General features: G+C 33.6%; 1 protein-coding gene across 1 annotated transcript; it reads left to right on the top strand.

Annotated features, from left to right (window-relative positions):
• Positions 1 to 6,204: 6,204 nt before the first annotated feature.
• On the top strand, positions 6,205 to 37,653 carry LOC148280943 (NFX1-type zinc finger-containing protein 1-like). Its single transcript, XM_088227550.1, has 19 exons — positions 6,205 to 7,250; positions 8,741 to 8,908; positions 11,151 to 11,298; positions 12,750 to 12,833; positions 16,341 to 16,612; positions 17,655 to 17,798; positions 19,281 to 19,455; positions 20,636 to 20,778; positions 21,478 to 21,629; positions 23,336 to 23,519; positions 24,830 to 24,955; positions 25,130 to 25,231; positions 27,773 to 27,934; positions 29,957 to 30,185; positions 30,388 to 30,556; positions 30,818 to 30,929; positions 33,435 to 33,652; positions 33,810 to 34,090; positions 36,127 to 37,653. Exons 1-19 carry the CDS (start codon positions 6,372 to 6,374, stop codon positions 36,861 to 36,863), a joined length of 4,485 nt encoding a protein of 1,494 aa, XP_088083676.1. The 5' UTR covers positions 6,205 to 6,371; the 3' UTR covers positions 36,864 to 37,653.
• Positions 37,654 to 62,900: the final 25,247 nt, after the last annotated feature.

Raw genomic sequence — 62,900 nt, 5'->3', positions numbered from 1 at the left:
TTTCGGTTGACCTTCCGAGTTGAGCAAGATCAATCCAGATCCCATCACAAACTCTTCCACTGCATCTTGCCTCGGTGTGCGGCACCGCACCGTGTCGAACCAGATCGCAGAACGTGCATTAAAGTCTCCCCCAATTATGAATTGGGCGTGTCGGTAAGATAGCATTACTGACTGCAGACCCCGGACATGGGGTCCAGCATGTTGGTCGTATTTCAGATATACCGAGACTACCACCAACTCAACACCTCCTAGGTCGAGGGAAATGCAAAGTCTGTAGTCATCAGACAGGTGATGCAACAGCAACGGTCTAAGAGAGCGATTCCAGATTGCTATACCTGCACCGGGGCAAGTACCTGTTTCCAAGACCGTAATATCCTCGCCCAGGTATACAGTCCTGCCTAAGACAGTGTATTGCTCCTGAATGAGAATTAAATCTAGTTTATGTGACTCGAATACCCGATGCAACTCAAGAGTCGCAGCCCTAGATCTGCCAAGATTCACCTGCCCAATTTTTAGGTTAACCTTGTCAATCCCCATAATTGGTTTGTCTTATGTATGCGTTTACAGCGGCCAGATATGCTGGGCACTCCTGTGATCCCGTTAGGTGGTCGTTGGGCTTTTTAAATCGCGTGCAGGTGGCACACTTACTTGGGCCACTCTTATTCGGGCAGCCTGTATCACCATGGCCAACACCAGCACAATATTTACACACCTCCTCTTTCTGTGTGCAATACTTGCCAACATGACCATACATTTGGCATTTGAAGCAACGGATGGCCCCAATGTAGTCTCTTGTTCTACAGCTATTCCATCCTACTATGATATGTCCCTGTTCAACAAGGACAGACCTGACCTCCGGGTGTACAGAATAAATGCAACCAACCACGGTACGGTCCCGTGGGCCAAAAAGTGCTATTCTTCTCGTAGTTTTAATAACATCCTCTTTTGAAATATTAAGACGATCTCTTAGGTTGGTCTCATACATTTGCTCCAGAAACTCATCCTCCTTTATGTCTTTGGGGACGTCATAAATGACAACCCTTGGTTGTTTCCCTTTAGGTTCAACTAGGTTGAAACCATGACTTTTCAATCTATCCGTTGCTTTCTTAATTTGACCAAGCCCGTCCTTATTAGAGGTCTCTATTAAGATTCCCGCTTGCTTTATTTTGCGGACTCGCACTGGAACAAAGCCATCTTGCTTGGGATCCAAAACTTTTTTGAGAGTGTTTTGGGTCTCTTCCGCCGTCGTTCCTTCTGGTTTCTCTGGATATATGAGAAGTGTTGGTCTAGAGGGCACAATTACTCTTTCCTTACCTTTGCCCGTTTTCAGGGCTAATGCGTATGTTCCCTTGATATTGGCACCACTTACGTTAGCAGGCTGGGTACTTCTTTCCTCCTGATTTGAGAGAATACTTAGCATTCCCTCAAGCCTCCTTCTTTCCCCTACCTCCCTCTCAAGACGAACTGCTAATTGTCCAACCGCTTCGAGAATATCCAAATTCGCTCCTTGTATACCTGCCCTCAAGTCTGAGTTCAGGCGAGCCTTCTCCATTGTTATGATCTTTTCTATGATTGCTATTCCACCTCTGACTAGTATAAGCTCTTTACAAGGAGCATTTGCAATCCCCTTGTCATCCTTTTCTTCACTCCCTTTTTCATTCTGATTCTCCCTCTCATCAATTCGCTTACTATCTTCTACTCTCACCCTGTTCTTATTGCATTCTTTCTCCCTATCAACTACCTTTTCTCTCTCCTTCGCATTTCCCCTTTCTTTCTCCCTCTCCCTATCCCTCTCCCTTCTGGTTTCCCTTCTTGCCTCCTTCTTTGACGGTGATATGGAGGGGGTTCTCTCCTTCCTCAGTCTCTTCAGGTTGATCTGCCCACCGCCATCCAGCGTTTCCGCATCTGCAGGAGGTGACCGCCTCAGGGACGTTCTTGGTGTGAAAATGTTTTGCTCATTCCCCCCACCATCATCCTCAGAAGAGGATGACATTTCAATAGAAATTTAAAGTAATATGAAAATCAATAAAAATCAAAAGTATACACTTGGTTTAAATTTAATAATAATAAAAAATAAAAATAAAAAAAAAATAAAAAAAAATAAAAAAGTATATTTACATATATTTTAAAATTAAAGATAATACTTACATGTAGGTACAGTTCATTTTGATGTTAATTATGATTAGTTCAGCTAAATATATATATACATAATTATAGTTTATAAGTACTTACCACTGTTTCCTGTTCGGGAGTAAGTCTAATATGAAAGGGATGTTGATTGATATCAAATAAAAATAAGTAATTAAAATTAAAAAAAAAAAAATAAATAAATAAAAAAAAAAAAAAAAAAAAAAAAAATAATATTATAATAAAAATAAATATATAAAAATAAAAAAAAATATGTATATTCACATATATTTTAAAATTAAAGATAATACTGACATGTAGGTACAGTTTATTTTGATGTTAATTATTAGTTCAGCTAAATAATTATAGTTTATAAGTACTTACCACTGTTTCCTGTTCGGGAGTAAGTCTAATAAGAAAGGCATGTTGATTGATATCGAATAAAAATAAGTAATTAAATTATTTAAAAAATAAAATAAAAAAAATTGAGTAAATGTAAATAAATAAAAAGGAAGCTTAACGAATATGAAAATTATTTTACGAAATTTTTAATGATTTCGAATGGCTCAAAATTTAAGAAATCAATGTAATATTTACTTTAAAACTGCTGTTTAGATGTACTTTAATAATGCAATAAGTTTAAATAAGCATCTTACTTAAAACTATTTACTATAATAAACAGATATTCATAAAATACAACTGAACGCCTCACGTAGTAACTCGGCTTTCTTCGCAACGAGAATCGGCGAGGCGAAGTAAGTATCATGTAGGGGTGTACCCACATTTACACATTACGCTCGGCTTAGCTCGTGTTCCCTCGGCTTTACTCGGCACAAGGTACTGGGCGAGTCTAAGTTTGCTGTCGGAGGTGTGTACCCACTTGATAATAAGTTTTATGAAGACACTAAAATCATTAAAAACACTAAGAGAATATCCTAAAACACAAAAACCAATAACCCGAGCGTGCACAGCAGAAAGAACTGGACCGGGTAGTGGGAATAATTGTTTAAAACTAGCACTATATAAAATTAGAGAACGGTTTTTTTTTGCGAGAGCAAAATAATAAGTTTTATGATAACACTAAAATAACTAAAAACACTAAAAGATTACACTAAAACACAAAACAAATAACACCAGCGTGCGCGGCAGAAAAAACTGGACCGTGTAGTGGGGATAATTGTTTAAAATTGGCACTATAGAAAATTAGAGAACGGTTTTTTGCGTGAGCGGCATAAAGTTGTGGCGGTTTAAACGGCTGTTTGAACTGAACTGTTTCTAGGACAACTTACAGGGTTATTCCTCTGGGAATTCAATTGTTATTACAGTGGCCATTATTTTAAAGTACAGGTTTTCTTAAATTGTAAATTTGGCCAGGGGTTATCTTAGAGAAACAGTTTGATTGAATTTAATTCAGTGGATTAATAATGTACAAGAATGTTAGCAAAATTATTTCTAAGTGAATAGTAACCCAAATAAATTTGGCCAGGGGTTATCTTAGAAAAACAGTTTGATTGAATTTAATTCAGTGGATTAATAATGTACAAGAATGTTAGCAAAATTATTTCAAAGTGAATAGCAACCCAAATAAATTTGGCCAGGGGTTCTCTTGTGAGAACAGTAAAATTCACTTTTCCTGATGACAAAGGCACTGTGTTGGATAGGATCTGAATCACAAACCTTGACAGTGGATGCTCGAAGAAAATACCGGTTATACGTAGATTCGAACTATCCTAGCGAATTTTCATGAAGAGGAGATGGAGCCTGACTATCCGCCGCTTTAATGAAGTTATTGGAGTTGAAGGTCCGCGCGAGACGCCATTACGAGATCATCGTGCGTGGATCCGATTAAATTGTGGGGGTGACGAGACGCTCCATGAATATGAAGAGTGGTCGATATAACGAAACGGCTTGTTTTAACACATTGTCGTCGGGACACGGCATTTGCCGTTTTTCGCGGACTGTCGGTCAACCGCGGGACACGGCAAATGCCGTTTTTGTCGACTGTCGGTTGTTGGCGGGAAACGGCATTAAACGGGTTTGTTATCAGCGTGAAATAAAACGCCTTGAAGGGTGATTTGCTACCTGGGGTGCTAGGCGACAGTCTGTCAACGTTATTTGAGATGCCTTGTCCGGATTGGCTAGTGTGCCACTTGTAAAGGCGTCGCCAGAAATCTAGAGTTTTATGCGATCTCAATCTCCAGTTTAGTTTGAGTCATTTCACGTATTGGACTATTTTTCATACCGCTCGCACTGTTTTGTTTACTGTTTGGTATTTTCTTATTTGAATATATTAGCATTGTATAGGACGTTACCCCTACAAAAATGTCTTTACAAGCCAATGATAGTGACGATGAAGTGTATGCCGACAATTTATCTAATTGTTCATGGAATAATGACATTGAAGAGTTGTCAGACAAAGAACCGAGTGATGATGAACAAATACCAAGACCTAGAACGTTTCACCGTCGCACTATTGAAAGTGATTCTGATTCGGAGACGAGCTCAGATGAGGATGTGGACGAGTGGTCATCGTTTGATAATCCTCCAGTTCTGGAATCGTTTTTAGGCCGCCGCGGTTTGAATTCAAATGTCCATTGTCCTCAAACTGTAAGTGATGCGATAGAGTTATTTATCGGTGATGATTTGTTTGAATATTTTATAAACGAATCTAATAGATATTACCACCAAAACTCACATAATTACAAATTATATAAAAAATCGGGAAAGTGGAAAAATATTACTTTGAAAGAAATGAAAAAGTTTTTGGGGCTGATTATTTTGATGGGACAAGTTCGAAAGGATATAAGGCACGAGTACTGGTCTACTGAACCAACAACCGAAACTCCTTATTTTGCTAAAACGATGTCCAGAGACCGGTTTCGGCAGATATGGAAAGCGTGGCATTTTTCTAACAATGAAGAAATCATAGATAGTTCCGACCGATTATGCAAAGTAAAACCAATTATTGACCACTTTTTACCTAAATTTATTTATTTTTAATGATCAAATGTCAAATATGATTTCTTTGAAAATTTCGATCGAAAATATTATTTGGTTTAGAAATTGTGTCAATTTTAAGAAAGCGATATATTTTTGCGCTAATCGCGAAAAACACCCGCTATAGGCTAGAGTCTATTGTTCGAAGCGCCCGACTACAATGTGTTAACGGACCCTATTTCAAATGAGCGTTGCTTTGATTTATTTATCCACCAAGCAGGTTTACTGAGGAAACATTTTATGATCGGCACGTTTTTTTGTATGAATAAAGTTCTAGAAGCTTCTACGCTTCGCGCGGGAAACTATTGGAATGCGGGAGAGACATGCGCACTTGTCCAAGGTCCAGCAGGGAATAGTTGGCGTGCCAGCCCGTACGTTAAAGGACTGCATAGTATGGTCACGTGGTCGCCCGGTGTAGTTCGGTTCGAACGACAGTTGGACCTTTTAAAGTTATTTAATATGGCGATTTATTTTTTTATTATTATTACGTTTAAATTTGTTTAAGCTCCGATCATTGTTGGTTTATTTTTATAATAGACGTGGGACACGGCACCATTCACGATGGGAGTTCTGGTGCCGACTATTTTGTATGGGAGCGAAGTATGGAATAGTAATAACAAGAATGAAAGTAGACTGAATGATGTTGAAATTAAATTTTCAGGCAAATGTGTGGTAAAACTATGTAAGATAGGTGCACAGATGTCGAGATCCGTACATTATGTAAGGCTGCAATAAGCATTATCGACAAAATAAAATAAGGAGTTCTGCATTGGTTTGGACATGTAGAGTGAATGGACAGCGAAAAAACGGCTCAAAGATTTACCATGTAAATGTTGATAAACGCAGGAATCAAAGAAGACCAAGAAAGACATGGCGTCACTAAATCCAACAAATACTTGAAGACGGACATGTCAAAAGTCAGAATAATCGGCGGGCGTGCATGAGATATATAAATGTAGAGGAAGGGAGATCTGTATGCAAAGACAGAGTGAAATTATGTTCTAGCTACTCTACCCACCCTTACAGGGAAATGGCACGATGGTTTGCCTGTTTGTGAATCTACAATGCCCTTTCCTATGTATCTATTTAAATAAATAAATTATTGACAATAAATATTAATACATGCTATAATTATTTGAATGCATTCAGTAGATGTTTTATCGCACATTTGTTTTTAGGCAACTGATGGATCTCCAAAATATTTGCAAAGATTTACTGATTATTCATTGTTTAAAGGAAAAACTATAATGTTACATCAGGTATTGACAGTGGAGTGGACTGAAAAATTTGGTTTAGATAAAACACAGTACAATGCATACATAATGGCATTAATGAGGGAATTCGTTACCATTCAAGGCCCACCTGGTACAGGTAAAACATATGTAGGACTAATGATCGCATCAACTTTGTTGCGAAATTGTTACTTGCACTCGCCTCAACCAAAAATGCCCCCCATTCTGGTAGTTTGCTACACAAATCATGCCTTAGACCAATTCCTGGAAGGATTACTTAAAGTGACTAACAAGTTGGTGCGAATTGGAGGTCAATCGAAAAACGAGACCTTAAAAAAATATAACTTATCTCGGATGAGGCGATCGGGCTACCAAAATGTGAATCTGAAAATGATGTTTTCTAAATGTTTGCAACGCATTGAAGTAAACCAAAACATTCGAAAATCCCTCCAATCCAGAAAACATATATTTTCTTTTGAAAACAGTATATTCAAAATGTGTGCACCTTTAAATTTATTCACATTTTTGAAAAAGTTCATCGATGGAAAAAGACCAGCTCTAGTGAATTGGCTGTTGCTTACTGATTTACGCAATTACAAATATCATGATTCAAATTTTGACTCTGTTCAATTAATATCGAAAGATAATAATGAAAGTATCTCGAGTGATGATAGCCAGTCAAGTGACGAAGTAGGCTATTACGAGTGTGAAAGTGACGATGATATACATCGACCTGCCTTCCTCATAGATAATTCAACTGGTGTGGAAAACTTAGTGATTCATTCAGAATATTCCTATGATCAATTAAAAAAACACATTACAAATTTGAAGGAATCACCGAACACAGATCAACAAATAATTGAAGATTATACTAATGAATTAGAACATCTAAAGGTTAGTTCACTATTCTATAAGTTAAGATTGTTAAAAAGAACCTTGGATTTCTCTTTTTTATTGACAATTATTGATGGAATTCAATCCCTTGATTTATTCCCTCCGGTAATAATTAGAAAATATATTTCTTATTAACCATTTAAATAAATCCTCAGTATGTAAAGTCTAGAGATGTAAACCGGTAAAATTACCCCTACATTTTATGGTAATTTACAATTTAATTTATATTTTCAAAATGCACTTATTCCAGTACTTTGAAGAAAGTGAGTCAAAAATGCCACATATTTCTCCAAAACTAGTGAATAAACTAATTCCATTAAATCCAGTCCAGGCGTGTTAGTTACAAACCAAACCTATTCCTGATTCTGTCACTTGCCATTTGGATTTATTCCAAATCGACCAATAGCATGAGCGCATTATGTCACGCGTTACAACACATGAATCTTTTAATTGAATAAATTTGAAAATGGAAATAATTATTTAAAAAAATATATACTTATAAAACTATCATGACTGACTGCAACATTAGCCATGACAGATTTTTTAGTTTTATTTTTTAAAGGCCACTTGTTCCACATAATTTTCTTTCGATTGCACTATTCACTATTCCAGGTTGCACTTTCATAAACAATTGACTCCAAACCGAAATGTACATATTTCAATAATTAGATACATATTTCAATGTGTAAATTTTGCGCTATGGAAATATAGGCCTCAAAGTGATTTTCATCATTCTTCTACGCACATCAGTACGCGATTTATGGAATACCAAAAATGTAACTTATTAACTTACCGATTTTTAAGAAGGTAAACATGAACAGAAAAATATAAAAGGAAAAATAATGAAACCCTCTAAACTTCGAAACCGGCTTGTCAGCAAATCAGATGAATCTTCACTTTATTTTTCTTTCATAAATCTTTATTAATGGATCGTTTCCTTTCACCTTTAAGATTTCATTAATTACTTTATTATTTATTTATAATTTTTAGAGACCCGTTGTATTGTATTTATGATGTCCAAATACAAATGAAGTGTCAATGCCGATCCGTTATTGGTCAGTTTCATTGTATAGTCATTTGAAAGTGAACATTCAATTTATAGAGAGTTTTCGGCACACAACTTTTAACTTCCGTTGACTTACCGTGAACCGGAATTATTATTATTATTAACCTTCTAAAACGAGACAAGGACAGTCTAGACTAATTAACCAGGAACTGAAATTATAAAATAAACTACCAGACAAAACAATTTTTTTTCTTTAATTTTTAGTGGAGTTTTAACCAAATTACAAAGACCAATTAAAAGTATTATTCTTTGTATGTAAAGTAACGTTAAAATATATATTTTTTTCATTTTCAATTATAGGGGGGTATGGAATTAAACAATCCCAGAAAAAAGTAATTGTCATTAATAATGAATATTTACTATTTACTTATATGAACATATTTATCAAAATATTATTTGAATCACACCCTCATTTTTTTTCAAGATGCGGTTAAATAGGGGTGACCAGAGATATGCTAAGATCCAAATGATTTCTCCTGAGGGATTTCCAAGGACTGCCGAATCTTTCTCTGCTGAAGAAAGATGGTCTTTATATTGGGAATGGGTCGGCCAAGCTACTTTGGAAAAGCTCATCGAATACAATAAATACATAGTAAGTTTCTTTTTAATATCATCAAAGGTAAGTGAAATCACAACTGCAGCGCTTTAATCCTATTTATTTCCTTAAGATGTTTTTCAAAAAAATCAAATGAACTCCACAGTCCTCGTATATTTCAGCCAGGACATCTGCTTTCTTCCAGCCCCTCGGTGACCCTTAATCTTTTCTTCAAAATCAAATGAAGCAAACAGTACTTTTCTCCATGCATTATATGCCCCAGATACGAAATTTTATGAACTTTTATGGTGGTTAAAAGTTCTCTGTTCTCTTTGTTCTAGCTCTACTTTAGACTTCTGAGCTTGTTATCATGTCTATCCAAGATATCTAAGCATTCTGCGATGTAGTCACATCTCAAAAGCCTCCAGCCTATTCACAGTGTTCACCTTCACAGTCGTTTCTTTCTCACAGCCATAAAACAATACAGACCACACATAACACTGCCTTATTTTCAAGTTCAGATTATTATAATTTCTATGTCTGGGTCGAGGGTCTCTGTTAGAATGCTGCTGAGGTACTTAAACTTGTCCACCTTTTCAATGTCACTACCCTTTAATTAGAGAGAAAATGCAGAGGAGTCAAGTCTGCCAAATGTTATCCATTTTGTTTTATCAACATTAATTGTAAGACCCAGTTGTTCGCCAAATGCATCCACACTTTTTAACAGCTCCTGAAGATCAGTAATGGAATCTGCCAGCAAAACAGTGTCGTCGGTCTACCTGATATTGTTGATTACAACTCCATTGATCTTCAGACCTCTTTCATTGTAGTTGAGCGTTTTCTGTTTCTGTTCCATCGAATCCAATCGCAACCAGTTTTGTGAGAACAATATCAGACCTTATCTTGTGTTTTCCAATTTTTCTAACTCTTCCGACATTTACAAATATTTTTCCCATATACTCGGACTCAAGTCCTTTTTACCAGACTTATGTGTTTTTTGTTTTGATTTTCCTTTCGCTTTTTCTTATTATTATGATCTTGTCTTTACGTTGGTCAAAATATAAATTAATCAGATCAGAATTTGCTACAACTGGCTGAGATGGTAAAATGATTCTAGTTTTTGTTTTCTCAAGCCGAATTAAAATTCAATTAATGACGTTCGAAACGTCGCTTAGTGATATAAGGCCAACATCTTGACGTTTAGCTGACACGATAGCTACCTGTGTTCGATCACAAATGCCATACTGATCTTGTGTTCTTCAATTGTGAGGTCTTTAAGAATTTTGGATGGGGTTTCAACAATATTCGGCTGTATTGGAAAGTCAGAAGTCTCGCTCACACGCTGGTTCCGTTTGCTCATATGTTTTCTGCTATCGTTTGTTACATTTAACATAATTAAAATTATTATATTAAGTGTAAACAATTTATTTGGTGTGTGCATGAGTGTTATACACTAATATACAAATAAATTGTCAATATTATTGTACATTCTGTTTGTTTACCCAATAAAATAAATAAAAAAATTAAATTATCTTAATTTTGTACTTAATTTTTGGGATTGATGCTCATTTTTTGATATCTTCTAACTTTTTTACAATTTTTTTACACGGTGCAGAAATGTCTTTCATATGTTATATGTCGGTTTAAATGCCAAAATACATACCAGATTACATTTTCACAGGTAGACAGCATATTTGGTGGCATATCACAACCAGGCCCGAAAATATGTCAATTCATGTATTTTAAATCTAGTTCAAGTTCATCAACTCGCACAATATAATAGTAATTTTTTTATCGGGAACAGCGGTCACGCATGTTATCCTGACCAGCAGTTTTATCCAGAATTACGAACTGATTTGAGAGGATGCGGGGAAAGGGTTGATTATCAAAGTCATCATAATATATTATTTGATTAATGATTATAATTTATGCATATTTATATTGCAGAAGAACATTAATTTAGTATCCAAAATCACTTTACCAAAACATGGCTTTTAAAAAAAAAAAAAACAAAATTCAACCCCCTCGTGGCAAACCTTAACCTTAAAAAATATTTTTTATTTTATTTTTTCCCTATTCTACATTATATCTTTTCCGCCTAGGGCTGTTTTGATAATTAAGTTTTTTTTCTCCGTACAAGATCAATCCACCCTAATGTATAGATAATTTTTTTTTCCAACTTACAATTCGTCACCCAACTAGACAAAAGCCTATTCTAAGGCTAACAGATTGTGAATTTACTGGTTTTGAATTAATGGAACATAAAAATATAGATTTACATGCTGTTGTACATTTTTAGGAAATTTACAAATCGGAAAAAAGTGCTCATGATGAATTGGTGCATGGACTAGATTTGGATGTTTTGAGGAATTCTCATGTTGTTGGAATAACTACTTCAGGTGCTGCGAGACTCCAGTCCGTTCTAAGGTCACTTCACTCACCAATTGGTAATGTCCCATAATTTTTATTTTATTTAAATTACTCGTAAGTACTAATATTATTTTTAGAATGCTCAATGAAACCGGATTACCCCTACCATCATACAATGCCTAGCCCTTACATATCGCACATCCGACAAAATAGATTCATAATTTATTGGAGAGCCAAAAAACTAAAGTAACATCTAAATTTAATATTATTTATTTAGAATACAAACAGATGTACAGGTTAAGTGTTTATACACAGAGAATATTAAAAAAAATATAACTAAAGTAACATCTAAATTTAATATTATTTATTTAGAATACAAACAGATGTACAGGTTAAGTGTTTATACACAGAGAATATTAAAAAAAATATATAAAAAAAAGTAGGGCTTGCCATCCAATAAGATGTATTCACTTAATTGTAATAAAATATAGCGACCGTTTAAACTATATAAAAAATAAAATGATAATTAATAGAAACAATGCTATTCATATAAATTAAAATAAAAGAAATATGGACAAAACAAGGAAATAGTTGGAAGGAAAAATAAGTTAGTTTTAATGTTTATTAAAGGTTATATAATAAATTTTATTTGTAATATTCATTAATAATATGTGTGCTTCCACTTTCTATTATGCTGTATCCCAACCCAACACAGGGCTCTTGGCCTCAAATAAATAAAAATATGTTAGGAACATAGAAAAGATCAGACAGTCTAGTCGGTAAGTTTATGTTTAAAGCGTCAACTTTGTGGTCGAACATTTTAACTAATGTTTGTAAATATTAGTAAATAACCACTTACCAACTTTTTAAGTCTTATCGGTTTCGAGATGTACCCGCCTCTTCATCATGTTGAGACGCGGTGGTGATTGCATCCCCCTATAACTCTGCATTTAATTTATGTATTTTTTTCATTGACACTATGCATACTACGGTGAAGATCAAGGTGTATTTTAGTATTTGTATGTTAGTGTAGTGAGTGTCCTGACGAAAAGACGGGCATATCTCTAAACCGTTAGACACAAAAAGTCAGCAAGTGGTCATATACTAACATTATCTAAATTGAACTTTTCCTCTCCTCAATCTTGTTATGTATATTCCGAGGATGTCCAGTCTTATTCGGTCTTTTTCTGATCTTAAAGTTCTTGCCTCGAATGTTGCCATGTAGATGTTTGTATTTTTAATCGAACTTTTGCTCCTCCTCGGATTCCTTGGGGCTGAATGTTGGCACGGTATGAGATTCTTAACTTGTTCTACTCACCCGGGGTAATTTTAGTTTCAAAATTCGAGTTCGTTTTGTTTGGTTTTGGAGATTTTTGGCATTAAAATAACTGTTAGAAAATTGAAATTATGCTGTGGTAGGGCATGAATCAAATCTTGGGACACCTGATTCTGAGCTACTACTACAGTATCAAAACTAGACTAAAATGTCTTCAAATGTTATTCCTGCGCATAATGTTTCTCTTTTCAGTTATCGTGGAGGAAGCAGCTGAAGTTATGGAGTCTCATGTCTTAGTTGCTCTTACCAAGAGCTGCGATCACCTTATAATGATAGGTATTTAATTTACACCTTTTTTTTACAAAATATTATTTAAATTTATTTGAATATAAAATACATATGGTAAAATAAAAATACCCTGTAATTACAGTAAAAAGATGCTATCCTCTTTGATAGATGTCGATATCCAAAGAGATACTGTTGAGTAAAGACATTACTCTTCCTCCTATCATTACCATAGTAGGCAGGCTGGTTCTTGGTTCTACAAGCAGGAATATAAAACGGTTTATGTTGCTGTATCAGATTACACAACAGAGCTTTGGTTCCGCTGAAGACTAGTTTGTTCTACGATGCCAGCACAAAAATAAATGGTTTATAAAGTCATCATTCAAGGAACTTTCTGTAACCTGATAGCGTTGACATCTATTTTTTTTAAACAAATTATCAAGTCAAAAAACTCTTATGGATTGATCAAATTGATAAAATTTACAGAAAAAAAGTTGATTATTCAGCCGATCAAAGAAAACCATAGTATAAAATTTAAGACATTCAATATAAAAATGTTTTCTTAAACGCGATAAAAATTAGTGTTTAATTGTGTGACGAAGTTTCTTGAAAATGTATGAAAGAATTAATAAAAATGAACTAATTTGAACTACGTCATAATTTCTTGTGAATCAACTAATCAATTACAGCGTTGTTATGTGTTGTGATAGATTTCCGGTTTCCTGGTAGCCATTTTTTTCAACATTTAGTGTATTTTGACGATACGGGGCTCTACATTTACATGTCAGCAAAACTCCCTGATGACAACTCATGACGTCACGAGCGGAGTAATTTCAAAATTACAAAACTTATTAACAAATAAAAAAAAACCATCTAAAAACCGCTGAACTTGAACTGAGCAATCATTGCTCAGATATTTTGATAAATTTATTGACTAATTTAATTTTACGGAATATTTCGACCTGGACAATAAATCATGGAAAAGACCAGAACTAAACAAAATGTAACATTTTTGTTAAATAAATGCATGTCACATCAATAAATTTATGTTAACCCTCAAAAAGCTGTGCTGAAAAGTTCCTCTAGATCTGGTGATGTAACACAATGTAAAATTTAAAATATTGTATTAGTTAAAAACCATTTTTTTTTCTGATGATTTATGTTATAAATGATCCCTATTACACAATAAAAATATAATTAAAGCATATTTTTGCAAAAATGAGTAAAAATTATGTGCATTCCATTTGATATTATTTAATTGACACTATTTTAATTGACACTATTTTAATTGAATGCATTTTAAAACACTGAATTTTATTAAGATAAGCAAAAACATTGATGAAACATACTCTGAAAACAACATTGAAATAAAACCTAAAAACACTGATGAAACATACTCTTAAAACAACATTGAAATAAAACCTAAAAACATTGATGAAACATATTCTTAAAACAACATTGAAATAAAACCTAAAAACATTGATGAAACATACTCATAAAATAATATTGAAACAAAACCTAAAAACATTGATGAAACATACTCTTAAAACAACATTGAAATAAAACCTAAAAACATTGATGAAACATACTCTTAAAACAACATTGAAATAAAACCTAAAAACATTGATGAAACATACTCTTAAAACAACATTGAAATAAAACCTAAAAACATTGATGAAACATACTCATAAAATAATATTGAAACAAAACCTAAAAACATTGATGAAACATACTCTTAAAACAACATTGAAATAAAACCTAAAAACATTGATGAAACATACTCTTAAAACAAAATTGAAATAAAACCTAAAAACATTGATGAAACATACTCTTAAAACAACATTGAAATAAAACCTAAAAACATTGATGAAACATATTCTTAAAACAACATTGAAACAAAACCTAAAAACATTGATGAAACATACTCTTAAAACAACATTGAAATAAAACCTAAAAACATTGATGAAACATACTCTTAAAACAAAATTGAAATAAAACCTAAAAACATTGATGAAACATACTCTTAAAACAACATTGAAATAAAACCTAAAAACATTGATGAAACATACTCATAAAATAATATTGAAACAAAACCTAAAAAATTACTTAACATACAACATTAAAAATGTACAGAGACTTAAAAAAATAAAACCAATGTCATTCCAAATCTCTTCCCCAATAAACGCTTACAAAAATTATAATGGCCTGTCCATGAATTACGTCAAAAACTTATAAGCATTTTCAAACTTCCTATGAAAATATAAATTCTTAATTCTTCGTTTTTCAAATTTCGAGGCAAGATAAATTATGTGGAATTGCAGAATGTTTAAATTATGAAAATATTTCTCAAATGCAGCGCTTTGCTCGGTGCGTACAAGAAACATCACACGTGTGATGTCTTCTCTTTCTTGCAAGTGATATAATGCTGTATTTCGCTCTCTCGGTTTTGTTTTCTCTCTCTCACTCAAGCTCCGCCTGACAAATAGTTTCTCTGTCGTTCTTCTGATATGCTATATTCTCATGCTTTTTCTTATAAAGTTTCGCTATCTCTTATGTTCATTTAAATAAACATTTAATCATTTTTTTCTAAAAAAAGGGTAAGATTTTTTTATAGAATAAGCCCGTACATTATTAGAAAACCATTTCCTCATTTCGGTGTGATTACAAAAAATGGGTTATTAATAAAAATAAGACAGTTATTTAAGGTTTTTTTTACACTCTAAACTCCTGTTACATTATCATAATAAATTCGTAAAATTAATACCGATTTACCAATCTAAATGCAGATAGAAATTATCTAGAAGTATTAAAAAGTAAATTCTTCACAATTAGGGTTGTTGTACCACAATTTAGTATGTATGATCTTTATTTAGAAACTTCGCTGGTCTGTCCTTAAACCGTATCTTTTTTTTATTATATAATTGTCCACTGTTTGTTTCTGTAAAATAAATAAGTAGGAAATTCAATGTTTTTTTTTAAAAATCTTTCAGTCGAAAAAAAATATTTTTATGCATCGTATTTTCATCGCTCCCATTTTTTAAAGCTTTGAAATTTTTTAATTACTTTCGTGACGTCACTAGTTCTCTTTTGTGAGTGGTCGTCATTGGCGGGTTGGCTTCTAGGAAACTGTAAATCTATTACAATACTCTTATCATTGGTTGATTTTGAAGAACTTATGACATCATTTAAAGTAGTTTATTTTTATAATTTTTTTCATACATTTTAAAGAAAATTCGCCGTTTAATGAAACACTTAATATTTACTGAGTGTAAGAAAACATTTGTTATATCCAGTTTCTCATAGCACTGAAATTCCCATTTCCTTAAGCCGCCAGATCTGTGTAGCTGCGGGGGCCTATAAAGAGCCGCAGATAGTAACAAAAAGTGTCAAGAAAGGTAGAAAGAGAGAATTAATATTTAGTCATTTGTTACTAATTTGATGATTTTTGGTGTATTTCATTGACTGAAATTCAATTTCTATCGAAAAATCTCTTTACATTATTACTTAAATTTGTGTTAGATGTAAGAACATAATTTCTAAGTGACAATAATATTTTAGGTGATCATCAGCAGCTGCGCCCTATAACTGCCGCCTACGAAATGGCGAAAAAGTTTAACTTGGACATTTCTCTGTTTGAGAGAATGGTGAAGAATGGATCCCACTGTTACCAGTTGGGGGTTCAGCACCGCATGAGACCGGAAATAGCAAACCTCATCACTCCAGCCATATACAAGGATTTATTGAACCATCAAAGTGTGTTATTGTATAAACCGATTAAGGGTGTGTCCAAGAATCTATTCTTTATCGACCACACCGTGCCTGAATCTAAGGTAGGTGGGAGCGAGAGCTCTAAATGCAACCTGAGTTTTAATGTTATGTTTTAAAATTGCCATGTCAGTGAAGAGCGACTATTTAACGACTACTTTATTCACTACTTCTTAAAAATGTTCTATGTAAAAATCTCTGCTAAAATGCATTTCTACATTTTAGTCAATACATATTATATCCACATCTTTATTGCACACATAGCATGTTTATCTTTGGCTGGTTTCAGTGATCATTTTCCATGTAAACTATTTAACGTTAATCATTCTGTCTACATAAAATTGCTGTTAATTTTATAGTTATAATTGGCTAGCCGTAGAATTAATAAAGATATTACTGCAGCAGTAGGGAGACTAAAAAAAATACTACGACTCGACTGACCAACATTCAGGAAGAAGATGAAAGAAGGAAACAAAAATGTACATAGTACGTATTCCTGTGTTTCTAATATTCTCATGTTCGCGACACGTGGACAGTTAAACCATGTGAGCAGGAGAGAATAGATGCTTTCGATATAGGGTGTTAGCGTTGGATGCTGACACCCAGAACGAACATCCCCATACTAAAGGAACTTAATTTGGAAGTTCGCCGTTCAGCCATATGCTGTCAACGTATTCTGCAGTTCTCATACATAGCCAGATGAGACCCAGAAAATATGTAGAAAATAATTATCACGGGCAGTGTACCGGGACGAAGAAAGAAAGGCAGAGCTGCAGTTCCATAGGTCGACCGGGTGAAAACAACGTCACGGGCGACCCACTCGGAGCTGTGGAGTGGACGCAGAGCCGTGAAGGGTTGAGACGCATTGTCAACAGAATGGCTGGGGAAAGTATCAGCGATCATGACCCTCAAAACTGAGGAACAACATAAGAGAGACTCAAATCAGATTTCGCAATGAGTGAAGCGAGAATGATTTTCCGTTAAATCTTAGTTATTTCTAGTAGGAAAGTAAAAATAGAATAATGTGTAAATAGCCATGGATTGAATTTGTCTTTGTCTGCAGTCTCGGAGAACATGCGTAACTCACATTGTACAATTTCTTCACAGGTGGATGACATTTCCAGCCGACTAAATGACCATGAAGCACAATTTATTCTCTTTTTAGCCAAGTACTTAATTCAGCAGGGATATCAACCTGACGAAATTACCATTTTGGCAGCTTATTCTGGACAAATGTTTCATTTTCGGAAGGTACAAACTAAACTTTTTTTTATTATAAATGGTCTTTGAAATGCAAATCGGTATTTTACATGAATGAATCCATTTAATTGTCTTTTATAATATGAATACTCTAGAATTAAATTATTATGTCTGTCCCTTATAGTCAGAGCCGGTTTTAGAACTACCATCGCCCTGGGCGGGATTTATATGGCGCCCCCTATCTTCCATCCCTTTAAACTCATACAAAAAAAAGGCAAGGTTTATAATGAAATAACCATTTATTAAAAAATACTATTAAAATTTTACCCTAGCCTTTCTATCGGCAAACTCTTTTATTAAAATACTAAAGTTTATATTTTCCGCAATTTCGTTTTCGATTGACAAAGATGCCAAATTTGTCAATCTAGATTGAGATATCGTCGATCGTAGATAAGTTTTTATCAGTTTAAGCTTAGAAAAACTCCTCTCCCGCTTGCAACCGTTTCAGGTATAGTGATCAATATTCGCAACGCTATCCATACATTTGGATACAATTCTTGTAAGTTGCGATCTCCGATAAAATTTAAAACAATGACAGGAGTAACCACATTCTAATCAGGCAAAAATGATTTCAGACTTGAGTTCATCACACAACATACAACCATCTATATCGGATTTAGAATCTACTGTTAATTTCAATTGAAGATCACCACAGAGTTTGAGGTCTGATTTTTCCGGAATCTCTTTTTTATATTGAACAAAAAAAAACAAGGTTCCGAGTACTCATTTAACAATTCAAATCTTTCATTGAGTGAAATTAAGGTAGTGTCCAAAAGGCTGCAGAAAAATTCAACTTCAAATTTATTTTCTGGAGAAGTTATCGGCCTATGGCATATAATCGGTTATATGGCATATAATTTCTTTGTGTACACATAAAAACTTATTTGATTATTGAAGTTCAAATATTTGGGAAGATAACTAAAAGATAAATTATACGATAAATGCCTTTGTCTCTCAAAACTAGACGAATTAAAAATCTCATCCGTGAGTTTTAGCGCTTGAAAATATGCCGCCGCGTACGGGTGTCGACAAACGTAATCTATGCTTAGCGGCGAAAGAGTTAAGACTTACGACAGTTTTACGATGTTTCAATTTTGTAAAAATAACTTTTTCGAAAGATTTTAAAAACACAAACAAAACGCAACAAGGTGGTAACGCGACGGAATTTCGATGTCAATTGAAATAAAGGAATAATATTCCCCTGCCAGAGACAGCTGTAATACCAACTTAAAGAGACAAAAAGCGTTGCCATAGAAAAAAGAGTTATCAAAAGGCAGATAAGAACTAGGTAACGCTGGCCGGAAGGGAGATGCTATCTCACATAAACATACTCCGGATAAGAGACGGCACTCCATAATGAGGTTTGATGCGGTAATGACCGGATATGGGACTTTTTTCAGTTCAGAAATATTGCTCAATAGATTAAATAATAATTTGATGTATTCACTTAGGTATGTTGTTTGTATGTTTCAGTTACGACAAGATATGCCAGCCTTGCGGGATGTACGGATTAGTGTTCTGGATAATTTCCAGGGAGAAGAGAATAAAATAATTCTGCTTTCTTTAGTGAGAAATAATCCAGAGGGAAATATTGGATTCCTTTCTACAGACAACAGAGTATGTGTGGCTCTTTCTAGGGCGAAAGAAGGTATTGTTTCATTTTTTACATTTCTTTTTTTTTCCCCATATGTCATTCCATCTCTTGGAATGTGTATAATTTATTTTTAGTAGGTACCTATATATCTTTTTTAAAATAAAGCCTTTTTACCAGGCTAGCAGCATGTCTTGCTGTATTTGTCTGGGAACTTATTTTTTGAAATTGCAACTTAGATAAATATGTAAATTTAATAATAAAAATAATTTTAAAATGCATGTTTGTTTGTAAGTCTAAATACCAGTTGAAAGTTAAGTTAAAAAATGATTGAAATTAAAACATTATTGCGTTTTTGTCAAATGAGTTCCGTCATCATTATTTTTACAGGCAACCCATTTCGATTAAAACGCAGCAATGAGGAATTCCACTGTTTTCTAATATTTTTTTTTCTATTAGCGTACTATTTAACTAAGCAAAAATACATACATTTTTAATTTTTTTGTGCGTTATTTACAAAGATATGATTTTTTAAAGTTACATTTATCAAATACCGCGCCAAATGACTGTAATCAGTGTGTCACTTTTCAGTAGTGACATCATGAAACGGTTGGCGTTCTTACTTTCACTGACCGCGGTAAGTTGTATTTCTCCAGCCAAAAACAAAACTGACAAGAATCTATGGAATATTGCTTTGATTTCTTCATTTAGTTGATCGTAATTTGCTCATTTCCATGTTATGGTTGTTTTTACGAACATTTCGATTAAGAAAAACCTAGAAAGTTGACATAATCTCTGGTTGAAATGTCAACAAAGTATTGTTTGCCGGATTTCTATACTCTTTTTTTTCTATGGTCAAAATGTTCCTTACAAGGTGCGGGGGCTTTAAAGCGGAAACCGGAAATACTACACGTAGATATAAGGAGTGACGTCATTATTTACGATTTTAAAATAAATATTATTTTTAACATTTTTTATTTATTTTTGCGTGCGTTTTTGAGATATTTTATCCTACTCCAAAATTTTTAAATATTCACGTGTACACGAAAACATTTTTAGAATTTAATTCCGGGTTGGGCTGGAATTCCTCATTATTTAACTATAAACTTTTTTGGGTTTTTCTGAACCTAACTGGGATACTATTGTACGTTATAATACAACTGTTTTGGGCCGGTTATATAGTTAGGCCAGGCTGATTCTTGCTTTGATTATGAAAACATTTGCCATTTCGTTTTAGGATTTTATATACTCGGTAATATGAGTATGCTCAAAAAGAAAAGTTCTTTGTGGAATTCTGTAGACGAAACTCTCACCAAGCAAAATTGTATTGGATCAAAACTGATTTTACAATGTCAAATCCATGAAAATACATTTACTTCGGTAAGTACATGTCTATAGTGTATACAGGTGGCCGGAGAAGTGACATCCAAAAGTAAAATGTAGGTGCCTCATATTGAGGGGTATCCAAATCACCCCATGTATGTTCTGCAATCTTTCGTAGTTTTCGAGTTATGATTTTTTAAAATAGGTTTTAGAAAATTTTCAACCAGATCGGTTGTTTTTTTTATTTTTTCTAAAGTAAAATAGCTTTGCACAATAAGTTGTATGCTTTTGCCAATGTCTAGTTGAATTATTTTATAAACAAACTGGTTCGCAGTACGCAACCGGGCCCAACTGTCGGGTCTATTTTTATTTTTTTTTTAATTTATGGAAGGTTTTTAGAGATTTTTTTGTAACTAATTATTGTTAAATTATGTTTTCATGCATAAAATAATGAGCTTTTAACATTTATGGAAGCTACAAAAGTTTTGACCTAAAATGCAGAATTTTAGTTTGAGTGAGTCAGACTTTAATTTTCAACTTACAACCTGTTGAAAATGGCCACCAAAATTGAAATATTTGGGTATATTGTGAGCTAATATCTCTTTTTTCTTTAAAAAATAAATAAATATGTATGTGTAAGAGATAGTGTTAATTCAAATTAATGTCTAAAATACGGGTCTCCAAACATTGTATTGTAATTATTACTGTAAATAAATACATTAAATATTGAACTAATCGAGTCTCGCACTTATTTAGATCCAAACATTGCAAGATTTCTCCCAAGTACCAGAAGGTGGTTGTATTAGAAAATGTGAATCATTACTAAACTGCGGACATTATTGCAAAAGTGTGTGTCACCCTTACGACAGACAACATAAAGATTTTAAATGTTTAGAGATGTGCTCAAGGTAGGTGTTTTCTTCTCATATATAAGAATGTTAATTATTTTTTTATTATCATGCTTTATGAAAAAAACGCAGTACAATATTAATTTTAGACTCCTCGCTAGAGAAAAATGTTCTAAGTAGGACTGTACACTGATCAAAATTTAATTTACTTTGTTCACATGTCTCAAATATTGTTAACTAGGGAAGCATATTAAACAATTTGGTAGAAAAATTATCCTTGCACCTTTGACCAAATGTTGTGTTAAAAGGATGAATATTGACAATGATATTATTATTTCTTGCCCATATCATATATTCATGTCCCTGAGCAGGAGGATGAAGATGTCCATCTCCAGATCTGTCCAACAGAATCATTTTGGCATATATTTATTATTATTTGAATTTTTTGACGAGCATTTAAAAGTTCATATACTCAAATCATAACACGTTGGTCAGTTTTTAAAGGTTTATTCATGAAACAAACTTAATACAGGGTTCAGTATAGAAGTAAGGTGGCGACGATAAAACAGTTTTATATTCACAGTTGGCTACACAGGTTTATAATCTCTGAGTTTGCATTGAACGTCTGTATTGCCAGGTGATTTATGGATTTTTATAGTAGGTACTTGGTAGCCTCTCTCTACTCAGAGTTGAAAGGGTTTCCTGAGAGATCGAACACGTACACGGGTACTTGGAAGCGGCCTAATAGCATAGACGAATCTCCGAAATATCCTTAGAATTGAGAGCCCATTACTTGTAACCAGAATGTTCTAAATAAGAAAGCCGACTGATTGCCAAGTAAGACAAACTCTGCCTTCTGAGTCCAGCGCAGGGTCTGATAAGGGCGACGGATGTGAAGGGGATGACCATCTCTAGGGGTATGAGGTTCGTGCGGGTGCGGGATCATCTGAGAGGGGCTAGAGTAGTTACACCATTTTGGGACCAGGATGCCGATAGGTATGGAAAAAAAGTAGGTTGGGACATCAGGTGCGCGAGCTTCAAACTCTATTTGAAAGAAAGTTCATTGCTGGCATGTTTTGACTTTGATAATAGGCATATCTCGAGCAAGTCGAAGCCTCTAAACATATCTATAGATGGAGTTCTTATTGGTACCTTAAGAAAGACTTCTATAATGAAATTTGTGCTTTAATTATTCGTTTGAGGTGTGTAGCTGCAGTATATTAAGGCTATTTTCAATATTTACTCGCTTACTCTGTTTTCATATTAATTTTTTTGATTCAAATTTTTGTTTGTTTAATTTTATCATTACAAACATATCTTTTCATTGTTTATCCGTTGATTGTGGGATGTCGTTCTGAGATTCTCATCGTATTTGTCTGTCACGTTATTATATTAGGTGTTTAACTCGTACCCACCGGAGATGGGATTCTATTAAAAAGACCCACTCAGCCACTTGAGTTGTTTTTTCGAGCATCGGGCTTTACGTGTCAAATAAGTTTCCTATGTTTGACAGAAGTTGGCGCCACCAGTAAGTTTTTTTCTAAAAATGTAGACTTAGAATTTTTGTGTTTCATTTAAAATATCATTTGATATCCTTTAAAAAAATTATCAACCTTATTTAAGATTTTTTTTAAACCAAATTTTAATTTCTGTAAAGATTTCGCAGAGTATGAAATGAAAGAGTTAAATCTAAATAATAACAATCAGGAATATATATATTTTTTAATACCATAACATTGTGATAATTTTATGAATTGTAATTTTAGACCCATCTGTCATCTGCTCCACAATTGTCCACTTAAATGCTTCCAAGTATGCTGTCCTTGTAAGGTACCCGTAAAGAGAGTTTTGCAATGTGAGCATGAAGTCACTCTGGCATGCTCCTATGACTACCAAAACTACAAATGTGTAGTTTTGTTAGATGTCGAACTGCCAGACTGCGGCCATCTAGTAAGTACCGACTATTAAGCACCGTTTGCCTTTAATTATTTGCAAATCTTCAATAAAAATACTTATCGCGCAGTTACCTAATTAAAGATCTTAGCATTATTTAGTTTAAGTCCCATATGACTAGTGTTGTAGATAAATCTATGATAGTAAGATGCCTGGATTTGTACTTCGAAACTCTAGATATTTCAATAATACTACTGCAATTTGGACATTGTGTGATACGCTAGTCCGCAGCATACTAGAATACTGTTCCATAATTTGGGACCCTTCTGAATCAAACCGCATCCTTGAAATAGAGAAGGTTTAAAAGCGATTTTTGCAATAATTTTTTGCGAAAGAGATCAGTTTGTATGTTCCCATCAGTTTTGTACTAGAGCGAGATCTCATGCACTGTTTTACACACCAGAATCCATACAAATGCAAGTCAGAATTCACTCATTAATAAGGCAATTCGCTTGCTGAAAATGGCTTCTGCGGATAATATGGATATATTTTTCTGTACGTATTGGCAGATTAGCAGCTATCTGCTTTCTATTCATTAACTAACTAACTTATATTTACAGTCTACATTATGTAATGGGTTTAACAGCCCGTAAAGTAATGCGGACTACAATTGTCAAATAAATATATATATGTTTAATTGCCATGTATCAGTGCCTATCAGTAAATTAAGCTTTTTTACTAGCAACACTTAAATAGGCACATACAAAAAAAAATATAGCTTGGCTAGTAAAATTTTCCAACTTTCCACAGCATACGAGTTACAATATCACAGATATTGAAAATTTGTAGCAAAAATTTTAATAAAATACATTTTTGTTTATGAATTTTAACCCACTACTTTTGAGGTGAGATCTGTTGTGTTCTTAATGCGAAGAATATGAAATCAGTCCACCGCATTCATGATTCATCAAAGATGGACGCCCACGTCATGCACATTATCACTACCTTCACTGAACTGTCTCACACATCTCTTTACCATTGAATCGCTTATTACATGTTTCCCGTACCCCGCACAGATATGTTGATGAATATGGTCTGGTTCAATGTTCTACGCATTAAGTATACGAATTACAGACCTTATATCACGAGCGGCAGCCAACTCATAATGGCGTCAATTCTTTCTTAATAGGTCAGGATAAGTGTCACAGTGAAATGATAGAATATTAATCCCCAAATGAACTCCATTCGATGCGTCGCCGCAGCTTTATTACAATATTTGTTTACTTGATTTAATATTTTATCATATTTAGTATTGCGGAATATTTATACCGGGAAATGTTCAATAAACGGTTTGGCTACTTTTGTAGGGTATGAAAAAGTGCCATGAGATTCCAGAACAAGTAAAATGTTCGGTGCCTTGTAAGGACAGATTGGCATGCGGACACGCTTGTCGTCTGTTTTGTCACAAGAAGACAGATCCCGATCATCTCCAAGTGAGTTTAAAGTATTTTATTTTACTTATATTTAAAGCATTAACTTTATGTGGGCACCCATATAAATTACAATATACCTGGGAAATTTGTATGTCGAAATTTTAATTTGATAATTACATATTTGTAGTAAATTTGATTCAGTTGAGAAAATGCTAATTTAAGTTTATTTTTCAGTACAAATGTCAGGTAAACTGTTGCCGTACGAACAAAGGATGTACGCAAAATCATATCTGCAAACTGCAATGTTTCGAGACTTGTCCTCCGTGCACAATAAAGGTTTGGCTAATATTTATGTATTTATCATGAAAACTATTTCACACCACTGAATCTCACAAAGACTGAACCAGATTTATTAGTTGATACATCTGAAGTTACATCATTAAAAAAAAAAAAAAAAACATCCACAACATTAAATACCATGTTATTTCTTAAACTCAAACTCAAAATATGGAGAAAGTTCACTGGTTTAAAAAATCTTATTTATTTCTTCAACTCACACAAACACCCGGAGGGCTTTTACTAGATAAAATATAAGATACGCTAATAAAATAAATAAAAAGTGTTGCTATATTATTACAAGGGCATTGCTGTACGAGGACTCACCTTGCGAGAATTGATGTCTTTGACTCTCCCATTTGCGATTGTCGTTTTGAAGAAGAAGAAGATCTCAACCACTTATTCTTTGTTTGCCCAATAAATGACCAAATGCCAACCTTTTTCAAGACTTTGGCTCCACTCATTTCCCTTCCTACAAATATCCAACTCATCTTAGCGAGCAGGAATCCATCTATATACAACCTTTTGCTTAAATTTAAAAAAAATAACGGAATCGATTTGTATCTCGACTGGGGCCTGTTGTTGGATCGGTGACAGTAGCACGAGTATGGGTGGAGGATTGATGGTTTGGTGGAGAGATTCTCCTTTTTAGTTTTGAAACGAGAAAGGAGAGAACTTTCTCGGAACTGTTAGACTTACCTATGTTGCTTGCAGACCCGACGGTTGGGCCTGGTTGCGTACTGCGAACCAGTTTGTTTATAAAATAAATCTACATGACATTGGCAAAAGCATACAATCTATTATGCAACGCCATTTTATTGAAAAAAAAAAATACACAGTTGTAAGCGGGTAGAAAAGAAAATTATAAACAAATTATTAACATGCTTTAAAATGCTTAACTTCTGTAAAAAAGAACTAAGCAAAACTTGTACAAAAACAAAATTAGAAAAAAAAAACTAGATTTAAATATCTATAAGAAATAATTAACAATGCAAAATACATTTTGACTTAGATCACAAAACAAACAATAGCCAAAGATAAGACTATTGTACATAACTAAGAATGCCTATCACAGACTTTTGTATAAATTAGGTTAAAGCAAAGACTTGGTGTTAGGCGTAAAGTTTACATAATATATAAAAATATCGTAAAACTTTCAATAAAGCACATATAAAATGAAAAAGAATAAATAAAAGATTTCACTATTATTGTCTAAAAAACTAAACAATAAACATTGGTATAGTATATACATTAAAACAAGTGTGAAGGATTAGAAATAAGAAAGATATATGCTATTTAAAAAAAAAAGTAAAAATATATATCCTAGGTTATTGCAAAGAATACATAGTAGTATGAGAGTAGAATAAATGATAGCACTTTAGAATTTATCATCCAACCTTGCTGCGAGAAATTAATTACATACGGTAAACTTATATGAGTTTAAAGAATTCAACATAATATCTGCAGTCACGCAAAAAAGGGATATGAAATCTTATCTATATCTTATCTCTATTTTATGTTAGTAAACATCTGATACAGTAATGCAATCAAAAATGTAAAAACCTATCCTGGAGCAGATATGGAATCAGGCAATAATCCCGTTGTTGCTCAAATACGTTTAAAACTCAAAAAACCAGTAAAAAGGCTGACATATAAAAAGTTGGAAGTATGGTATGAGACGCAAAAGAGCATCATGGCTCAGAAACCTCAGACGGTTGTTCGGTGTGCTGGATGCAGCAGCGCTGGAGAAAACACAGTATTAGACATACTGTGTTTTCTCCAAAACACTTTCAGCAAAAGGTCAACAATATTCGGTCTTGTCTTAGATTAGTACGATTTGATTAAGTTTTATTTTCTACAAAAAAATAAATAAATTAAAAGGACTTTATTTGATTGGTTGTAGACTTTTATTTTAGGTGTCAACTGTCATATATATCTTTTGGCACCGTATAATATCTTGCTCTAATTAACTGAATAAATATTTCAGTGTCTGAACACTAAATACAGATTAAATAAGCTCTGTACTGAAACCTGCGGGATCCCGCAGGACTGATATTTGATACTGCAAATATCGACATCCCAAATCAGCTGCGGGCCTGAAAGCCCTAATATAGTGTTTAAAAAGATATTTTAATTGAGTTGTTTTATGTAAAATATGTGTAGATACATATCGACCGAAAAATAACATTTCAGAAGTCAAATCTAATATTGTAGATTTATGCATGCTTTTTAAAATATTTTTTCCAACTGATGTTTACTAATTAAATAAACAAATTGACGATAATATGTCTGCTTTCTTAGTAAGGTATTTGAAATGTTTTTGAAATGATCCAAGCAATATAACCATTTAATTTTGTGGTGTTTTTCTATTATCTGAGTAATGCAACATACAGAAGGAAATTTTGCTTAAAACTGCACACTTGACATAACTCTTATTTTTTCGGACTTATGGCCCTTGAACTGGACGATTGATGCATAGTTAAATTATGGAACTAATGTGTCATTAAAATTCATGCACAAATTCTGTTTGTTTTACTAAAGGTTTCCAAAATCAGAACGTGCACCCATATAATGATTATTGACTGCCATGTGGATGTTAACACTATTCCCTGTCTAGAGAAATGCAGGCGGTCACTGAAGTGTGGCCATCACTGTAAAATGACATGTAAAGATGCTTGCGACCTTTCTGTTTGTTTAGTCTCGGTAAGTACAATACATATATATTTGTCACAATAGATCTTCACAAGTATAGCACTTGGAGTTGGGACGTTTTCAGCACATAAAGATATCAAAGTATGCTATCGAAACCGGCATTAAACTCATTTTTAGCATTTTGAGGGTTGGACGCTTTCTGCATAACTATGTTCAATTAATATTAGTGTATCTTCTTGTCCATGCGTGTCTTAGTCTTACCACATATGGACCCATAGGTCCGCATGTTTTAAACACTGACGTGTATAACAACGACATTAATAGTCTCTTGAACGGGTACTGGATAATCAAAACCATTAAAAAAAATTGTTAATCCGTTTATTACTATTACACGGGCTTGTCTGTAGTGCGTATAGATCAACTGGTATGATTTTCAGCCAGTGCATTTTTTTTTTTTTTTTTTTTTTTTTTTATTTTTTAATAAAACATATAAGACATGAATATCATGATATTATATTCCCAGGAGTTGTACGAGAAAACTCATTTGGGACGGTACATAAAAAAAATAGTACATTTCTTGTAACAATACATAGTATACATTTAAACAATAAAAATTTTAACAAATTTTAACAATCTATGAACTTAATATTAAAAAAGGAAAGAAAACATTTAAACAATCTGTGAACTTAATATTAAAGAAGAAAATAAAAACATTCAAACAATCTGTGAACATAATATTAAAAAAGAAAGGAAAAACATTTAAACATTCTGTGAAATTAATATTAAAAAAGAAAATAAAAACATTTAAACATTCTGTGAACTTAATATTAAAAAAAGAAAAGAAAAACATTTAAACCTAAAACACAATATATAGACTATTCACAGAAACTGAGCTAAAAACTATCACTTTCAAAAAGATTCAAGAAATAGGTCTTCATTTCTGGTCTTTGAGATTTACCACTCGACATTTCATTTTTAAGGTCATCAGGCAGTTTATTAAATTGTATACGACCAATGTATTCCAGAGACCTTTTGCCGAACTTCGTGGAACAAAATTTAGAAATGTGAAGATTTTTTGCATGTCGTGTATTATAGTTGTGAATTTCATGATTAAATGTAAGTTTTAAATTTGTGTGAGCAGAAAAGTTTATGATGTTTGAAATAGTGTTAGTGATGTCATACAGTGCCATTACCTTAAAAGGAAGTATTTTTGTGTTACGATAAATATCCTTGACATGGGAATCCCATTTCAAACCAAGAATGCTTCTCAGAGCTCGGTTTTGAAGAACTTGAATCTCAGAAATCTGGTTTTTGTTAGCGAAACCCCAAATACAGCATAAATAGGATAGGTGAGAATGTATCATAGCGTAATAGACGGCAAACAAAACAGAGTGAGGAAGCAGACCACGAAGTCTATGCAAAACGCCAGTTACGGGTACTATTTTTGATTTAACATGTTCATATTGGTATTTCCATGAAAGTTGAGAGTCAATATATAGTCCTAGGTATTTAGTAACATTGGTCTTTTCAATATAGCCAGTTCCTAGAGAAATATTAATTTTCAAATCCTGTTTGTTCCCAAAAATCATATATGATGTTTTTTTCATATTCAAACTTAATTTGTTTAATCGCATCCAGTCGGCAAGACTATCGAAATCTGTCTTCATTATTTTTTCTAGTTCTTTTAGGTTACTATTATGATAAAAAATGACTGTATCATTTTATATTATGACGTTCATTGTACATCAGCTAAGTATTGTCTTTAGAGCAGGGACTGGATTTCACAACTTTTAAATTATATTTGTTTAAACAATATTTTGAGTTTGTCCAAATTTTTGTAGACCAGGACTTTGAGCCATTGACAGGTCATACGCCCTGTAGATGCCTAGACTTCTATATTACCTTCTCTTAAATGTTTTTCATCTCTGTTGTAATATGTTAATTATATTTGTTTATTGTTAACCGCACTTTTCTGTAGTTCACAAAAGACACAAACTGTCGCAATCTTTATATATTAAAATTACACTACAATTAATTACACTGCAAATTTTTATTAAGTACTTACTTTTACAGGTTGCGAAGAAAAGAAGTTGTGGACATTCAATAAAAGTAAAATGTTCAATTGAACCAGACACTGTAAAATGTGCTTTCAAGTGTTTAAAAAAATTGCCATGTGGACATCCCTGTTTAAACTTGTGCTATCAAGCTTGCGATAGGTCAAAGTGCCGCACTCTGGTGCCTAATCCTTTCTCTCCACTCTGTGGCCACACATTCAAGATTCCATGTTCCGAAACGACTTATGGTAAATCATTTTCACCTCGTTCAAGCACTTAATAAATGAATGTTGATGTCGGTCTTCCTTGTTGGAGTATTACTGTCTCCACGAAATTTCTCTCACAGAAATGTTAATAGAAATGTGTAGCATTACTTTTCTTGACATATTTTGCTGTTTTAAATAATTTCAAGACAAATTGTAAAAGTACAGCTTTATTTTTATGTTGCAGAAGCTAAAATCGGCCCCTTGTTGACCATGAAGTACTGTAAGGAAATGTGTAAGAGTATCCTAGAGGACTGCGAGCACGCCTGCCGGGGGACATGCGGCCAGTGTGCCGGAGGGCGCTTGCATGTGCCCTGCGCGGAACCTTGCGGCCTGGTGCTCGTCTGCGGACACAGGTAAGGAGGATCAGTGTGCACATCTGCCGGAGGAAATGCTTATAATTATAAAAACACCCGGGTATGGTATGAAATAAAATATTATTGATAAATTTAGTCTTAAAAAATGGTTATTAATGGATGATTCGACTAAAAACTTAAGGTGATTTCGCTCTCAAAAATGCATTTCGTTTACCACTGGATATTATTACATTTAGGTAAATGAAACTTAGTTTTTTTTTCTTGTGTGCTTGTATATAAGTATTAAATCGATATTTTCAGCTGCACATCTCCATGTCGCGAGGCATGCCCCCCGTGTACCAAGAAATGTGAGGTTCGGTGCACCCATTCTCGCTGCCCTTACAACTGTGGAGTTCCCTGTCCTCCTTGCAAAGTGAGATAATTTCATCTGTCCCATAAATACAATTGAAGACGAGTGGATGAAGGCGTTATGTCGCAAATTTTTGAAAATGTACTTTTTTTTTTATACATAAATGAAGATTTTATGTACAGCCATTTTACATAAAGCCAACTACACCAACAAAAGTATCAAAAAACCTGTTTTGAGAGCGAACGGTGTTTTTTTTAATCAATAATTGTATTGGTGTTCAAAACGTTAGCCCCAGAAATCTCCGCTTTTTGTTTTTGTCACCTAACACCTTTATCCACTCATGTCTTCAATTATGTGTGCACCATTTAGAGCTTGAATAATGTTTATGTTAATCTAAAATGAATGATTATCTGGATAAATTATTGATATCAAATAAAATGTTCAAAATTTGTACAATAATTATTCAGATAATTTTATAGTTTATTAATAAAAAAATTATAATTATTAAAATTAGATTATTAATGTATACAGATAATTATCTGATTATGGGACCATCTTAAACTAACCCAAGAACTATTTTAGTAATAGGAGAATGAATCTAAATGGATACTGCTTATATGAATTTGCAACTAAATTGGGGTACTGCAAGGTTCTCACCTCGGTCCATTTCTCTTTTTACTCTTTATTAACGATCTACCCACACAATATTCTAATGTACATTTATTGCTATGTGCTGACAATTTGAAGCTATTTAGAGAAATTAAATGCACAAATGACATACGTAACCTTCAAGAAAATATTGACATTGTCCTTTAGTGGTGTGAATACAACCATTTGTTTTTAAAAACCCGATTTTTTTATCATACTCTATTAACGATACTTTCATAACTACTGCCCCATAAATCGGAAATCTCGGGGTAACCCGTGATGAAAACTTAGCTTTTACGCAGCGTAAAATGGCAATGAGGAACTTCACGTGAACATGGTGAATATTGGAGCATTAAATTGTACAGCAAAGTTTCCTGAAAAAGTAAAAAAATACACATATTTTGATAAAAATGAACTACTTTTCACGACGTCACTGGTTCATATGAATCAACCAATGATGAGAGAGTTATGGAAGATTTCCGGTTTGCTTGCCGTGAATGGACCAGTGGGCAGGACTGATCAAGAATAAGCGGAAGAGAACCTCTGACATCACACGCGGAGTTATTTTAGAAATACAAAACTTTAAAAAATGTATAATTATTTCTTTTAAATTTGGCTAAGTTTAATAGTCTATTAACAAATAAAATAAAAAAAACACTGAACTTCCTTGTGCAACACCAAATTTTAGCAGCACTGTTTCAATAAAATCCCCGTATTGTGCTCTGGTTCGTTCACTGAAATACGCATCGTCAGACTCTCAATTTGGAAGAATTCAGCGAAAATTTTTACGCTACATACTGTTCAAAAAGGGTAAACCTTTAAATCAAATTCGCTACCAAACTTTGATGTCTGAGTCGAGATTATCATCACTCTCAACCAGGACAATTGTTGACCCCACTAATGCATTAAATCAGCTATTTTATCCGCGTAATGTCTGTCACCTCAATTCTCAAACTTTTTTTGTGTTTTTCCCTTCAGTTTTTATTTACGTCCTTTTCTTGTTTTGTTTATAATTGCTTTATGTTAATGATTGAAATTGATCTTATTATATGTTATGTTACTGTTGCTATAATGTATACTTATTGCAAGAGCCCTCTAGATGTTATACTGAAACCGTATTAAACGGGAGTCAGGTGTGCTTGAATTTATCAGTCAATACTAAACTATTTTCTTCTATCATAACGTAACATTGGCAAAATATGAAAATTGTGATACGCCACTCACTTAAAAAAGAACAGTTTTTTCTCCACGATCTGCTCGGGAATCTGCGTTTGTTGGTTTAAATATTATCACGTTGCGATGTGTAAAGTGATCGCTGAAACCAGCAAATGACAGGTAATAAGCCCTCTAAATGAAATGCCCAGACTTGCATATTCCCTTCTCGTAAAGCTTCTCTGTTACTGAAAGTAATTGTCACTCTTCCTCTAAAATGTATAACTTCTAAGCATGAATCACTTTTATGGTTGGAAAATGCGTATTTCTTATTTTCATTTTGGTGAATTTTAGACTCTACTCAATGGAGATTGAAATTTTAAAAACTAATCACAACAAAATACTGATTGTTAAACATATAACTGCGGCTTGGATCTAAAAGGGCTAATGTCAGATTTCATATTTTTCTTGCTAACAATTCGTAGAGGGTCGATGTCAATTAAAAAACGTATATGTAATTAACTATTTTAAATACACAAACATGTGCAGTAATGTTTTTTAAAAATTAATATTCATTATCAAAACAGTCAAAGAGTTCATTATAATGTCGCAAAATGGTTAAATAATTTACTCACCTGTAATATTACAATTTACTACATTGCCCCTTATTGTTAAACGTGCATCCTTGCATAGATCCAAAGAGTTTTTCGGTGACCAACTATAACTAAGTATGCATTATTAAATATGTTAATTTGTTGTCTTTTCAAGGAAAAGTGTACTCGAAAATGTGTGCACAATAAATGTATAGCACTCTGTGGAGAAGAGTGTAATGTCCCTCTATGCTCCGAAGCGTGCCCGAAGCGCTTGCCTTGCAAACATCGTTGTCGGGGTCTGTGTGGAGAGAAGTGTCCTCAGATATGCAATACCTGCAAACCTGATCAATTTCCTGATATATTTTTCGGAACTGAAGACAATGAAGATGCGAGGTAATTCCTTTAATTGAAATACCTTTCATATTCTTTTATGAGGGTGAAAACTATTTTTTTAAACACTTTTGGCTATGGAAAAGCATTTTGACGACCATTACACTTTCTTATTTTTATGAATGAATATAAAAATAATAAATATTCACTTTAATTCCAGATTTATTCAGCTGTTAGACTGCCCTCACGCCGTTGAAGTGAATAGCCTAGATAAATATATGGAACAACAACAAGACGGAGAAATAAAAGTTCCAACATGTCCTCATTGCAAAACTCCTATTGTCAATACACCCCGGTATTCTGCTATTATAAAGCAAATAAGGCAACACGTGGAAGGAGTGAAACAAAAACTATTTGGTGATGGGAATGAAAATCAAAAAAAGCTTTCCAAACTGAAAATAAATACATCAACTCTCGTGAATTCAGTCGACACAAAAACAGGTTTCTATTTCTATTATTTCTGAAGTTGACGAAGATGAGATTAAAGAAAAAGGTATGGCATTTGTTGTGGCAGAAAAACTTCTGTCGATGGGAAATTACCTGAACAAGGGATACCGCCTGTTCACGGATAATTTTTACACCAGTGTGGAACTTGCACGGTCCCTTTATCAGAGATCCACATATCTAACTGGCACAATACGTAGGAATAGGAAGCATGAAGGCATTGGAAGCAAAGATAGCAAACTCCCGTTTTGGTGTTTTTGAGAAAAATAACAAAAACTTCTACACTAATGCCAAAGATAGTCTTCACATTAGAAATGTTATTTTCCCTGAACTTAAACTTCAAGATATGAGAGATAAATTAGCTTTAATAGAAACACTAATTTAAAAAAAACTTTCTAAATATTTGTATGGCACGGCCATTTTGAAAATTTAAATCTCAAGCTTGTCATTGGTTGAATAAAATGGCTGATGGATATTGTTATGTTTGCTTAAGTATGATTTTAAACTACATTTGCAACTCAACTCATGATTTTTATAAAAATAAAGTTAATAAACTACAGAATGACCATAACCAAAAAAATATTGTTTTTGGATGTTGCTATCTTTGCTTCCAATGCCCTCGCATGTTCCAAACGAAGCCAAAACGGTACTAGTAAACTAACCCAAGTACATATTTCACCAACGATCCAATGTTAATGTGTTCCTTCAGAGATAAAAAGGTTTTTAAAAAACAGGTATCTTGCTTTCTACGCACAGCGATATGGCAAATGTCACTGTCACTGTCACAAAAAAGAGAGGAGATTACAAATCTATAAAAAATAAACCATCAATGGTACACATGTATAATCAGTTAATGGGTGGAATAGATGAGAGTGACAAAATGCTATACACCTATTTGGATGAACGAAAAACACTCAAATTTTAGAAAAAAATTGTGTTCGATGTATTTTGAAAGATAATGGTGAATACTTATATATTGTATAGTGAGAAGAATATTGAAACGAAGATGACGAGATTGAAATTTGCATCGAGTATAATTGAAGATTTAGAAAAGAAATGGTCGCTCCACAAAAATCTACCAGAATCCACTACTCGGACTCCATCTTCCCCTTAAACTTTTGGATTTGAAAATTACCCGGGCGTAATTTACGGCGCTGCGTAGTGTGCAGCAGCAAGGATTACAGCACTGTGAAGAGAAGCAACTTGATTTGTGCCCGCTGTAAGAAGGGGCTCCATGGAGTCTGCGCGAAAGCACACATGTTGACCTTTTTACATTTTTAAATTTCTGCTTTTGTTATAATTTTCGTTCACAATATTTCCATAATTTTCTTTTTATTTTATTATTTATGTACAAGTTTTTTTTAAAGAAAACACTGAAAGAATTTTTCAAATTGGGTAATTTTTGGAAGAGATGCATTTTTTCGAGATAAGGGTAAATGACATCAAAAACAAAAGTTTTTTTGGCATTTTTTATTATATATGGGTAAAAAATAATGGCACTAAAAGGGTTAAATAGCTTTGATAAAATCATTTTATTTTTAGCAACATAATTTTATCACAAATACAATATACCCATGATTTTCTTTTATTTCTTATATTATTTATTTATTATCATATTATATACTACATAAAATTATAAATTTAAGTACAGTTGCTTTGACTCTCTAACTAGGGTTGTTTACTCCGTTCTAAGCCAGTAAAAAAAAAACAGTAACATATACATAGAAAAAATAAAAAAAGGTAGTAGACATAGTGAAAAACATTGTAAAATACACTTTTAAAAAAATCTAGTAAAAAATGTAAAAAATGTATTTAAAAACCCAGTAAAATACATAATAAAAACAAAATACATAGTAAGAAACATATTTAAAGACATAGTAAGAAACATAGTAAAAGACGTCGTAAAATACAAATTGAAAACCCAGTAAAAAACAAATATCAAAAAACATAGTAAAAGACACAGTAAAGAGAAAAAACATAGTAAACGACGTGATAAATAAAAAATGTGTATATAATCTAACTTTTTGTTTCAGGATCAAACATGCATATACAGTTGAAAACCCTCATGGACTCAATTCAATATCATGAAATATTAAACAAGAAAAATCAGATATCCAGATTAAGCGTACTAGTTTTAAATAAATATTCCTTTACATATGACATTTTAAAGATAATCAATGACATGATAGTAAAAGTAAAAGATACAAAGTCAGAGATTATCAATCATCAAGTAAATATTATTATAAATGCAATCTCTTCAAATAACACAAATGTCTCGCAACAGCAAGTGAAAGACATTAACAATGAAATATCAAGGTTGAATCGATTAATTGACTATACAGAAATGATAAATAAGCCAATGTTTAAATCAAATCCAGTCAAGTTTAACGAGGATGTACATTACTTGGAAAGTTATATTATGTTTTCGTTAAAACCGTTTGACCTGGAAATAAATAAAAATCTCCTTAATAGACTAAATATAATGAGAAAACAATTATATTTATCACCAATAACAGAGCAAGAGAAACAAATGATTGTTAAAGTAATGGGATTCAAACAGGGACATTGGTACACGTGTCCCAATGGTCACCCATACTGCATCGCCGACTGCGGTGGAGCAACGGTGACGAGCGTTTGTCCGGAGTGCAAAGCGCAAATAGGCGGGACAAGTCATAGGCTGCTTTCCAGTAATCGTGTGGCTACATTTATGGATGGATCAGTCCATGGAGCATGGCCCGCAACAGCCAACATAAATGATTATCAATTGTAGTATCTATTAACTTCCATCTCAAAAATACAAAAGTTTGTTTTTACGTATTGTATAATTTAATATCTGTTATTTTAACGAGATAGAACATAAAGATATATGGTCAAGCCTCCTATATTTAGATATAAAGTCAACCCTCCTATATTTAGATATAAAGTCAACCCTCCTATATTTAGACATATGGTCAACCCTCCTATAATCCGGTATTCGTATAACGCTGAGCGAAAATTGCAAATAACCCTCCTATAGCATGTTTTTCATTCAAGACAATATTCCAAGAAAGTAAATTTCTCTATAGCGTTCATGTACACATTCAAATGGGAAGTACAAATGTCATTTATGTATTGTATAATGCAATCAGGAAATTCCCCTAAATATGAAGCAAACTAGAAAAATAAATTTTCGGCTCATTAGAAAAAAGGATTAAACCAATAATATTATAATGGTGAATGAAAGCACCTAATAATATTTTTCAAAATAAGTTTTTTAAAGTTTATAATTTTATTATATATCCTATTTAATAAACCTACTCGCAAATATGTAAAATTACAAATATTAATTGAACGTAGTAATGCAGAAAGGACAAGCAAAGTCCACAATTTTGAAAAAATTATGTATTGGTATTGTCGGATGCAGTTAGGTCAATTCTACATTCCGCCACAGCCAGACTGCTTTCATATAAAAAACTGTAATAATCGCCTTCTGAAAATAGTTTCAATCACAAAAATGGTATTTCTCAATTTGCAGAAAACACCCACAGCACCAGTAAAATCATCTTGTTCTTTAAAAAAAATATTAAAACTGGTCAAATATATAAGGTTATTGTTTGTATTTAAAAAAAAACAAATTTATTCATTGTTTATCATTTGTCAAAGTCGAAAATATTCCAACCATTGTGTAGATTTGCTTATTTGCTCTTTTCACAAAGATGCTTTTATCTCAGTTTTACTTTTCTATAGCTGGCTGCTTTCTGCATAACTACGTTTAATTGTCATTTGTATTATGTTTGTATAGAGTTTTATTTATTAAACGTATCCTTCAAAACTTTTACGTATGCGTGTAATCCAAAACAAATCAGTCTGATTTATGTACAATTTAATTATTTCTGAAATTCGCTTAGCGTGGTTTCCATATAACTAAGTATGTATAATCTGATTAGTATTAATTCTGAGTTTCTTCCAGCGTAATTTCCATATGATGTTAAAGTGGTTTCTATGTGAATTATCTGATTTTTATTAATTCACGGTTTCTTATGATGCAGTTCCCACACAGTTACACGAGAGTTGACAGTATTAACAATGTTGTTAATTATTTTAAATATGTTTAATTCTAAACATTAAAAAAAAATCTAAATGCATATGTGCATATGCGTCCCCTTGGTACATATCGATGTACCAAGCCAAAACTTGAAAATACAGGGTCGGTAGTGTATCTTCCTAATTACTCAGGAGAATTTATCTTCAACTATACAGTCATAGTGAAGGTGCGGATTCCGTATATTCCGATTGTAATTGCCCCCCAGGAAAGTACATGTGTCGGCCTTGGAATTTGTTTATCTCTGAATAAAATATTTATGTGTTGATATCTCACTTCTTCAAATGTGATTATTAATTAGATCCTTAACTTTCTCGGAGATACATTCAATTTTACCCACAGGCTAATTGGATCACAGATGCGTTATTTATATATTTATGCACAAAACTACATATACTAAAACTTAAGCAAATAATTTAATATTTTATAATTTTTCGTAACTTAGGCTTTACTATGTAATATTAATTTGCACCTGAATACTTTTCCATTAGGTAAGGTTAGCGGTATGTCAAATTTGAATGACTCCCTACCAGTGGTGGTTTGGTACTAAATTTCTAGTGAGGCTACAATATATTTTAAACTCCTGCTAGACTTAAATAAGCAATATTAATTACCTATAGTACGTTACTAAATTTGAAATAAAAACAGCTTTAAGAATTCGGAGATGATAGCTTTTCCTTTCTCCTTCTTCTTTCCAGAGTAATAATACGCCACCCGCTATAGTGTCACCCATGCGCACAAAAACCATTCTATGATTTTCACGTAGTTAGCTACAGCTTTCAGCGATACATCGGCCTTAGGTACTCGGGTCAAAAATTGCTAGGACAAACCGAAATTGCCTGTTCCAAACCAAAACTTGTAACGCTATTTTTCTATGCAATAGATTGAAAGGGCATTTCTATAAGCGGGAGCGAATTATAGCTCTGAAAATAAGAAATAAGCGTTGGTACTTCTTTTTGAATTTTGAAAAAAATTACAAAGTTATTCATTATTAGGTACATGTGTACTCAATGCCAAAACCCAGTAGCGATCAAAGGTGACTAACGACTAACACAAAAGAAGATACAATGATTCGAATACTCGAATAGCTCCCTTTCTCTTACTTCACCTATGAGGCATTATAAAAATCGGACTCATCGTTTGGGCATATTATGGTCAAAGCATTCCCCATAAGGTCAAAATTCACATTGTGATTCTCGGCGAGTATGTTTTATCTTAATGTTTGAGGCTCGTTTACTCAGCACGTAACCGATATTAATGTACTCAAAATTCAACCTTAAATACATTGAAATATATATGATTTTTGCTCGCGGCACATATTGACTGAAGGAGTGTCGACTAAATTAATAGACTAAAGATGTCATGTGCATTGCTCATGCGTTGCAAAGAACTGTATTTTGGACTAGGGAATAGGGTTGTTTTTATGTTGATATATTTTTATATTACAGCTGTTTATTCAACGTTAGCCATTATGAACGTGTGGAGTATGATTTTTAGTGAGTTGGAGCCCCATTTGAATCACTGGCAAAATCGCCACTGCTTATTATTCATTTTTTGACAAAATTCCGTAATTTATTATTGACTTGTATTTCAATGATCTTTGCTTAAATAATATTAAAAACTGAAAAACCCTATATTTTAAAAATATTGGGAAATAATACTTTATTTTCTTGACGCCATAACGGCGGCATTTACTATACCACAATACCAAACCATTTTTTATTCATAGTCAGTTGTTGATAGTAATATTTTTTACGCCTTTTGAAAAGTTTGAGTCTTTTGTTTAGTTTTGTCTGGTAGTTTATTGTATAATTTCAGTCCCCGATTTATTGGTCTCGATGTCCTTGTCGAGTTTTGGAATGTTGTATGTGATATTGTTCTGATATTCTTGTATTATGTCCATGTTTATTACATTTTTTAAAAAAGTTTTAATTCTTTGTCTACAGTGATATCAGTGCCTAACTTATGAGAAGATTTTTTTTAGTTAAAAAGGTTTTTTTTTTTTTTTTTAGTTCTTTTCTTTAGTTAAGAGTTCTTTAGTTGGTATTTAGGTAAGGGAGGTCATATACTAGCTTCAATATTTTATTTTGTTGTCATTGTAGTCTGTTTATGTCATTTTGGTTTCCTGTTCCCCATAGTTGTTGCATATAACATATTTAAGATTTGACATAGACTTCATACCTAAGATTTTTTTTCCATTTTTGGAACAAAGTTTTTGATTTTAGAAAAAAGACTTAATAATGTTGCTATTTTGCTAATTAAATTATTGATGTGAGTTGTCCATGTCAATTGTCTGTTTACTGTTAGTCCTAAACATTTAACATGTTCAATTTTAATTTAGTCATTCTTCGTTTATGTAAGCATCTATTTTATCACATTATTTGCTACATTAAAAATTTATAATATTGCTTTTTTTTTATTCATTAAGTATATGTAAGTGTAAAATTTAATGTATTTCTTTTAAAATATGAATAAAGTTTTTCCAATTTTGCTGTTTCTATTATTTCAGTTTAAATAATAATTACAAATATTATGAGTTTGTAGCAAGGAGAAAGTAAAAAGTAAGGGGTGAAAAATTGGCATTACGAGTGTAGCGCCTCGAACCCCCCCCAGCGAGGTAGCAAAAGTCAAACTTGGGGAAGGGTCGCCAACAATTTCTCTACCCTTAAGGGGGTCGCGTGTTCAAAAAGATTAAAAAACACTGCCCTAGAGAAGAAAACGTATGAGTATGTTGCAGTGTGTAAAGTGGCCATTAAAACCAGCCAACGATTTGGCTTATTGTCTGTCAGATTTATGCGGATGAGATTCATCTGACTGGATCATTTCACCTACATGCAAGGCAAAGCCTGAAAATATTTTTTAATTTTTATTCTTTTTTGGAATGGCTACTCTCAGGTAAAAATCTTCCGAGGCAAGATGAGTCCGCCTTGCAGTTCAGTGGTTGGTGCATTTGCCTACCATGCTTGAGGTCCCATGTTTGATTCCTGGCAGAGTCGACTTGAAATATTTATTAAGTGGTTCACTCTAATATTTCACTGTCCCTGGATTGGCATCAGAAGCCGTAAGATTAAAACCTTACCTGTAATATGTGATCGAAATTCACTGCATTTGGTGTATTAATGCAGTGCCCTATGCACCACTGGGCGCCGAAATGGATTTATGATGAATTTTGTTGGTAAGTTGGGAGAAAATTTCCCATTTCACAATAAGTCTGTCAATGTGCGATTTGTTGTATAAGAAGTTAAATACATAAATAGTATGTTACTAAGCGGACGACTGTCAGCCATCGCAGACTGTTAAATGCTAAAAAACTCCCCCCGATTTATCGGCACTACGGCCCTTAGTTGATCGAACCTTCGGACCTCGGTTGGTTAGGAACTCTGGCACCTAGAAATATCATCCCCTTAGGCTTCACAATTGTGAAATATCTTATAAAGCAAAAGTAAAAGGATGCTTTTTTAAATAAAAAAATGTTTTTTTGTAGAAAATGAGCTATTTTCGATTTTTTTAATAAATATTTTCAAAAAAACGAATGTGTCAAATCACAGCGAAAATATGTATATGTTTTCATAACCATCCCGTTGAAAAAATAGTTCAGCACAAAAAACAATGAAACGAAATTGATTTCCCTTTTTTGAAGCTCCATTTACCTTGTTTAAGCAGGTACTTGACTGTGCATCACGCTTCCTTCTCTTATTATCTGCACGTAAATCTGCATTTACCAATAAATTAGACAGAATCAATAAAATAGATTTAATCTTAGAAACAAATAATTAGCTGTCATTTTTTTGACGTCCCGGCTGACCCGTAAGATCTACGAGATAGCGTGATTTGGAATGATCCGGTGATTGGAGATGGCGGAGTTAGGAATAAACTGCAATATTTGGAACGGATTTAAAAGGGCCAGGGCGGTCAGGGATTAGTATGACATAATATTTCTTTAAAGTTTGTAAATTATATACTATGATGGAGATGGCGGGTATTGGAAATATACGCCTCAATATCAGAATAGTGCTACAATGTTAAAAAACTAAATTCTGAACGCTTCAAAAAGCTTCATGTGTTTCACGAAATAAGTTTATTAGGAGCGGGGTTGGTAGTTGGTAGCACCTCATTTGGTGTTGCCATGAAAGTGCTTGAGAATTCACTTTGAAATTAGGAAAAAAACTAATTCGTTTTGCAATAACATGAAAACCATGAACATAATTCCCTTGTCCATGATTAATGGTGCATAGGTCACTGAATTTAATCTGCGAATGCAAAAGAAATTGATCATTTGCTATTTACATAAATGCAAGACTGTTTTGAAATATTTTTTTAATTACCCTTTTTAAAAAAAAGGAATCTCGTTACGCCTCCATTTAAAGACTTGCCAGCAGGTGAGAAAGAGAAGATATGGAAGGAAGTTATGAAAAATATAAGACACCCAGACGAATTGCGAAAAAAACGTTCTTAGTTTTTTTTCTTGCAACTGGTGAGAATCAAACCCTGAACCCAGTTTTGCGTTTGGCCATTTAGATGGCCAACTGCGCCAATGCACTTTTATTTACAAAAAAATGTGATGACTTCTAGACATATCACTATCTAAACACTAAACATACAGTTAAAGTATCATTTACGTGAGTGATATATTCATCCAATACGTAAATATCCAGTTTTTAGCTATCGTCTATCTTTGTTTTACAAAGTTTGTTTGTCAGCTTAGTGATGTAATGGTCAGCGTATTTGCCTACCATGCGAGAGATGTTTTCACACCAGAATATTTCATAGTCTCTGGACTGGTACCTGAAGCGTAAGTACCTGCATGTAACAGAAAAAATATTAAGATACGCTGTGATTGGTGGACCGATGCAGTGCCCTATGCACCATTCAGTGCGGAAAGGGAATAATGATTTTGATTGTTTTACATGTTCACGTTATTTTTGTCTAGTTTTAGGTGTACCACTTTCGTTTTTTTACAATTTATATTTTAAGGTTCGCATTATTATTAAATGTCATTTCTTGGGTGCAATCAACAGCGGCATTACATTTATTATGTATATTGATTTTTAATGTTCAGAAATTCATTTTGGGAATCGAATTGAACATTTGGTAACATTATTTTAAGTACATATCACGGCGGCAACTCGAAAACGAACTCGATCTACAGGTATTAAAGATGCATTGTTTGATTTTACACTTTTTAAAAATCTTCAAATTTTTGAAGATTAGTCTCTTTCATGACTTATCAAATTCTGACGCGTGGTTTTTTATTTAAAATCCCAAAAATGATTTAAAAACAGTAAATACTTCGAAGTGACAGGCAGTCCTACCAACATTACAACCAAAGGACTTGTACCGTGAAACGCGCAGAAATTCGTTTCCAATTCAGAGTTTCCAGTTCTCGTTAAAAATGTAACATGGCTGCCGTTGCGCCGGGTGTCAGTGTCAATATGAGTGGACATATACAAAATCAATTGACTAGATCTTTAGAAAGAATATTGGAAGACGCAAATTTAAGTGGCGAGTTAAAGTTAAGTGGAAGAAAACTAAAAGATTTCCCCAAAACTGGAAAATATAATTTAAGCGATACCGTTGTTGCTGGTGAGTACACTGGTCAATTTTATAAACACTAATAAATGTCCTTTGACTTTTAAATAAAATACACAGTTCATCAAAATTATGCTTAAAGTGTTATTATCATATCAATATGATTCAAGTAAACACATTTATTTCATTAAAATTATTGGTTTTACTTTTCGTAAGCCTTTCGCGCATGGAAGTCGATAAAACGACATACATCGGTATTATTATTTTTATGGATAACTAATTAAGTGCCATTTTCGTAATGTAATAACCTCAAGGCTACACGAAAGTGATTTTATGGTATTTTTAGTAAAACGATTTATTTTGTCATATCCTAAGGAATATTCAAATGGGTTTTAAGTTTTTTTTCGGAACATTTATAGATATTGTGTTATTAAATTAAATTTGATAAAGATGTATACCTACCTACAAAAAGTGTTTTGTGTATTTTAATTTTCTAGGTACCTATATAAAAATAACGATTAGAAACTCTACATTTAGTACCTATTTATAGTATTTTACATTATGTTTAGAATGTTTTGATCTTTTAGTCAAAGTTAAAAATGTCTTAAGAACTAAGAACACTCGCATGTCAGTTCTACTTAGGGATGGCTCCATCTCGCCATTTCCGTCGGGGTAGACAGAGAATGGACCGCTACACACGTCTATCCTGGCATATATTCCTAGCTTTTTACATATTTATACAACTTGTCATACATGCCCTTCGGCTCTGTCTACTTTTGCGTGATTTTGCGTTTTAGTTCATCTGATCATGCCACGTTTTCCTTGGACGTCCTCGTCCCACGTTACCGTTCATTCTCGCCATATATATCTGTTACTATTATTTCATCATCCATTCGTTCTACATGACCAAACCGTCTCTGAGATCCTTTCTTAATCTTTACCTGTCTTTAGATTTGCACTCGCCTGATTTCATCATTCGTAACCCTGTCATACCTACGTTGATTTCCCACACGTTCGTCTTAAAGATCGTATTTCGACCGCGTTCACTGCTTTCATCCATCCACTGCAAGTTTCATGTTCCACTTCCATATATAATTGTTGGAACTAAAACTCCGTTGTGTACTGCCAGCTTAGCTTCGATTGACATTTTTTTTAGCAATTACTGTGCTTAGTGCGCCGTTCATTTTGTTCATTTTGTTGCCCGCATTCCCTCTCCTTTCAACATATTTTCTACTGTTCGATCTCTCAAAAACATGCTTCCCAGATACACAAATTCTTCTACTTGTTCGAGACATTCGTTGTTTACATTTATTATGCAGTCAGTAACCTCACTTCCCCTTTCAAATACCATCACTTTTGACTTACTTTCGTTCATCACCAATTCGCTCTCCAGGCATACATCATACATTCTAAAGACTAATTGTTGCTTATCTTCCTGTCTGCTTGCTAAAATGACTCCATCATCAGCGTGCAACAAACAGCTCACTGCAAAATGATGAGTTTTTGCTCCAATACCCATAAATTCTATCTTTTCCATACGGTTGTCCGTCTATAGATTAAACAACCACGGTGACACAAACATATTTACCTCACTACGAAAAACATTTTTTCTTTTTAATAACGTATGACAGGGTTAATGACCCACTGGGACCATAACCCGGTTATATGATCCCGGCATATGAACTAAGGAAATATTTATTTAATTTAATTTATTAAGGTTCACAAACAATAAACAATACATATGACATTGATATAATAATCAGAAATTGTTATTTTAGATATTGTTCATCAATTATCACTTTCTAATGATCTAAAAAATATACAAAACATGTACGTACTTAAAAAACACCTAAATAAAACCGTTCTTACAGCCCGTGTGACGAGTGATATGTGATGTTATTTTATTGAATTTTTATTTAATCTTTTGTGTTATTATATATATAATATCCCCTCATACCAGCACTTTTGCTGATTGGGAATATTTCGTACAAATAAAATATAATATGTAAAGTTTAAGTTTTAATTATATGTAAACACAGCATGCACAAATAAAGAAAAAAAAGTTTTTAATAGATTTTTAAAAATTGGCTAGCTTAATTGAATTCTATGATTGTTATAAAAGTTATTACAATATATTATTACTCGCAGGTTATTACAATTTATTTTACCTAACTAACATAAGTGACTATTAAATTTTATAAATTGCGTTACAGTTTTCCTATAATTATTTCATGTATCATTAAAGATATCAATTTCAGCAAACTTATATTTATTTCGACGGCCTACGCTTTTGACAAAGTATAAAATAATATTTAAAAAACACCTGTACACAGTATAGAAAATATAGATACACGAAATAAAATCAGCAGAAAATAAGGAAATAATAAAGAAAAATTAAAGAAGAAATTATAACATACGTATGCAGCAAATTAGCAATAAGTAAAGGGTATAAATATAAAAAGTATTGAAGTAACAGAGGCGATGTATCATAGCAAAAACAGTAAAGAAAGTATAAGACTTAGTACATTTTTATAATTTAGAAAAGAAGTGAAAGTAATGATTTTAATTTGTCAAAAGATAAATGAAATAAATCTATGTTTCCATGTTTGTTTGCTAACACGTGAAACCGTGGAATAGGTGAGTATTTAGCATAGTTTGAACTATTCAAATCAACAGCAAAAGAAGTATTTTGTCTCGTCCCACGCTGTCTTTTCACACAAAAAATTCACACAATTTAAAAGTTCGGGACTGTCAAGAACATTATTTAATAACTTGAAAAGCAGCACTAAATCTAAAATTTCCCTTCTATCACTAATACATATTAATTTTAAGTGATTCATTAAACATTTATAGTTAAGCTCTTCAATTGGAATATACGTACATTATATCTTTCTTACACATATGTAAAAAGGCATAATAATATTTTCAGTTTATGTCGTAGCTTTACACACCGTTGGGTATAGTGTGACCGTTCGACAAATAATATATATAATCTACATGCGCGTATTAAAGTTATCGTAGTATTCTACGTATTCGGGATCGAACCACCGCTCTGTAACTGGTCATTCACTGTCTGGGGCTCGAGTCTAGTATAGTCTAGACTCTAGACCTAGACCCTAGACTGCGTTTCCGGCAGGGTTCTTGACCTTTAAAAAGTGCACAAACTGTACTTTTACGACTACCATCACGCCATTTCCCCGTCGGGGTAGGCAGAGAGGGTGTGATGCCATATTTTATTTATTTCTATATAGAAGGTGCATAATTTTTTACCTTACAAGGTTTATATTTCAACAAGTGAACTTTTCTGAATTTATTCAACTGGAACTGGAAACTGGAAGGATATTCTAATGCGGGCCAATCAGAAACTTCTCAGCATTTGCTCATGTGAAGAGGAAACCACTTAAAACTCTTCAGGAGAAGCCGGCCTGTTGACAGTAGTCAACAGGCTTTCCGTTCCACTAGAAGAGTGTTCGGCATTTTGCGCCCTACTTTGGTTTATTTTACCAATTGCCTGCACTATTTTGACCATGCATGATACTACCTCTCGCGCGAGCTCTTTATGAACCATCACCGATGGGATGTTGCATAGATCTTCACCCGGGCTTCTGCATCGCGCCTCCGGCTCTTGTCTCTGAAAGCTGAAAAAGGGGCAATGCATCGACAGGTGAGGGACATCTTGAGGAGTTTCATCGTCGCAAGGGCAGCCGTCGATCTCGGAGAGCTTCAAGCGATGCAGGTAGCTCATGAACCCACCATGACCCGCGATAATCTGGGTGAACTCGAAGCCAGCGTTCTGCATTCTCCTGAAATCGTAGGCATGATTAATGGTAGGGAAAATTATTTTAGTTACACTTCCGGCAGTTTTGCTCAAATAACGATCGTTCCAGAGTTGAAGGGTCCTGCTTTTAATTTTCGTTTGGGCAAAGCTGAGCGGGAAATCGGCGAAATCGGGGGTTGTCGTCTTGAGCGTAGCCTCCTGAGCCTGCCACGTGCGTCTATCCTGACATGCATTCGTATTTTAATTCTTGTTATTAAAAAGTTATTAAAAGAAGGGCGTGGTCCCTTCGATCATATCTGCTTTGACGTGAGATTTTGGTTAAACCGATCATGACATGTCTTTCTCGGTCGTTCTTCTCCTACGTTAGCACTCATCCTCGCCATGTTTTAACATTATTTCCTCATCCATTCGTTGCACATCATCAAACCATAGAGTTAATCTCCTCATCATTCGTAATCTGCCATACACTGATTTCTCAACATTTTTTCACTCATGCGTGGCTCTTTTGTCACACGAGAAGTACAAGTACAATACAAGACTTACCACTAACTATACCCGTATATCTCTTTTTTTATTTTTTAAATTATTATTTTTATTTTTTAATAAATTTCATAAATGGTACATGTTTATTTTTATTCTATACAAATCTACTTTTATACATCTAGTAAATGTTATAACTGTAACTCTTCAAAAAACGAGACTAGCTCTTGTGCTTGGAGAGTGGCTTACTCTGTTATAGTTGTTTATTTACTCGTATTAGAGTTTATACCTTGTAATTTTGAATATACGAGTACACGAGAAAAAAACATAGGATATATAAAGAAAAACAGAAAATAATAATACATTCATACTAATTAAAATAGAATGCACTTTTTACACTTGTTCAAAAAATTTCTTCAGATTTACTTTGAATTTATTTATAGAAATATTAGTTTAAATAGTTTTTAGTTCATAGGGGAGATTATTATAATTTTTGACACCTTCGAAGACGAAGCTATTTTGACCATTACTTGTGTGGAATTTTATTTTATTTAAAGAAATAATGAAGTCGTATTTTGCGATATTATTATTTTGACGAATTATGGAAAATAGATCATTAAACAGTATATGCATATGTTAATTTTTAGTTTTTTGAATAAAAAATAAATATTTGCGTTCTTATGATTGACCCAAATATTTAATATTTAGGGCTATTTTCAACGGGTTGTAAATAACTCACTATTAGAAAATGGGAATCAAGTTGGGGTAGAGTGGGATTCGAACCATGGCCTTTGAGCGATGAGTCAGAGACACTAGTCCTAGCCACGGGACCACAACCCGATTCTGTATTTAAAAAATAAATATCTGTATTTAAAAACATGACATCTTTTGCCTGATGTAACACGGCGTTACAGCAACGTCTCCAATGGTGGTATTCTAGATCTTCTCTCCCTCCCCGAGAGGGTGATTAATTGGAAGATTTTATTTTTAAAAAATCTTCAAATTAATCGCTCTCTAGGGCAGTGGTCGGCAAACCGCGGCTTGCGAGCCGCATGTAGCGTTAAAAAAAAGTGGTTAAAAACAAGGTTGTTTTATATTTATTCTAATATATTTTTTACATTAAGCACTTGTAGCATAGATAATATACGTTGCATGATTCCCTTTTCTAGTGATAAATTATTAAAAATATACTGTACAAAAATATATGACGTGAATGAAATCTGCCGGCAATGAAGGTGCTGAGAGCGTCGCGGCGCGGCGGTGTGAAATAGAACCAGAAACCTGAAAAGGGAAATCCGCTCATGTTTAAACATCCACATTCCCTTAACCTCCTAGCCCCTCACCTTCCTAACCCCCTTCCCTCGTATCTAAATTAAATATGTATATTTTATTGATTGTTACATAATCTAACTGTTGTATTAATTTGCGATGGTGTTTTGTTTTTGGTATAAAAGTACACCCATATTCATGCCATGGCAGGTTTGTCGTAATCTCGACTCCCTTCACAGGAAGGAACCGCCGATTGCTCTAAACCTGTACACGGTTTCAGAGAAATGAATTGTACTGTATATTCACAGCACCCACCGAACTAGTCACACCAGTCGTAAGTCGTTATACCGTTTGCGGCCGTCGTCGTCATTCGACGTTATTATTGCGGGCATTTTTACGTTGTGAAAACTGAAGATCTCTTCTTATTTCTAATGCTGTTCATATTGACTGTATCGAATTTAAAATCTCTAAGATTCAATGCAAATTTCATCTGCATCCTCAAAATGATCAACTATTTCCTATTTTATAATATTTGAGTTTGTCCAAATGTTTATAGACAAGAGACTGGATTTCACCCCCTCGGGAGTCATTAAGATTAACAAATTACAACAGGGATGGAGAATACCTTAAATGAGGGAATATGAAAGTCTATAAATTTACAGGGCTTATGACCTGTCATTGGCTGGTTTAAGTAGCCACTTTACACACCGTGTAACATTCACCATTTTGCCTATGTTTGAACATCCATATTTCTTAAATTCTTCCATTTGTTGATTTTAGTGAAGTAAAAGAGCTGAAACCTTTACTGTTGCGAAGATATTCATCTGACTGAATTATTTCGCATACTAGGCAACGCCTGAAAACAATTTTGTCACACAGTGTGTAAAGTGGCCACTTAAACCAGCCAATGACAGGTAAATAGTAACAGGCCCCGTAAATACCTAGACTTCCGTATTCCATCATTTAAGGTATTCTCCATCCCTGTTGTAATTTGTTAATTTATTTCCCATACGTCCTGAAATCCTGCCATCCACTTGCAAGCTGAGGAATAAGGAAATACTGGTACTCGGTCATCGCAGGACGACATGGCCGATACTTGCGGCATTCAGTCGCCTTTGCCCGGAATGTCAATCTCACCAATATTACTTGGCCATTCCCAAATGGTCACGAATCATTGCATAGCAGAAAAGGGAAGACAACTTATATTGAACAGTTTACATTATGCAGTGGAAAGACAAATATTATTACGTTTTAGAATTAGGTTATATTTATTTATTTATTATACGGCACGAGTGCCTTTTACAATATAAAATATAACAATAAAATAATTTAGTTAGATATACAAATATTAAAACATGGGTATAAAAAGAAAAAGAAAAATATATACCTACATACTACATGTATGCATGTCAGCATACAAAAGATATAAAACATATAAAATGAATAAACACTAGATAATTAGCATAAGTAGTTTTTGCAAATAATTCGTTAATTAACTATGGAACATCATAAAATATTCATAAAGAGATGATTTGAATTCACAGAGACTCAAGTTAAAAATGTCGATATGAGAGGTACATTCGCTTCCTAGTCTGTGTATGCGCGGTATTGGTGAGTGACAAAGATAGTTGGTTTGAGAAGGGTGACAACAATAAAGACTATTTTGTCTAGTTCTACGTATTGGTATATTAATGTTTATTAAATCCAGGAGTTCGCAACAATCCAATTTAGAATTAATGATTTCATCTAAAAATATTAGGTCAGTTATTTTCCCGCGATCCTCCAGAGTAGGTAAATTCAAAAGTTTAACAAAGACACGTAGTTGATTTGTTCTATAGGAATATGCAATTTGAAATGATGAATCTTTAAAATTTTCCTTGGACTCTTTCAACATTGTTTATTATTGCAGTAGTGCTGTGCAGGAATAATAAATATAATTTGCATTATACTAAAAAGCAAATCGTCGCGTCGTTCGACAAACCGTCGCGTCGTTCGACAAACCGTCCACCTTTTCGCACGGCTCTTTCCGGCCATTGTATTTGTATTTCTGCGAGCGGACAGAAACATGTGCAAACTACTAAGCATATTAGCGGAGATCCGGTCAAAACGGAAAGTGTACTAAAGCGATCGATTATAATGGAATAAACAGAATATGAACCTACTACTGGACGTCTAACGTCAGTAATCTGTAGCCTGTAGCTTCGGATCTGACTACTGACTGACGCATGACGGCATGACGCATCTCCAAGGCGAACGAGTTGGGTAATGCTCCGAACTTATGCTATACTTTCAGTAGATTTATATGTGATGGGTCTTCGTTGCGAAGATTTTAACGTAACAACTTCAGAGCAATAATTCTCTAGAGTCGAGAGAAGCCCTTAAGCTCTATTGCACATAACAAAATCGTTCCGAATTTTTGGTTTGGTTTTTAGTTTAACAGTTAACGTGTCTCATTTCACGTGTCGCAATTCTCAACGCAAGTACCTACGGCCCGTTGTATTGCTGTAATCTGTAGCTAAGTTCGTGGTCATTAATCGTAGAATGGTTTTTCAACAAATCGAGAGATACAGAAGAGATTGCAGGAATTTATAAGTTTATACGATTTTAGGATACACAATGAAAATGATTTTCATAAAAAACAAGAAAATACTGTAGTTTACATAATATTTATATACTCGTACATCTTATTATTTATTCTTTATTAAAATAAACCATTAGCTAAACTATAGCATTAGTGAAACTAAAGCAAAAACAATTAATTAATTTAAAATTTAAAACCTACTGCAAATAGAAATCCAGTAATAAGGAAATGAATGCGAAAAAAAACTTAAAAGTCCTCTCCTGTAAAATTAAAAATAAACTGTTATGCTTTTGTTGCACCGAAGGTGCGATATATATAACATACACATAACTTTATATTATATTTACAACCCTTATTGATCTTTAAGCGTTGCTAATTAATAAATAAAATTATTCAGTTCTGGTGTGACAGTTCATTGCAGCATTTTTTCATGGTCTCATTTTATTATATGAGTACATATATTAAATTGTAGAAAATTGTCATTCTTTTAAATTTATAATAGAAATATAAAGTTTATATTTGAAGCACTAACTTTGTGGTTATTCATAATAAAATAAATAAAACAATAAAATAAGTAAACTTGATAAAATAGGAATTAATTCATTAGTTACGTAAACATTGACGAAGAAGCTTGTTTGCTTTGAAACCGGTCGGTGGAAAAATAGTTGTTAAAAACAAAGCTGTTTTATTTATTTTATTATAATAGAAATGTTTAAAAATATTATTTTTTTTAGTTTTATTTAATAAACGTGACGCACTGGAGAAAAAGACTGAATTACATTGAACATAGTGAATTAGTCATAAATGATTATTGTAAAATAAAAACAGCAATTAACTTAATTTAGTACACGTTTTCAGCCATCGGACGATCATACGAAAGGTAGATGTGATATATACATTATCTACCTGGCCGTAATGGTTCCATTGTCTACTCCCTGAGTACCTAATATGATAGTGGATTATGTAAATGCGGAAATATCTGTGCGCGGCGCGGCGCACGTGTACGTACGTTACCTTTAGGCTAGAGAGTGAAGGTGTCAGTTCCCATCCTATTCCGCTTTCGTCTGGACCCAGCGCCCCGGTACGGTACAAACATAATACGAAGTTCACCGACCGGAGAAGAAGAATGCTACATATGGTCGCGGCGGAGAAACGTACCATATAATATCATACTTATGTACAGTCGAATGCAGGAATAGTAGAGCCGGACCAGGTGACGGTTTTGGTCTATACTCTATACCGGCTACCTCAACTAGGCAGACTGGTAACGGGCAACGGCAACGCAATATAACTACAATTGCATGCTGAAGCAGTGGGGGCAAAAAACTACGCTTGCATGCTAAATAGTGGTATCCAACAGACTGACGGTATTGGTCCATACCGGCTTCTCCATCTAAGCAGACTTGTGACGGGCAACGGCAACGTAATATAACTACAATTGCATGCTGAAGCAGTGGGGGCAAAAAACTACGCTTGCATGCTAAATAGTAGTATCGAACAGATTGGCGGTATTGGTCCATACCGGCTTCTCCAGCTAAGCAGACTTGTGACGGGCAACGGCGACGTAATATAAATTCAATTGCATTCTGAAGCAGTGGTGGCAAAAAACTACATTTGCCTGCAGAATAGTAGAACCCGATCAACTCACTAGTCTTCTTTCTTCCCTGCCCTGCCCCCATATCCCGGGTCTTCCCGTATCTTCTGTCCCGGGTTGCCTCAGCGGGAACATCTTGTGTCTCAATAGTCGACGACCATGTTGCTGGGGGTCTGCCTCTACCTCTAGGTTTAGACCAACTGATTAGTGTACTTAAAAAAATATTACTCGTTGAATCATGCTAAGACGGCTTTTTGTCGGGTCATCATACTGCCCGGAAGTAAGTCAGTCAATTTTGAGTACAGTGTGTATTTTTCAAAGGAATTGGAAATCAATCTCACGATGCGTTTCTGCTTTCTACACTCGGACTTTTGATATATAGCAAGCAGTATGAAAGGCTGCACAGTAGTTTATTCCGTATTCGAAAATTAACTAAGGTAAGACAAAGCGTATCAGATAAATTATTTTTGACGTCAAATTGTGTATGTGTCGCCGCCAAATAATAGTTAAATCAGCCACTCCACTGAGCGGCTAGGCTGTTAATTAAATTCCGGCATTCAATTTAATGGCATATGGCTCTTTAATTTTAACACAACAATAATTATTTTTTTAATTTTCAATTTATTTCGTTATGTGAAGTTAGGTTAGGATAGGTTGGGTTTTTAAAAAATATTTAATGAAAAAGCTCAGTGGGTTTTTAAATATTTTTATTTGTTAATCGACTATTAAACTAAGCAAAAAAAAATACATTTTTGTATGTATTATATTAATTAGTGGTATGATTTTTTTTTATAGTTTTGTATTTCTGAAATTACTTCGCGTGTGACGTCTCAAGTTCTCTTCCGCTTCTTCTCGGTCAGTTCTGCCGATTAATCCGTTAACGGCAAGTAAACCGGAAATCTTTTACAACTATCTTATGATTGGTTGAATCTTATGCCCCAGTGACGTCGTTCAAAGTAGTTTTTATTTAAAATAAAAATATTTTAAAAAGTTTTTTTTTCATCGGGTTTTTCGTAAAATTGATACATGTTGCTTGATATTTTTTCTTTTCAGCATTCACATAAAATGTACATTTAAAAATAAATAAAAACAAAATTCCCCGCGCATGTTCAACCGGAAACAAATGTTGTTCGAATCAATGCGGTGGTACAAAAAAACTATACCCAATGGTGAGTAGTTTTTTTGAAAGGAAAGTGGAGAATAACGTGCAAAGATTGACCTTTTACCTTTATATAATCTGCAGTGCGGAGGTATCATGATACCGACGGCTGGGGTGACATTTGAAGGTTAAGGGTGGCCGAAGAACCGCGCATTCCGTAGGAAATTTATTTTTAAAATACTCATTATACCCCTTAATTCCGACAGGCCTATTTTACACGACCGTAAAATCCACACGGCACGATAAAATGACTTAGGATGGATTGGTTTTTATTGTAGGTGTGGTATTTGAAAGGGGAAGTGAGGTTACTGATTGCATTATAAATGTAAGCAACGAATATCTTGAGCAAGTAGAAGAATTTGTGTATCCGGGAAGCATGTTGTCAAGAGAGGCAAGAGCAGAAAAAGATATAGAAAGGAGAGTAAATGCGGGCAACAAAATGAACGGCGCACTAAGCTCGGTAATCTCTAGTAAAAATACAGGGTGTTCTTTAAACCCTGTCACATCCGAAACCACGATGATCAGTATGGGCAAGAAGACATATTAGCATATTTAAAAAAATATATTTAGAACAAATAAAATTTAACAAAATATTTAGAACAAAGAAATTAAAAAAAAAAAAAAATTAACAAAACAAATGGTTGCTTACTTCTGCAGAGGAGAAGCGAGGGGAGCGCGGCCACGCATTTTTGGCGTATCAGAATTCCCCTCCCCCCTCCTTGTTTCTCCCTTGCAGAAGTCAGCAACCATTTGCTTTTTCTGATATTACATTTAAAAAAAAAATATTTGTTCGAAAAATTTATTTTCATGTGCCAATATAGGCTTATGACGATGATCAGTATTCTTGCTCATACTGATCATCGTCATAAGCCCTGTAGATGTCTAGACTTCTATATTACCTTCTCTAAAATGTTCTTCATCTCTGTTGTAGTATGTTAATATTAACAGCTCCCTAGGGAGTTGAATCCAGTCCTTGTCTACGAAAATTTGTACATACTCAAAATATTGTTTATTTTAATATTGTCAAGTAAAATTTTTTTCCTCGCTGCCAGTGTTTAAGTCCAGACGCGTTCATAGGAAAACGAAGATTACGAAGGTGCGAGGCACTGACGCTGGCAGTGAGGTCCGCTGAGATGCTGGACTTAATTGAAAGGAGAGCTCATCGCCGAATCTGTGGTCTCATGACAGATGGAGTAGAGTGGCGCAATAGGCAAAATGCCGAATCGTACAGTATATAATATGAAGCTCCTAGTAATTCAACATACATAAAATTGCTCAGGTTGAGATGGGCGTGTACAAAGAATGCCGGATGCGAGTTCCTAAGAGAATCATGGCTGGAAATCCAGGGGGTAAAAGATGGATGGGAAGACCCAGACTGAGGTGGAAGGATGATGTTAAAAAAGATGCAGCCCAGCTTCTACAAGTTGCGAATTGGAAAATGGTTGCTGAGGACAGGCGGAATTAGAGGCCACGGCTCGATTTGGGCTGTAGCGCCCTCGATGTACAATTTTTAGCAAAAAAAAATAAAGCAGAAAACGATGAAAGTGTGTTGAATGCTGTCGACATGCGATCTCTCAGGCGAATGTGTGGTAAAACGATATATGATATATGCACAAATGTCGAGATCCGTGAACCATGTAGGGCTGTGACATACATTATCGACGGAATCAAGAAAGTGGTGCTGCGTTGGTTTGGACATGTAGAGCGAATGGACAGTGAAAGAACAGCTAAAAGGATCTACAATGCGAATGTTGATGAATGCAGAAAACGAGCTGGACCGAGAAAGACATGACACGATCAAGTCCATCAAATACTTGAAGTTGGACATGTCAAGAGTAGGAATAACCGGCGTGCGTGCATGAGAATATATATGAATGTATAGGAAGCGAGGTCTGTATGCAAAGACAGAGTGATGTGGCCATTTTTTCTGCCTACTCATACGGGGAAACGGCGTGATGGTTTGTTATTAAGTAAAAAAATATTTTCGTTTTTATGATTTACCAAAATATTTCAATGTCAGGGCTATTTTAAACGAGTTGTAAATAAATCACTATTAGTACATGGGAATCAAGTTGGGGTGGAGTGGGGTTCGAACCTCGAACCTCTGATCCGTAGATTCGGAAATAGATAACTGTCCATTTATATGCTAACACCTTAGATAAGTGGAATAAAAAACCCCCCAGCTCTAAATTTCACTGATTAATTTGTTTAATTTCTATGACATTGTGAACAATATTCTGTGTTTACTATATTAGTTTTATATCACCCGTCGATGGGAGGAGTGCTCTCCCGCAACTGTAGTAGTGTTCTTGTAAAATAATAAAAATTGTGTAACACTAATAAAAAAGTTTTATTTTCATAATAATTTAAAATGAAGTGTTACGAAGTGAATGCCGATTCAATTAACAATATTAAATTTGATTGATAAATATAATTTTACTAAGTGATTCACGGCATTATCGGACGGGAAATGGCTAAAGGCAAATCTGGATAAGGGAATGACTATGATGGCTGATAGAAAACCGTTTTAATTTTAAAATTTCAATTTTATCGACTAATATAATTTCACTTGGTGATTCATGGCATTATCGGACGGGAAATGGTTAAATGCAAACCTAGGGCCTTACTCATACACTTGGAGTGAAGGTACGCCGTGGCTACTGGCATAATACGGATCGGAATACCATCTTTATTATAGTGCTAGAATAAGGATGGTATTTCCATACTTTTTTTTTACTTCATTATGAAGGAAATTGTTGTAGGTTAACCACACTACCCGTGACGTCACGGTGAACTCATTATTATTATTATTAAATTGTTATCATTTATACAAATGGAAAGGTCATGGGGTACCTACACTTATAATCTATGTTAACAATTCTACGTACTGCAAATTTCAAAATAATACAATAATAATCATAATTTCAAAACGCCTTTTATGACTGTCTTTAAACCACTGAATTCCCAAATTAAATACAATACTAATACATTTAAAAAAATGTTTTGATATTACTATTGTTCACATATAATTTGTGAAAACTGTTAAGTGTTATTTTTTTTAAAATTGTATAGGTATATATTGTGATATCTTTTACTGTTTGTGAACTGAAAATAAATCAAATACATGTGTTTTGTGCAATGTAAATAACCAAATAAAATATGGAAATATACTGACTACTCCTGCACAACCCAGTAAATAATATAATCATATTTTTAATAATTAAAATAAGAGTAATTGAAAAATGATAGTAATATGATGTATGGAAAACCATATCAAAATTTTTCCGATTGCACGTTTGTTTTAATTAGTAATATTTTATACGTGTCCAGGCGGATGAAGAATACAGTTCCGTTCGTGAAATAGAACCAGAACCCTGAACGAGCGTTTTCGATTCCATGGCTACCTACTCTCTGGTAAAAATCCCGTAAAAGAAAAATTACCATACCATCATGTGACACATGATCGAAATACTCTGCATTATTAGTGTACCAATGCAGTGCCCTATGCACCACTTATGGAATTATGAATATTTTATCGCTATTATTAATGTTCTCTTAACGGAGTCACTTTCACTCATCTTACCGATTTCATTTAGCAGGCATCCGTTGAACATAGTTATGCAGATAGAAGCCAGCCATAAAAAACTTAAACTGAGATAATGGCAATTTGATTGAGGCAAATTGTGAAAAGGGTTAATAATCGAATCTACACAACAGTTGCAATGTTTTTTACTTCGAAAAATGATAAACAATGCATGTATTCGTTATTTTATAATGCAGAAAAGAATTTAATTACGTATTTTTTTTATTATTTTTTTTATTATTTTTATTTTGATTTTCTTTTATTTAGGGAACATACATTATAGGTACATAGTTTATATTTTACACAGTTAGACTTAACTCTAATGGACCAGTGAGTATATGATAAGATTGAATGATTTTTAATGTCTGGCTGACCACACAACCTAAGACGTGCATTTTGTAGAAAACAGTCAGTCATTGATCATATTATTTTTCAAATTTTGCATTGGAAGCACTAACGTTGATAAAGAAGCTTGTATAGCTTTAAAGCCGGTCGCGTCTGGTAGAAAAAATAAAAATTCGTGGTTAAAAACTAAGTTGTTTGTTTTATTTTGTTTGAATTAGGATACTTAATTGTAAGGAATCACTTAATTCATTTTTTATAATAACTTTAAAAATAATTTAATTATGTATTAAATGAATGTTGGTGATTTTTTAAAGTCTGGCTGAGTACACAACCTTACATACGCACTTCGCAAAAAAACAGCCGAATCTAGAATTGAATAAAACCGCATACGAACTCCGAATGTATGAGGTGACATTCATTTTCATGACATTTTTACATCATGGGTGATTACTACAGTTGTTTGTATGAAAGCGTCTATAGAATAGAATTGACCCTCCTGCACTTGATATCAGCAATATGTCATTTTCCCGAAATTGTGGACTGGCTGCTTTCTGCATAACTACGTTCAATTCAAATGCTGGCAGTAAGAGAAAGTGACGTAACTAGCTTAGCGTCCGTAAATAGCTTTTGTGTTGACATTCCAACCCCGCCGACCCGGTCTCCCCCAGCCCATTGCATGCGCATGCCGTTCACAAATTTATATGAGGTTTGATAAAAAAATACACGGAATATTTTGAATTTGAATACTATCAACTTTATCTCATTTTCCGCAAAAAAGTTAATAAGTCGATAAAAGCTTACCGTTTTATTACGACACGACTTTGGATAGGTAAGCAACATTTGACTTTGCTTATAAATTCATTGGACTTTCTAACTGTAAAACTAATGGACTTACACTCAACACTAGAGCTTAGGTAAGCCACACAATTGGCAACTTTACCTGCTCGAAATTTCTCAATAAATCTGAAAGCTCTTGTATAATATCTATTAAGTTGGCTATTCGATTCTATCGGTACTAAAGAGGAATTTACTGGCAACACTGGTCAGTACGTAAAGATGCCCGATATTCTAAACAAATGAGCGGGGTCGCCACCAGTTTAAGAGTGTAATTAGTACCATATCATCAAAAATAAACGGGAATTTATAATTTGAAATGTCTGCCCTGCGCCAATCGGTAGTTTTGCAGTCCCGTTAGCAGGACTGATTTTGACAATCTGTCAAAGTTTGAAGGCGATCGGATGTTCAGTATTCTGTCAGCGTCTGTTTGAGTGAGTCGAAAAATTGATGTGTGGCGATTTTTACAATGGATAAAAATTGAAGCAACGAGCTTGCCTCAAATTTTGTGTTGCTAATAAAATTTCGTGTGCCGAATCATTGTAAATGGTGAATAAAGCCTTTGGCAAATCGGTATAAGAGGTTCAAAGACGGTCATGAATGCTTAGATGATGATGATGAACATACTGGACGTCCAACGTCAGTTACCGAAGAAAACATCGAATCGGCACAGCAAATTTTGTTGGAAAATCGATGTGTACCAATCCGAGAGCTTGCTGTATTTATTGGCGTCTCATATGGATCGGCACATCATATTTTGACAGAAGTTTTGGGCATGGAACGCGTCGCTGCCCCCCTCGTCCCAAAAACACTGAATTTTGTCCAAAAGGAACGTCGAATTACTGTGGCTGCAGAGATAATTTGTGGAAGGACAATTCGTGGATTTTACACCACGATAATGCGCCATCTCATACAGCGTTGATTGTTTCGTAGTTTTTGCCCGAAAATTCGACTAATAAAATTTTATCAGCTAAGCACCGTATCAGACCAGGCCCCGTCTGGCTTTTTTCTTTTCCCAATACTAAAATTGCTATTAAGAGGAACGCGAATTCCCTGCGAGAACTAAAATAAAGGCCATACCTTTGCAGGCCTATAAAAAGTGCATTGACAACAGGGAAATATCACGTTTTTTTCAATTTTATTATTCGTTAATAGTCTATTAAAATAAGATAAAAAATTAATAAATAATGAGTCGTATTATCAGCGCTATATTTTTTCAAGTTTGTATTGCTGAAATTACTCCGCGTGTGACGTCTCAAGGTCTCTTCCGCTTTTTCTCGGTCAGTTCTGCCGATTGGTCTGTTGAGTTACCGTTAACCGGAAATCTTTCACAACTCTCTTATCATTGATCCATTCATATGAACTAGTGACGGCGTTCAAAGTAGTTAGTTTTTATTAAAATATTTTTTATTTATTATTTAAAAACTTTACCGTACAAATGAATGCTCTGATTTTTACCGCGTGTAGGAAAACACTTTTTGTATCCATTTTTTTCCCGTAGGGCTGAAGTTCCTCATTGAAGATAAATAAGACACATTAAAGTAAATTTATAGTATTTCAAATGCAATTATTTGTATTTAACCACGAATAAAAGTCTAAAATACGTTTTTCAGTTTCACACAAATCGGAGGGTAATGTTTCACTAGTCAGAAGTTTTAACCGTGTAATATAAAATACGTATAAAAATTGTTGCCTTTATGTATTTTGGTTGAGTTCCACCCATGTGGATCTAGTTACCAATATTAGTGGGGGTTATTGTCTATTTTAGCACTAACAAATTTTGCACATGTTACCATCTGCGTCTGCTGGAGACATTAGCTTTAAAACGAATTTACAAATTACATCATCTTTATTTTCGGACTTTTTCAATCCAAAATTGGTAGATAAAGATGGCCGGAAATTGTATGTATTTATTTGCACGAGTGTAGATACATGAGAATGATCGGTTTTCTAATAAAATAAACACAAATCACATATTATGTACCTGAAACTAAAATATATTGATATTTTTTACCATAAAAACACATCCTGTTATTTATTATGTATGCATATAATTGGTAGAATTCCATACTAAAACTTGGTAAAGTATCCAAAATAAAACCCTTTTATTGGATTTAATTCTAATTTTATTTTTCATAAATATATGTGACGCGTTTCGTCTTGTTAGGGCATTATCGGGCTTGATAATATCCTAACAAGACGAAACACGTCACGTATATTTATAAAAAATAAAAGTAAAATTTAATCTAATAAAAGTGTTTTATTTTGGATACCTTCCCAAAATGTTGTATCCTCTTATATTATAATATAGATTTTTTCTTAAATAAAATATATTTATTCTGAAAACTCAAAAGAATTTTAAATTTACTATTTTACACAATCATCGTCTATTCAGGAAGATCTTATCTTGAACTAGTAACGTTCTCTCAAGTTCTTCCACAATGGGATGCTATTTTTTATAGAGGTAGTCACATTCCACATCCTGAAGTGTTAAAGGTATTTTGTTTGCGAAGGAACAGGATACCCTTTTTTCGGATTTTTTAATAATATATTGTGGGTCTATCTGTGTTTGTATGAACTTCTCCATCTTTTTGTATTAAATAATTCTATGTTTATTCAACAATACGTCAAACAAGGATGTTTACTAACGAACTGTATTTTTATACCTAAGTTTTTTCACACAAAAATGTTTATTCCATACCTATAGCATTGATTTGGCCTAAGTTTAATTCTTATCCGTCCCGATAAAATTTACCGGTTACCTTTCAAATTAGTTCTCGAGACAATTATAAATTTTCCAATTTATAATTAATTACTGAAACTACCCTGGATTGTGTAAAGGTTGCATCAAGTTATCATTGAGAAAAAAAAAATTTGCTATGATATGATTTAGTCGGGGCAAGTTCACAGGCACAGGTAGTTCCTGGCTGTGCCACTAAACTGTGTCTCCTATAATCGACTAATGTATGTGTAATGTTTTTAATAAACAAATAAAATTTATTATAAAGAAAGATATCAAAAACATGACAGAACATCCAAATTGTTTTGATAAACTTTTTTGGTGGGTGTTTATAATTGAATTTGCACATAAATTCTATCATTATAGATCAGTGAATCAATAGTGTACGCAAGACTTATACTTGTTTTTATAAATTATATATTTTTTTTTTTAGTAATAAATTTCATAAAAGGTACATGTTTTTTTTTTAAATTCTATAAATATCTACTTTTACACATCAAGTAAATGTTATCACTGTAACTCTAAAAAAAAGAGACTAACTCTTGTGCTTGGAGAGTGACTTACACTGTTGTAGTTTTTTATTTATAAGAGTTTATATAATTTTAAATACGAGTACATGAGAAAAAAACATAGGAAATATAAAGAAAAAACATAAAACAATAATACATTCATACTTATTAAAATTTAATGTAGTTTTTACACGTGTTCAAAAAATTTCTTTAGATTTACTTTTACTAATTTATTTATTGATATATTATTTTTAATAGTTTTTAGTTAATTGGGAAGATTAGTTTAATTTTTTAGACCTTTGAAGACAAAGCTATTTTGACCGTG

The sequence above is a fragment of the Micrasema longulum genome, unplaced genomic scaffold (assembly GCF_059751315.1).
Source record: "Micrasema longulum isolate JH-2025_06_02 unplaced genomic scaffold, ASM5975131v1 h1tg000510l, whole genome shotgun sequence".
Lineage (NCBI taxonomy): Eukaryota > Metazoa > Arthropoda > Insecta > Trichoptera > Brachycentridae > Micrasema > Micrasema longulum.
Note: the sequence above shows the minus strand (reverse complement) of the source record. Positions and strands in the feature narration are given on the sequence as shown.

Bases quoted from the DNA above. Each gene is read 5' to 3' on its own strand.
- LOC148280943 (XM_088227550.1), top strand. From the start codon at position 6,372: ATGTTACATCAGGTATTGACAGTGGAGTGGACTGAAAAATTTGGTTTA. The intron at 17,799-19,280 runs GTACAAACTAAA...TGTATGTTTCAG, and splicing joins AAATGTTTCATTTTCGGAAG to TTACGACAAGATATGCCAGC. The intron at 19,456-20,635 runs GTATTGTTTCAT...ATTTCGTTTTAG, and splicing joins TCTTTCTAGGGCGAAAGAAG to GATTTTATATACTCGGTAAT.